Source organism: Abramis brama (assembly GCF_963993115.1).
Source record: "Abramis brama genome assembly, chromosome: 25".
Taxonomy (NCBI): domain Eukaryota; kingdom Metazoa; phylum Chordata; class Actinopteri; order Cypriniformes; family Leuciscidae; genus Abramis; species Abramis brama.
This window is the reverse complement of record NC_139987.1, coordinates 22,607,333-22,665,020: the sequence shown is the minus strand read 5'-3', so window position 1 is coordinate 22,665,020 and position 57,688 is coordinate 22,607,333. Positions and strand designations below refer to the sequence as shown.

Here is a 57,688-nt window from a genome sequence, read left to right as displayed (position 1 = left end):
CTTCTTGCTTTACTGCTACCTGAAAACAATTTCACCTGATGATTTGAATAGCTCTTTTTGTAAAGAATTAATAATTCTAGGATGATTGGGGTAATTGTGTAGGGTAGGCCTAGTGCATTTGCATAGAAACTAATAAACAAAATACAAATATAAATACAAATATAGCTGCAAGCAGCAATACGGGGCCAAGCCCTGCAAGGCAGAGCAAGCAACAGCCGCTGTAGCGCAATGCGGAGCCAGAAGAGCAAAACATCAGAAATTTAATGTACATCAAGCACAGTAAGCACATCAATTACAGCAGCACAGCTAGCATTTAAGCACCAACAGCAGTGCAGAGCCGGAAGGAATTTAAATTATTATTTTATACACAATTTCAAAGTCGCCCCACACTGGTCTCGAACCCACGACCACAATGGTTCGGGATTCATGACGCATGGTTGAACCACTTGCGCCACCCAGAGGACATGTTTTACAAAGCTGCAGAGGAGAGGCTTCAGTGTGTGAATGAGCACACAAAATCATGTTAACGAGATTAGCATGCTAAGCTAACTTAATGCTAATATAGCTTATGATGTGGTACATCCAATGCTGGCAAAATAGATATCCTCAGATTCGACATGACGCAAGGAATCGATAGACACCAATTTTATGATTTTGTGACAAACTGTTCACAAGTTACAGCCTCTGAACCAATTATGGGTTGACCTCATTAAGTTTGCGACATCATAACTTTTTTTTTCCAGTATAGCAAAAAAATCGGGGACAGTACTTTTATGCGGCTCAGTCCGAAGATCATTTGAGTACATGTTTGGACAAAATTAGACCAATTTTGAAGGAGGAGTAGCGAAAAAACTGTTTTACATTCACTCCAATATGGCGGCCAGTCACATTGTTGATAAATAACATATGAGATATCGTTGAAATCGGCATAAGCCAAGGAATATATTGACATAAAGAAATCAAATTTCAAGCAATGTTAGCAAAAGTTATAAGCGTTTTTTCAAAAAACAATGATATCTCTGGAACACTAGGTGGCGCTGTGATCAAATTTCTCAGGTACCTTCGGGCCATGCTAATGATGATCCATACCAAATTTGGTGAAGAAATTTCAAATAGTTTAAAAGATATTGCAAATTATGACATCATTCAAAATGGCGGACACGTGGTACATCCCATCATGGCAAAATCGATATCCACGGATTTGTCATGACCCAAGGAATCGATAGACACCAAGTTTATAATTTTCTGACAAACTGTTCATAAGTTATTGGCCAAAATATGCATTTTCCATATCTCATGACCCGTAGGTGGCGCTGTTCCCAACTTTGGCATGGAACCTCAGATCATGCTTCCGATGAAGTGTACCAATTTTCGTTTCGATTGATCAAAGTTTGGCCGAGCTATAGCTTCTGAACCAATTTTGGGTCGACCTCGTTAAGTTTGCGACGTCATAACTTTTGATCAGAGAAGAATAAAAAAAATCGGGGACAGTACTTTTATGCGGCTCAGTCCGAAGATCATTTGAGTACATGTTTGGACAAAATTAGACCAATTTTGAAGGAGGAGTAGCAAAAAAACTGCATACTGTACTTTTCAAAATGGCCACTACTGTAATGGGCGGAGTCTTAATGTAAGATATTGGTTCTAATCAGCATGATGAGATGAATCAGGTGTACTAAGTTTCATTTTTCTAGATCAAAGGGTTCAAAAGTTATAACCATTTCAATGTTGAATTTTTGAACTGCTGGTGGCGCTATAGAGTTGGACCTAGAGACTCAAAAATTGCTACAATTACTTTTCATTACCATCACTACAAGTGTGCCAAATTTCATCATTTTCCTATGTATGGTTCATAGGGCTGCCATAGACTTCAAGAGGAGGAAGAAGAATAATAATAATAAATATAGCTGCAAGCAGCAATACGGGGCCAAGCCCTGCAAGGCAGAGCAAGCAACAGCCGCTGTAGCGCAATGCGGAGCCAGAAGAGCAAAACATCAGAAATTTAATGTACATCAAGCACAGTAAGCACATCAATTACAGCAGCACAGCTAGCATTTAAGCACCAACAGCAGTGCAGAGCCGGAAGGAATTTAAATTATTATTTTATACACAATTTCAAAGTCGCCCCACACTGGTCTCGAACCCACGACCACAATGGTTCGGGATTCATGACGCATGGTTGAACCACTTGCGCCACCCAGAGGACATGTTTTACAAAGCTGCAGAGGAGAGGCTTCAGTGTGTGAATGAGCACACAAAATCATGTTAACGAGATTAGCATGCTAAGCTAACTTAATGCTAATATAGCTTATGATGTGGTACATCCAATGCTGGCAAAATAGATATCCTCAGATTCGACATGACGCAAGGAATCGATAGACACCAATTTTATGATTTTGTGACAAACTGTTCACAAGTTACAGCCTCTGAACCAATTATGGGTCGACCTCGTTAAGTTTGCGACATCATAACTTTTTTTTTCCAGTAGAGCAAAAAAATCGGGGACAGTACTTTTATGTGGCTCAGTCCGAAGATCATTTGAGTACATATTTGGACAAAATTAGACCAATTTTGAAGGAGGAGTAGCGAAAAAACTGTTTTACATTCGCTCCAATATGGCGGCCAGTCACATTGTTGAAAAATAACATATGAGATATCGTTGAAATCGGCATAAGCCAAGGAATATATTGACATAAAGAAATCAAATTTCAAGCAATGTTGGCAAAAGTTATAAGTGTTTTTTCAAAAAACAATGATATCTCTGGAACACTAGGTGGCGCTGTGATCAAACTTCTCATGTACCTTCGGGCCATGCTAATGATGATCCATACCAAATTTGGTGAAGAAATTTCAAATAGTTTAAAAGATATTGCAAATTATGACATCATTCAAAATGGCGGACACGTGGTACATCCCATCATGGCAAAATCGATATCCACGGATTTGTCATGACCCAAGGAATCGATAGACACCAAGTTTATAATTTTCTGACAAACTGTTCATAAGTTATTGGCCAAAATATGCATTTTCCATATCTCATGACCCGTAGGTGGCGCTGTTCCCAACTTTGGCATGGAACCTCAGATCATGCTTCCGATGAAGTGTACCAATTTTCGTTTCGATTGATCAAAGTTTGGCCGAGCTATAGCTTCTGAACCAATTTTGGGTCGACCTCGTTAAGTTTGCGACGTCATAACTTTTGATCAGAGAAGAATAAAAAAAATCGGGGACAGTACTTTTATGCGGCTCAGTCCGAAGATCATTTGAGTACATGTTTGGACAAAATTAGACCAATTTTGAAGGAGGAGTAGCAAAAAAACTGCATACTGTACTTTTCAAAATGGCCACTACTGTAATGGGCGGAGTCTTAATGTAAGATATTGGTTCTAATCAGCATGATGAGATGAATCAGGTGTACTAAGTTTCATTTTTCTAGATCAAAGGGTTCAAAAGTTATAACCATTTCAATGTTGAATTTTTGAACTGCTGGTGGCGCTATAGAGTTGGACCTAGAGACTCAAAAATTGCTACAATTACTTTTCATTACCATCACTACAAGTGTGCCAAATTTCATCATTTTCCTATGTATGGTTCATAGGGCTGCCATAGACTTCAAGAGGAGGAAGAAGAATAATAATAATAATAATAATAAGAAAACTAACAGATACAATAGGTGCCATAGCCCCTTCGGGGCTTGGCCCCTAATAATAATAAGAAAACTAACAGATACAATAGGTGCCATAGCCCCTTCGGGGCTTGGCCCCTAATAAAACACAAATACACGAGAAATAAAGTAGTGCTTTATGTTTTTCAGGTAAATTAACTGTATTAAGTATTAATACAGTTTATCTTTTGACAAAACGTGATTTTTCTCTTTCTCTTTTGTTGTTTGATTAACTTTGGTGACACAAACAGCTGCAGGTATATTGGGTGCTGTCCCTTTAAGACGAATGCACGTATCTAATACCGGTAATGACACGCATCCGTTTTATTTTGACTGCGTTTACGGGGAAACTCGTTGAGACGGACACTGGCTTATTTTTTCGTGCACATGTCTGTTCAAACACAAATAGATAAGAAAGAAAAGGGAATTCGGTGTTCACGAACTTCACCTGCTGTCTGCGACTGCGTGGCTCTGTGCGCCGACAGACCATCTACATTTGGATGTTAAACATAATATATATAGCCTGATACAGCAAAGACAACGTCGGCAGTATTGACGGCAAAATAGGCTACAGAATATTTCGTTCTGTAGGCCTATTGACAGAGGCAATATTTTAAAATCGATAATTAGGCCTATTTTTTAAATTACAATTATATATGCATTTGTCAAAAACCGAGAGACTTTCAAGCATCAAAATGTAATTTATTAATATGTATTTGCGCCTTCTATTTTGTCTGAAAACTTCCAACACTCGTGCGTGTCGCGTGAAAAATAGGCGCCGGTTGCGGTTCTATTTCTAGCACGCGGTTTCGGCGCGGCTCGAGAAGTGTGTGTGTCACGCAGGCATTGTGCTCTAACACAAGCTCTAACCAGTTAACATGAGAGCCGACATAAAAACGGACACTCCACGCCACGCAGAGAGAAATGTGATGCAGTGGCAGATCCAGAGTGAGACAGAAACACTAGTGGTTCACGCTTGCGCACATACTGCTGGTTTGGCGCGCAGTGTTCTGATTCGCTTATTTCCTATTTACTTGTTGGTGGACGCAATCCAGAATTACTGTTGGTTAAATTATAATCAGACCCTCTCAACCCCCCCAACCCCCCCTCCCTAAAAAAAAAACTATTCGGATCTGCACGATTCACACAAGTTACCCAAACTGACGTGAAAAAAGCGGGAGGCGCCGAAAAGCGCGCTGTTTGCACCCCTGTATATAGCAAGGGAGTAGGTTTGATTTTGAAATTGGTGGGGATGGGGACATCCCCAGAAGCTGAGCTGCATCTGTCATTAAAGGGATAGTTTATCCAAAAATGAAAATTCTGTCATCATTTACTCAAACACAAAAGAAGATATTTTGAAGTATGTCGGTTCAGCAGAAGAAAGAAATGCATACAGGTTTAAAACAACTTGAGGCTGAGTAAATGATGACAGAATTTAAATTTTTAAGTGAACTATCCCTTTAACGGAAATGAACTGTTGGCATATTTGTTTCACATCAATAATGTCCAGTTTGTCCTGTTGGACATGGCACACAGCAATACTGTTAAGTGTCACTTGTGACCATTGCTCTGGGCCGTGTTTTCAGTCTCCTGAGACTGGGATGACAAGGGTTTCAACTTCATCAAACAGTCCTCTCATTTCAACAAGTAATAACAAGGATAACAAGGATATAAATCTGTATATTATATCCCCCTACACTAACCCTGCCTATCAAAGAAAACTTTAGGCATTTTTACATTTTCAGCTGTTTTCCACAAAAAAAAAAAAAAAAAAAAAATCCCCACAAGGACAAGTATTTCAGATATTGCCATCTTTGTGTGGACATTTTGTCACTATAACTGTTGATTTCTCCCTAGCTTACCGCATCTAGTTTTCCTTTGGAGGAGCATTGCCGCTTCACGCAAGAGCCTCTCACAAGTAGCCTATCTCATATACCATGAATTGGTACATTTTTCTCACGCTCTTGTAAGAGATTTTAATCTAAGATGTTTTCTGATTAAATAAAATAAGCCTAATACATAAAAACCACAAGGCACAACCGGAAAACAGTGGTTATATATAAATATATTTTAAGTTTTGATCGAAATTATTGCTAGGGACATATCAGTGTCACTGGATATTGGTAGGGACACGTCCCTAGCATCCCTACTAAATTCTACGCCCCTGCTATATAGGCCTTTTGAGTTCTGCTTGCCTTTTTTAACAATTTTTTTTTTTTAAATTTGTTTCTGTTTTTGTTTTCAATTCTTGAATCTAGTCTGTTAACACTATACAAGTAAACCAACCCCGTATTAAATTATAACTTTAGTCATTAATTAACTGAAGTTAAGAATTATATTGTGACATTGAATAGGTATGCCGTTTTTACCCAACTAGCCTACGTTCATTTTCATTTGTGCCTCTTTGGTTACCACAGTGCTTAATCCATTAGAAACAGCATATTTAAAAGAGAATGAAAAGTATACAAATCAGTCCCGAACTTTGTGGGCTTCTGGAATGTGACAACCTCTCACCAATAATTAGTTTGAATAAATTTGTTCTCAAGTGATCAAACTCCTCCACCAACTGTAGCCTAAATATTATGGTTGTGACTGAGTGATCATTAAAGATAAGTAGAGGTGATGAGTTGATTGAAATTAGCTCACAGACTTTTGGCAAATTTGAGTGCATTATGAGAAATCGTTGAAATGAACTTTTAGGTGAGACGGTTATGTGTCTTTCTCAGGAAACAAACCTGAGAAGTTGCTCTTCAACTTGCTCTTCATTTCATTTAAATGACTTCTCATAATGAATGCACTTATGCATTTGCCAAGAAGAGTCTGTGAACTCACTTCAATCAACTCTTCACCATCTTATCTTTAATGATCACAACCATAATATTTACAGTTGATGGGGAGTTGTATCACATGAGAACAAATTTAATAAAACAAATTATTGGTGAGAGGTTGTCACATTCAGAAGCCTACAAGCACCTTTGAAATATTTTTATTGATTTATTTTTTTACCTGAAAAAAATGACAGAAGTATAGAAACTGCACTGAGACGGCACAATAAACCGTTATTTTTTTTAAAAAGAGAATTACTTTTTTCTAGTTTGAAACATATTTCCCTTCAAATCGTGGTAAAAAAGATTTCAGTGTTAATGAAAACACTTCTTATTGTTATTTCAACACAGCTGCCGAATTCCTGTCAATTCCTTGGAAGGTCGGTTAGGTCAGAATCATCACAAACAAATCAAATAAAGTGTCTGTACTTCCTTTTCTCAAGAAAAGATTGTTAACGGCTTTTGAATTGTGTGACCTATTGTTTTATCTCATACAGAGGTGATGTGTGATGTCTACGTAAGCAGGTGGTGGAGGTCTGGAAATACATACGCTGACCGGTAGGACATCATATCACTGCATCCGGACCTAATTTAGTGATTGGACGAACATTTTATGGTCCTACGTCTTCCACAGACGATATATACATATAAATTTTTTTAGACCGTGACTTAGTGATTTCTATCAGGATGTAAAGAGACTTTCAACCAGCATAACACATTTTAATAAAGATCTTCAGTAGAACCAGAAAGGGTTTTATATCCTGATAAAAAAACTTTTTAACATGTTTTGAAAGTTATTCTTCTAGCTCTTTATAACTTATAATGTAACATCAAGAATATTTCTAAGCTCCAAAAAACATATAGCAACACAAGAAACCAATAGTCAAATGATTCTAGATTGGAACGATTTTTCACTGTAGATTAAGGGTTCTTGAGTTGGTTCTTTTGAGATACAAAAGTTCTTAAAGGGATAGTTCACTTTGAAATTAAATTTTGGTATGTTTTAGCTTACCTCAAGGGCATCCAAGATGTAGGTGTCTTTTTTTCCGCAGTAGTTTCAATTTTGATATTTTTAGGTCAAACCGTTCTTCTTGTCTGTCAGTCGTATAATGCAGGTCTATGGTCACCACCTCAAAGAGCAAGCACAGAGTCCAAATTAAAACAATTCCCCATCGTCCAAATTAAACAATTCCCCATCGTAAGTACACATTGATGGCCTAAGACACGAAACAGGCGGTTTGTGTGAGAAAATGAACAGTATTTATATCGTTTTTACCTCTTATACACAGCCACGTCCAAGTGATCTGAGGGCGCGCGCGCATCCTGGTGTGTGATGTGTATGCAGACTGGTGCATAGATATATACACTAGATGTCGCCTTAAAGACATTCGTTCCAATGAACTGCCGTAGACAAGGCGACATCTAGTGTATATCTATGCACCAGTCTGCGTACACGTCAGATCAGATCACTTGGACGTGGCTGTGTATAAGAGGTAAAAACGATATAAATACTGTTCGTTTTCTCACACAAACCGCTCGTTTCGTGTCTTAGGCCATCAATGTGTACTTACGATGGGGAATTGTTTAATTTGAACGATGGGGAATTGTTTTAATTTGGACTCTGTGCATGCTCTTTGAGACAGTGACCATAGACCTGCATTATACGATTGACAGACAAGAACGGTTTGACCTAAAAATATCAAAATTGAAACTACTGCGGAAAAAAAGACACCTACATCTTGGATGCCCTTGAGGTAAGCTAAAACATACCAAAATTTAATTTCAAAGTGAACTATCCCTTTAATGTTACTTGGTAGGTTTATTAGTGCACTTTTCTAAACATAAAAGTTATTTTTTGGCAATGATGGTTTCATGAAGAAAGTCAAAAAAGTTTCTTTAGATTTTGTTCTTCACACTAAGAAAAATGGTTGAACCACTGTTGTCACATGGACTATTTTAACAATGTCTTCACTTTCTTTCTGGGCCTTGAAAGTTGTGATTACATTGCAGTCTATGTGGGGTCAGAAAGTTCTCGGATTTCATTCAAAATATCTTCATTTGTGTTCCGAAGATGAACGAAGGCCTTACGGGTTTGGAACGACATGAGGGTGAGTAATTGCTGACAGAATTTTCATTTTTGGGTGAACCATCCCTTTAATACTAGACTTATTTTTTGTTTATTTGTTGGACAAATCATACTGCGCAATTGCTAGTCATAAGTGTGTTGTTATATGAAGACGGAAAGTATTTGCTGTGTCCTTGGACTGAAGGCAGTTGTTTTGTCATACATCTGACATCTGAGAGATCAGGTTTTGGTTATGTGACGAATATGTGGGTTTGGAAAAATATTAATTGTTCAGTTGGCGGTGGGCAAAAATAATGTACAAAAACCAGGTAATTTTATATATATTACCTTGCTATTTTGCCTAGCATTTTATATATTACCTAGCTAGTAGTTCTCAACAGTGATCTATTTCAGCTCTTGGAAAGCCCCAGTTTGTGTTTTGTAAATCTTACAAAGATAACAGTAATGGTTAGAATGTTAAACATGGGGGTTGATCTGATCTGGTGATGAGTGATCTTCTGTATTGCCAGTTTAAAGATGAAGATACGAGATAGATGTGATGAATACAAACAGACACTAATTGAAACTAGCATCTGCTGCCAAACCAAAGTTGGCTAGTGAGTTTCTTTAAAGAGTCAAAATGTTTTGCAAGTTCCTGCAAATTCATAACTGAGCTAAACCTCATTTGAACACCAAACAAATGCCATATTGAGCTCTCCGAACACTGTTACCAATCCAACACAGACAAACGCATAACTTTCAGATTTAGTGTAGGCTATATTGAAAGGAAAAGTACACCCAAAAAGTCTGTCATCATTTACTCACCCTCATTTCCTTCTAAATCCAAATGACTAACAATGATTGAGATAATTGAAGGAAGAAAGAAAGTCATAGATGTTTGTAATGAGGGTGACTAAATGATGACAGATTTTTGTGTGTGTGTGAACTATCCCTTTAAGCCATATCACACGAGCAAGAGTGCTTTTGTAGCTCAAAAGATATTGCTCAGGAAAATTGAGTTTCATTTTGACTTTCATTACATAAGCTTGTCAATCAGAGAGTGAACAGCTTAGTTTACCAAAGATCAGCAGCGCCTGATCCTAACGCCCTTTCGTTCTGTTAATGATAAACTCGCATCTTCAACACAAGCCCTGATAAATGAGTTTTCAAAGCAAAGCAGAGTGAAAGAGAACTGCAGGTGCAGGACTTCAACATTCTACAGCTTATCTATTCACAGAAGATACAGCTAATCCTGGAATTGTAGCGTTCACCTGACAGCAAACAACCTCCTTAGCACAGACAAAGAAGCCCAAATCCAGGGTGCTTATGAAAGTTAACTTAAGGATGATAAAGAAACTTCACTTTTGGTTTAAATTCTGAGTCTTACATGAGCACAATGATACAGTCTCTCTTGAGGACAGAAGAGGGCAGTAGTGTCTAGTAGTTCCTCATAGAGAAAAATACTTAAAGGGATTCACTCAAAAATGACAATTCCATCATCATTTATTCACCCTCAAGTTGTTCCAAACCTGTATGAATTTCTTCTGTGGAACTGTTGAAGATATGCTGATAGATAAACAGTTTCAGTTCCCATAAAAAAGAATGTTATCACCATTCTAGGAAAATATCCTCAACGGAAGAAACGGTTTTGAACGACGTGAGGGTCGGTAATTTATGACCGAGATTTTATTTTTAGGTGGACTATCCCTTTAACTGGAAATACCTGAGCTCGGTAAGGTTTCTGTCCTAATTTGTATTAAAAGACACTTTAGTTCTAAGATATATTATGTTTTCAAGAGGATTGAAGGGATAGTCTTCTGTGTTACTTTCTCACGTAAAGTACATTACTATTTAGTACTACTACATTACACACCTGTCGTTCCGCTTCAGAAGACATTTATTCTTCCACTAGGGTCGTATGAATTACCGTCACTTCGCTGTGTGTGGATTTTCAAGAGTCAGCCGAGCAGCACCCATTCATTTGCATTATGTGGAGTCACAGAAATGGTTTATGTTCCTAAAAATCTTCATTTGTGTTCATCTGAAGAAAAAACTTATACATAAGGGATGGCATGAAGGTGCGTAAATGATGAGAGAATCTTTGGGTGAATTATCCCTTTAAAGTGGTTGAACAACCATTGCCTATTTCTTTATATATTTGTATATTTCTTTAGAAATTATGAGTGGCAGTTACAATGTTTTTTTCATTTCTAGCTATGGTGTCCTGGGTGTTTTTAGGTGGTTGTTTACTGGCCCAAGTCTTTGGAGATGTTTTGCCTGTTTTATGGTCTGTCTGACACTCGAAATCCAGCTCTTATGTTCATTAGTTTGACATAAGTCATGCTGTGTAGTTACATATGTACAGAACCTGATGAAACTGGGGTGCATTGGCAGTTCAGTGGTGTCGGGTATCACGTTCACATCATTTGCTCTAATGGTTAAACCATGAGGGGATTTGCTCCCTAATTGCTTGAGTGCAAACCGATGCCTGCACAACACACTGATATGGGTCATTGATGAAAATAGGATATCTCTCTCCTTCTCCTTCAGACTCACACACAAGTACACACACACACACACACAGGTCATCTCATATGTACCACATGTACTCTTTAAAAAGCAACATGGCCTAGTTCATCCTTGCTGCAAATAAACTGACCTCACCTTCAGCACAGCATACACCCTCAGGTAAAACACAACATGAGAATGAATCCATCTGCTCTAAACTCGCATTCATTCATGATGTGCATTTTAATGCTCTACTGAGAAAAGTGCTTTAACCCTGTAAAGCCGGACATATAAAACAATAGTCTGAAAAGTTTATTTTTGATTTTTTAAATGGAACAGTTTATTGAAACTTTAATCAAAACATTTTTTTAAAAATCTAAAAAAATGTTGTTGTTTTTTTGCATATGTTGAGTATCATATATGGCTCATATATGATATAGGAGAATATGGAACACTGTAAACCCTAACGCTCAAAATAATTAATTGGTTTATAGGACAAACTTAAATTAAACTAATTAGTTTAGTCAAATTAACTTTTATGAGTATTTAGCTCTTTCTTTTTCTTTCAAGTTCACAGAACTGATATATTTTAAGTAAACTGAACTGTTTCATTGTTTTGAGTTGTATGAAATAATTTCTTTTAATTTAGACGAACTTAAGTTTAACTGAAACGGCTGGGATGTCTATTTCCCAGCATGCTTTGCCGATGGCACTCGCCAACCCATATAATGTTTTTTTTTGTGTTTTTTTTGTGCAAGATTAATGTTAAGTGGGAGATTTAGTAGTGATTAATGTTTTGTTATGATAACTTAGAAGAATTTATGTTAATGTTGGTTTTAGGATAGTTGGGTGTGCATGAAGATGTGCATGCAGTTTGATTTGAGAGCAAATCAAACCTTTATATTGCTGCATTCATACAGCAAGTGCTACTGTATAACATACTATTGTTAACATGTTAACAAATTAGTATGTTAGCAAACTAGCTTGTTAAAGCTAGCTAAGTTTATACTAATAAAAGCGTTCACATTGAGATTACATGAAAGTTTGAAGTTAAATATATGAATTAGTGTATTCAAACATTTCAAGTTAAGAACAATTAAAATGTATAAGTACAAAATAAAAATCTGCCAGTTCTGCTTACTTAAACTTTTAAGTAATTTCTTAACTTAAAAAATTTGAGGCATTTTAAATTTTTTGAGTTTTGCCAACTTATTCGGATTTACAGTGTACTCAAGGAGGAAAAAAACACCTCAGTTTTATTATAACTGACCAAAAATATGCATTTGGGTGCAGATGCCAAAAAGTAGGATGGAATTCTGATAGCTTGTAATGTAATATAACTGTATAGCAGACTTCTTGCATAAAAATATTAAATATACAATTTACTCTCATCACTCTATATCTCCCAATAAAAAAAAAGTATAAACTTTCAATCAGGTTTTTCACTTTTGATCATGTTTATATTTCTGTCTATGCATTTTTTTTATACATTATAAATTATAAATTTGAATATCAAATATGATATAGGGTTAAGGAATGCTTCACCCAAAATGATAATTTTGTCATTATGTGCTCTCCCTCGTGTTCACTGTAACAATAATGTTGTGGTGAAGTAAATGTAATAGATTTTGTATGTTCTACATTCAATCAGTTAGTTCAAGCATGAAATTAGAAAATATTAAGTATAAAGCATGTAGGAATGAAAGCTCTAAATTATATAACTTAGGATTATTAGTTCTATTTATATTGATAGGTCTCAAGTATTGATGCCAAAGTATAAAACCTTATGCAACTGATTTAAGTTATTTTTTAACAGTATAAAATTAAATTGAATCTGCTTAACTTTACACTGCAGGTGTTTCCAGCATGCACCTTTTTGCTCTACAAATCAAAGTCATATGTTTTAAATGATGACAGTTTCTTTTTTAGGTGGAGAACTATTCCTTTAATTCTTAATTGCAGAAAGCTACCTATTTTTGAGGCCAAAAAACGGAGTGCTTTATAAGAGTCGTGATGTCTCCTTTGAGCTACAGGCTGAAGCTCATTAGAATTTTCTGCCTGTTACAGTTATCACATTAAACCCAAATTGATAAATTGAAAACGAGAACCCAGGGAGGTTTCAGAAAGGCTGTATGAGTGGTTTCCATTTTGTGCTTCCATAAATAGACTTAATAATTATTCTGTCCCCTTTGCGTCATGCAAAAACCCTACCCTGCTTTCCCAGCAACAACCCTTCAGAACACGTTATGCATTTTTTGCATTTATTATGCATTTTTGATTACCTCTAAAAGGAAACACAGTACCAGATTTGTTTTGGCTACTGCATTAATTTACGTCTTCCTTATTATGGGACATGTGCATTCAAACTTTTCAGCCTCGCTTTGTTTTTAAGGAGAGGAATTACATAAGACAATCTTTAAATGCACTAGGGGGCAGACAGTTGAATTAATAAAACACATAAGCTAAATGCACATCTCCTCCACTCAAGCGTAAATGCTTTCCAAAAGTATCTTCATTCCACTGACTCAGCCCTGAATACATGCAGGGGGTGGGGAAATAAATAAATAAATAAAATGAGTGAAAAAGTATTATAAAATAGATGTCTAAAAGGCAAGTACGCAACAAGAAGTATATTTTGAACTCGCAAGCAAAGTATTTGAGTCCAAATCTGAGCAATTAACCCCTCGTCAATAATACAATTTGTATTTAAATGGAATCATAATTTAAAATGAATCATAATTTTATGATTGGTCAAAGGTCATTGGTTTACCAATGGTCAAAGCAGGGTTATTATATTTAACTAAAACTAAAACCATAAAAAATTTTATTAACTGAAATAAAATATGTAAAACTTATATCAGGTAATTTTCAAGGCAACATTTATCATTTTAATTTAGTTTAACTTGATGTACTAAAACAACTAAAGCTAAATCAGAAATAAAAATTAATAAACAAAATTAGTTATTAATTTATATTAGTATAAAGCTAACTAAAATTAACGGGAAATATAAATGGAAAATATAAAAATAAAATCTGATTTAAAATATTAACATAATCTATAATAGTATCTCAATGATACTAAAATAACACTGGGTCAAAAAAATCACATTTTATTTTTCCAAATCTTACTTGATTCTTTTTATTTATTTATTTATTTATTTATTGTTTTTGTTTTTTTTTGCCATTTCGGATTGTTTCCTGACTATATTAGAAACTCCACTGGCATTGTGGGAAGATTGGTTTACACACACTTATGTTTTATAATGTTTATTTTATGCAACTGGGTCAACTTCATAAATGTTTCAGAACTTTCATATTCTCTAATTTGTTTTTAAAGCTCATTGCCCAAGCCGCACGTTGTGCTTTTGTGAAGCTATTTGGCTAATGATGCCTCCAGATTTGGCTGAACTCTGCGGCGCTGATGTGTTTATGCAGAAGCACAAGTGTACAGCGTTCAGCCCATCAAAAACTCATGGGTCTCAAGCTGCTGACTGTTCAATTATTAACCCTTCTGATGAATGTTTCAGAACCAGCAGACAGTGCCAGTAGACTGGGGTTAATTGAGAGGGTGAGCCCTGGACAGATAGTTGACCGGCAACATCAGTCCTGTAAAGAACACACACATGTTGCATTGTTTAGTTGTAGTGTCTCAGTTTAACACCCTGTTTCGTTAAGATTTTTTTAACAGTTGGAAAGATAAACATACTGAGCATATTTCAAACCGGAAAGTCTGAAAAATGATACAAGCTGGGGGAATTGAACCATTAGATACTGTAAGATGAGCACTTGAAATTTTAAACTAAATGTTATCAAGTGGAACACCAAGTGCTTTAGTCTCAACTAGCATTTTGACAATAGGCTCATTTACCAGGGGGAAAAAACGGTTTAGTATTATATACTCCTGCATACATCATGTCCTCCTTCCTGTTTGATTCACATGTCTCACATTCTTTCAGTCTTGTGATAGACTTTTGTTGGCTTTTAACCATTATTCAGCCAAAATAAAGACGCAAGTGTCTTTAGTTTTAGTGGCTTTAAAGAGATATTCCAAAAAATGGGAAAAAAAGGACATAAAATGAACATAAATTTGATTTGTGGTGTGACATTTGGCATATTGCACTAGGTTATGCATGCGGTATTTTCAAAAATATTTTCAAAAACATTACCATTCAAAAATGTGGGGTCAGTAAGACTTTTTTTTTCTTTTATTCAGCAAGGATGCATTAAATTGATCCAAAGTGACAATAAAGGCATGTTTAATGTTATTTTAAATAAATGTTGTTCTTTTGAACTTTCTATTAATCAAAGAATTCTAAAATGTAGCTATTTTGCTTGATTTTGACATGAATATTAAGTTTTAAATTTGATAATAAGTTTAAGTTTGATAATAAGAAATGTTTCTTAAGCAGCAAATCAGCATATTAGGATGATTTCTGAAGGATCATGTGACTGATGACTGAATAAGGAATAAATTACATTTTAAAATGTAGCTTATTAAAATAAAAAACAGTTATTTTAAAATGTAATAATAATTCACTATATTACTGCTTTTCCTGTATTTTTGATCAAATAAATGCAGCCTTAAGAGACTTCTTTCAAAAACGTAAAAAAAAAATGTACAGACCCGGAAAATTTCGAACAGTGACTGTTGCAAAGAGTTGCGAAGTGAAATTTGAGGTATTGTCAATCTACAGCACAAACGTTGCACTGTTTGAACCCAAAGTTCAATATAAGGTTAACGATTTTTTCAAATCCTTTTGCAAACACCACTGATTATCATATTTGCTAATATAGCACATGAAACTAAGTCTGTTTTAATTTTTTTAGTTTACTGGAGTGTGAGATGAAAACACATCTTGTTTTCCTCTTTTGCTCCCTTGAATGCAAATGGGCCAGATTGAACCCTGGGGCTTTAGTGTCCCCTGCTGCAGAGAGAGAGAGAGGTGGGAGGGGAGCATCTCTTTAAAGAAACTAAAAATTCGTCATTTTCGCTGAATAAAAAGTTGAACACCACTCAAGCGAAAAAAGTCAGTATGTATTTCTAGAGTTACAGTGAGACCAGGGGAGTCCTGTCAATCAAAAAGGAAGGAGGAAGTGATGCGGGGCAAGAGATGGTGAGATGAAGCGAAAGATGCCATCTTTCCCTGGAGCGAGTGAGAGGGAGACACAGATGTCAGTGAACACAAAGTCCCAGGAGACTGTGTGGGGCAGAAGCGGCACTTTCCAACATCTCACACACTGTTTACACACACGCAGTGGAAAGACGTTTTTTACTCCTTTAATTGGGTCCATATATAGTGACATAATGTACATAAGTGCTTAAACACCCTGTGCAGCTGCTCCGAGACTGAAGGAACGCAAGCAACCCTATGAAGCAACCAGATGGGACCTTACAACGATCCTGTTTGAACAGGAAACATCTCATCTGCTTCTAGCCAATCTGCATCCATTATAGCTCGCATGTCTTACATCTGCACTGAAAAAAGTCATTAAATGTGATAGAAGTTTGAAAGATGTCACTGGTCTTCTTTAAAGATGAGTACGGCCACCTCAGTTTGACTGTGATGTCCATCAAAAGTAACTCGCTGTCCTTCAGAAACAGGCATTATAAGCAGTTCTGTTACATCAGTTGCAAAGCTTTCAAAGGAGCGACATGTTTTGACACATGAATATGGCTCAAAGTCAGCATCCAGAATGCGACTGACGCACAGCTTAAATTGCACTTTGCAATTGAAGCTGTGAATAGATTTTTTCCTGCCCCAGTTGCCTTATTGTTGCTAAATTGTTTTATCAGAACCTTGCTTGTTTTAATTTCAGATATTTTATGAACTATATGTTTTTTTCTTATAGGCAATAACGGTGAAAATGTTAGGCTACTATTTTGTAGTCAAGCCTTCAAGTTATGAAATATTTACTGATGTAAAATCCCCAGTCTCCCCTAATGAAAAGAAAACGGCTTGAATACAGATGGTATACTCTCATCATTTTTTATTAGCCAAAAGTCATGGTTTTCATTTCACCTGCGCAGAAGTCACGTCACACAGTTATTAATATTTTGACGGTCTTTTATTCCTCAATGGCTTCGCGAGGCAGTTTGACGTAACTTTCATCCTGAGAGAGAGAGATAGAGAGAGAGAGAGAGAGAGAGAGAGAGATGCACTTGCTGAATTTTTGTGGTAGCGCGCGCTCAATGGGGTCACGAGGGGACCGAACAAAACTCTGCGCGAGCGACCTGTGTGATGCTCTCGTGCTCTATAAAGTCATTGACTGTGCTTTCACCGGTGAGACTCCCACCCGACCGACGACATATTCAGGCTTTTGCTACTACATCTGACTGAACTGTAGAACTTCACGAGTTTGTGGGTGTCAAAATGAGCTCCTCGCTTCCAAAAAGCGAATCCACCACGTCCCTCATCAAAACGAACCGGAGAGTCCGCACGGACCCCGCGAGTCACCGCAACGGTCACCGGCACACGGGAGGCGGCGGCGGGGAATCGTGTTGGACCGAAGAGTGCGACGCCACCGCCCGCAGACCCCTGTGCCAACCGAAACTCGGACGGAAAGGGGAGAAGATCCAGAATCACCGCGGCCAGGATGGATATCATCAGGAGGATGGACTGGAACACTGCAAACCGTCACGGCACCACCAGCACACCATTGATCCTCCGATCCAACTCCACGGGAATTCCCGCACCAGCCGGACGCCTTCGCCGACTCTTTCCCAATCCAAGCGCTCGGAGGAAGCCGCGCTGTTCTTTGAAACGAAGGGCAAGCATCGGACGGGCTCGAATCAAAGCCTCACCTCTAGTCCACCTCCAGCGCTTCAGCACAGCAGCACGCGCGTCCCCGGGAGAGCTGGCGCGTACAGCGGCGCGCTTGATGCAGACCTCCATCCCATAGTCAAATCAGTCTTTGGACAGGTAGGGTGACTACGTGACTGTACGATCCCACTAAATATAAATAAGTTATGTAGGCAGCTGATTCCTGTATCTAAGGTGACTTACAGTAGCTACATTTAAAACTATGATCTACTCCGTAACATGGCAACTTGACTAATTAAATTCAACTGTTTACAACTGAGCAAGTTTCAATCAAAAAGTGAATGATTCAAAATGAGTAACAAGGTTTTAAATGGTTCTATATTATGTGTTTCATCTCATGTGGTCAATAACCTTCATATATTTATGAATAGTGCTTTGCACATCAAGCTTTTTAGGTTTAAATGTAGCCTATATATGGAAAAGTTGATGCATCTTTAATCACCTTTTGCCTTTTTACCAGTGCATGATACATTGCCTTGAATAGGCTATATATATATCATTAAAAATTATTCTATTAATATGAGGTCATTAAAGCTGTATGTAGGCTGTATGTAAAAAAAAACTATTAATAATATTTTTAGTATGTCACTGCAGAATGGTAACAATCAATTTATCAACTGTGAATCAACATCACAATAAATTACTAAACATTACAACAAAATCAACAACAACAGTGTAAATCAAACTGTCAAACCATAATTATTGTGTATGCCTTGGTGCATGCTGGGAAGGCAGTGAATACTGAACCATAAAATCATTGAATGCTGGATTCTCTCAATAATCTCTTCATTAGGAATTGTTCAAACAGAATGATTATAGCATTCGGTGTAGATTTTATTCCAAACATGTTTATATTAACTTAACCCAAATTTAGTAAAAAGAAAATACTATTATTAAAATTGAAATTCTAATAAAACTCAACAGGTGGTCAGTGGATTAAACGGAAATACACACAGTTTAAAAGTAACCACTTTTCTGCATTCCAGCTTTCAGACATTTAGTGCAAAGACAAAACAAAAATGTTTTAAGTCACTTTAGATGAAAGTGTCAGCTAAATAACTATCATTAATGAATGTTCTTCCTTATAACCTATAATGCTGCCCAGCTGAATTATGGATTATGACTTCATTGTGCATCACAGTGCCTCATAGAAGATGTTCTGAATGTGTAACTGGAGTGCATGCGTCTTTGGGGATATGATCTCTCTATGATCAGATAATGATAAAACTGAATTATGCATGAGGATTTGCAGATTAAAGTGAAACAGAAGTCTCAGAGATGTCAGTTTGAATTCAGTTCAAATGGTGGTCAATCTTAAACGACTGATGGATAAATAATATGCATATTATATAGTAAACGGGTGGAGCTGTTGTAGAAATTGTAACCGCATGGTTGAAAGTGCATACATGGTGTAACCTGAGGATCATTTTTTAATCTATTGATATTATTTGAGATCTTTTGAGGCTCTACAGAAACTTCCAGTAATACACTTTTTGGCTTTTAAGAGTAAATTGCTTTTGACTTTTTCAATATACACTCTCATTCAATACACTGTAAGAAAAAAAAAGAAAGAAATTGTGCTGGTAATTTTCTGCCAGGACATGATACGTTAAGTTTATGGACATTTTATTAACCCTAAAACACAACATATTTAAATGCGTGATTCAAAATATGAGTAAAAACCCAGTGAAAAATCAATACAATAATTTCCTTCATATTAACACATTGGCTCTATATTTAAGGACTTTTTTTTAGAGTGTGTGTTACAGCGGGACCTGTGTCAATGACTCATCCTCACTGTAAGTTCATGCCGCTTTCTCCTGCTGCTTTCTCTCTCTCTGAAGGACAATAACTAACCATCCTTCTAATGTGCCGCATAAATAACACCCTAATTCAGGTTAAAGCTTCAATAGGTCACAGACACAGAATGGCACACATTTGTCTAGCTATCGAAATGAGGACATACCAGAGACTTAAATTCTTTGTTTATGAAACTAAACTATAACTAAAAAGCCCTAATCCTACACACGAAAAGATTTCTTTTGGCATTTGTAGAAATCAAAACAGCCAAATGAACACCTCTTGCATATGGGGTGTCACAAGACAAGTGTGAAGGTATGGAGCCCCTAAAGGGACATGGTGACAAAAAAAAATGGGATGAGAGGAAAAACTGTATTTCTGTCATGACAACTCTCAGAGTGTTTGGCATGGTAATGGATATGACAATGTTGATATGTTTGGTCTTGGCGGAATAAATTATGCTGTTGTTTATTGCTGCTGCAGAGAAAATATGGTTATTGCTGTTGCTGCTGCAGAGCAAGTACAGGACTTGCTACTGCCAATACATACACGACACACTGCTGTACAATATAGCATACATGAATTACCCGAAATCTAGCAGATCTATACAGGTGGAGCTGGGGAAGGTGGAGGGTTTCTGAAAGCGCACTGCAACTGCTACAGCAAATGCTGATCAAGTATTTGAAGGTTGAACAGCGAGCTCATTGGCTACTGATACAGCAGGAACCAATCAGCTTTCCCTTTAGAGAATGATGTGATTGCAAGCAGATTGAGTTAAGGACCTATCAGCATGTGCCATCTAGAGTTTCATGAACTTTGTATTTCAGTGCTTTTGCAAATTTCTCAGGGGAACGGAAATGTTTTGCGAGAGAATGCAAAGTCTCTCCGGGAACCTAATAATTTTGCGAGAGAACACAATAGCATTGAAAGATACTTATCCCCCCATTTCATATTTTTGTCCCCTTAGGGGCTCCATATAAAGGACAAAATAATAGAAAGAAAAGCAAAAGTTGTAGCTTGCAATTTTTTTTGCAAGACCTTGTTCTGGCTGAAACACAATTTTTACTTCAAGTATAACTCATATATATAATTTTTAGCTTTAAGGACATTCCCAAATATTGGTTTTATCAGACTGAGATGACATTTTGAGACATTTCTGCCTCCAATTTACAATAAATATTAAACACTCACACACTAATAGACCTTATATATTTGTGAGGATGCAATGGTTTTCATATTAAGATAATGATATTTGCTACAGCCTTAACTTAAACATACAGTAACCCTCAAACAAACCGGTTTGCATTATTAGATTCAAAGCAAAACATGATTTCAAACAGCTGGAGCACTTCAAATGCCGATTTTTGACATGTTAGTGAGCATACTTTCAATAATTATAGCCCAAGCTAAAAACAGCAGAAACCCTTTATCAATCTGTGTATGTGCTGGAATGAAACAAAACACTGAAATACATTTTAAATGAAAGTGGATTTGTTTAATTTTTTTATGTGAGGAGAAGGAGGCTGCTTATAAAGAGCCTATTCAGTAGAGTGTCATTATAATCAGAGCAATTTTGAATTTGAATATGTGTTTGATCAATCATTATGCCTGTAATACAGGTACAACAGAACCACATCACATTTTTTTGTGAAGCACATCTCTGATAACGTCACAAGAAGCCTATTCAGACACCAAGCATCTGTCTTTTCAGTCAGAAACTCAAGATTCTGTATTGCCAGTAACCAGGCTGAGTGGGTCCTAGTTTTGACATTTTGCTTGGTTTCAAGAGCCTCCCAGGCATCATTAGTCTTTGGCTTTTTGTCACAACCCTTCAGTGTAAGACCTGCTCAAAAGTTTAAAAGCATGCGCATTTCTTGAGAGAACATTCAGCCAAGACTGACGTGACACACGATTGCGATGCCGTATGCTTGAGCTCAACTCGTATCCAGAAAAGCCTTGCATCTGTGAACGGAAACGCTGCTGTATTTATAGCGCCGTCGTGTCTATTTTTTTCCTCATAGTGGATTGATATTCCTCAAATGCCGTGTTTCATATTTCCTTATGTAACATCAAGGCCTGCATACAATCCCTACAGAAATCATTCTCCGCCAGTAGGCGCTAAATATAGCAGCTCAAGACCTGATTAGAGAGGAGAGGGGAAAGCTGTCTTTTGTGCTGGAGTGAAAAAAATTCAAATCCATTAGCTACCTGACACGTGGGGTTTGAAACCGTGAAAACGAAGAGAGGATTCGAGCGTATCATCACCCTGCCGAGACTGATCAAATGTAAATGACAGAATATGTAGTCACATCTGTTTGCGCATCAGTTTTAAAATGATCATCAGTGTTTAACTGATTGATAAGTGTGATTTTAAATCTAAAATCAACCATATTTTAAATATGCAAGCAGTGTGTTATATGTACTCTCTTAAAGGTTTAATGTTCAGTTTAGATCCATATCTATAGAAAGAATGTATTGGTGCGAGGGCGGGACAACCTGTCACTCACATGACATCACAGCAATAGCAAACCACAACCATCCAATCAGAGTTCCCAATGGACAAAATCAAGCCCCGTCCTACATTTTTCTTGTTCGAGAAGCCTTTTCACTTATATACATCACAATATGGAAGAAAATACTATTGCAACTTCCGTTTCCGTTTCATGCCAACTTTACAAAAGCACCCGATTAAAGGTTCTACACTTTTGTAAGAAGGTGAGAACAGATAGCACATACCCATAATGCTTTGAAACATGAGCAGTCACTCAGAATTATTTACACAGTAAAGGTGCAGATCATATTAGCGAAATTTCAGCGATATTTTGCGTGCAAAAAAAGCTGATAGCATAGAGATATATGAAGCACAGCTCATAAAGAATCACTTGCAAACCAAGCAGCTTTCTGTTGTTCAATCCAGCGAATTCACATGGCCAACTTAAACATGAGGGACATTTGCTCAGGGAACTTTTTTTGCCGTCTAGTGAAATTCCAGATTGCGCAGATTCCTATTGGAATGACTGGATTTCATGAAATTTCAACGAGAAATGGTCAGTTTGACTGGACCTTTTCACTACGATGCTACAATATATTAAAGAATAAGTATGCTAACTATAGAAAAGTTACTGCAACTCAAAAGATGGAAGATGATTAATATAAAATAAATTATTTAAATTATTTAAAAGCATTATTTAAACATGACTAAACATAACTTGAATATAATTGAAAGCTTTACCTTTAATATTGTTGAATTCTTATAATGATTACATAATGATTGTCCGATTTCCTTGATATAAAAATGAATCGTAGGTTTATATTCTTGAAAATGGTATGGGAAAACAGGTTTATGGCTGTCATATGATATTTCTGCTATGTTCATGTGCAGAAAGCTTTGATGTTGTCTAATTTCACCACAAATGACCATAATATGGACTTACATATTCCAAACATTCACAGATTTTCATAATATAATCTAATGAATTGCACTACTCTTGTGGATAAAACATAAATAGGTTTATTGTTGCTGATTGATATGGCATACATCCGGAAATGCACACAAAAAGCTTTTGTTACTTTACCAAAGCATATTTTACTATGGGCTCTATAATGTACAATATTCACTTTTCTTTTCTTTTTTTTCTTTTTTTAGAAAAGATTGCAAATTAGTTTTTCAGTGTTACAAATGTGTGCCCTCACTGATTTCCATGTAATATTTTAATGGGTAATACTTCACAATAAGGTCTCATTTGTTAACATTAGTTAATGCATAAGTTAACATGAACTGAGCAAAATATTTTTACAGCATTTATTAATCTGAGCTTCCTTGTCAGATTATTTTCAGCCGCTGTGTGTCGCAGAAGTCTTGTGCCTCTTCTGCTCATAATCTTCTCTCTCTCTCTCTCTCTCTCTCTCTCTCTCTCTCTCTCTCTCTCTCTCTCTCTCTCTCTCTCTCTCTCTCTCTCTCTCTCTCTCTCTCTCTCTCTCGGCAGAAGAGATTAATATCCTAATGCTGGTATAACTTGACCTGACTTGCGTTCACTAATAACGAATTATGCCACTAACCCGCTTTTGGAGATGTGCTGCGTACATCAAAAGCAAACAAATTTTGCATCATTTCACAGTGAGATTTCAGATCAATGCCCTCGCTCTGCCAGCAGGGGCTGCCCGTCTCAATGAAGTCTGCCTAAATGACATTCTGTCACTCTTTGTCAAGTCGCTTGCAATCTTCCTCCCTGCTGGATCCAAACTGGGATGGAGGGATACAGTAGATGAGGATATGAAGGTGCAAGTGTGAGAGACCTTTATGTATTATGTAAGAAGCACACAACACTCAGTGTTCGGAGGCAGGTGATGCAGAACCACTTTAGCTCTGCCTCTCACTCTCTTGGCTCCATTTGCACTCTTTTTTTTGGGCTTTTTCCGGAGCATTCAGTCGCTCCCGCCCTCCCTCTCCATCCCACTTGGGTCACACCGACCTTGCAAGGGTCTGAGGGGGGGAGAGAGATACAGAACAAGAGGGAGGGCGGAAGGCAAACGGAGGGATAGTTGAAAGAACCAGGCTTAGAAAGAAATGTGAAAGCGATTCAAGCTGTGTCGTAAATTCCACGTCATTTCTGTCTCCCATACAATCTCATAGTCTGTGCTATTTATAGAAGCCAGTGTGTGTGTTTTTTATTAGCCCATGGATTGCAGGGGAGGAAATGCAAAATTTCTAAGCCATTCTCAGTCTGTGTAGTCGAGAGTGAGAGAGAATAGACCTTGAAATACCTTCCTTGGCACACCCCAAAGGAACACGTTATTGCTCATAGCTTGATCTTTCATTGCTCAGGAGATTTCGTTGAGTTTGCACCTCAGGAAAAATAAAAAAGGTGATCGTCACGATGTTCAGGTCACATTTCACCAGAAAATCAGAAGGAGAAAAATAAAGTCATAAAATTATTTAAAATATATTTTTAATAACATTATGATAGAAAAACATAAGAAGAAAAAAATATACAAATAATTAAAAATATTAAATGAATTAAAAAAATTAAATAAAATGACATGCCACAAAATCTTAATGGTCCTATAGCCAATTTGGGAGTAGATTTCACAGTTACGTCACTGCATCTGCACACACATTGTTGCGGCAAAAACAGCAAATAACAAGTGGAAGAAAACATGCAAGATCCAAGGGAAACATGTCTTGTTGTGCCTTTGGATGTCAGAATCCCAATGCAAAAAAAGATGCTCTTCATTTTTCTAGAATACCATCGTCAAAGACTGATGAAACCTGCAATGATACAGTAAGCATAAATTTGATGTAAACAATATATTCACATATGCAGTTATTAAAGGGCATAATGATAAATAATAATTAATAATTTGAACCTATTGCTCTCACAATTGCATGTACGCAAGTTTATAAGTAATTTGTATTTACTAACGCGCAATTGCAAGTACATGTTTATAGTTGTGTTTAAAAACTCAGTATTGTGAGAAAAAAAAAAGTCTCTCAAGTCTGACAATTTCAGAATTGTGAGATATAAATTATCTTGTTTATTCTTTTATTCTGTGGCTTCCATAGACTGCTACTGTAGAATTGTCACTTTCTGTCGCCATATTTTGCCACTCACAAAACACATCATTGCTGTTTGCAAACACCCAAACGGTCTATAGGTAGAGTTTGATTCATTTATTTTTAACTCGATTTTGATGTTCTTGACACATTTTGTGATATTCACCTTAAAATAGACAAATTGTGCAACTGTCAAAATACACCATGGATATATAGAGCATACACAAATATTTGGATTTGGATTATATTTTGGATTTGGATAGCAGCTCATATCATTTGAATTTGGAAAATATTCTCAGATCTCATCCAAAACTCCAAAATCTGCATGAGGGCCAGAAATGACAGTTAAACACACCATTTAAAAGTAGTTTGTATGACTTGTGTGCTATGACACTCAAATCATGGCAGGTTTGACATCACATGTCACTGATTCTCAAGTGTATTGTCATTTTACACCAAACCTATTGCGTGAAAGACTTGGAACATAAAAAAGTAATTTTATGGAGGTTTTGTCATACTTTTTGTCCTCATTCACTGTCATTGATTGGAAAAGAGCAGAGACATTTTGCTAAATTTCTCCTTTTGTGTTCTATGAGTTTGGAAAGACGTTACATTGAGCAAATGATGACAGAACCAAAAGTCTCAATTTGCTCTCCATTTAGTCTCATTGCTCACTATGTGAAATTTTTGCAATATTAAAAAGATCCCATTTGGGATTTTTCTTTCCTGTGGTAAGGGAATGTGCGTTCAGGTGCTTTTATAAAACATTTATTTAGAACATCTATTTGTTTTTAGCACAAGTCTTCATAGCACCAAAACATTGCGTCACCCGACACGTTGCAGGTTACCCGAGGCGAGCATTGACACTGGTACGGCAGGTGAGTGTGAAGGGTCGAGCGGAGAGAAAGACAGAGTGAAACCAGAGCTAACGAAGCGTTCGGATGGGTGAAAAGAACAACGCTTCTGAAGAGCTGCTACATTTTTGATGCTCTTAAAAGAAGGTGAATGAATATTTCATAAATATCTAATTCTGTGCGTAAATCCAGCTCCCTTTTGAGAAACCGACATAAAATGTGTATTAAAGCGAATAATTCAAGACTTTCCAGCAGATTTCTTCAGACAATATAAAAATCTAGTTATGAGTATATTCATGATTTTCATCTTTTTTTCAAGTTTATATTTTCTTGCAAATATTCCCCCAAGGTCAGAGATGTTTCTTTGATCTATGTGTGTAAAGATGAACACGAATCTCTGTGCTCATCTTCCTGTCTCTCTGGCAGCCCGTCGCCGTGTCCAACAGGATTATCCATGACCTCACGTCTTCGTTAAAATGAAGAAGTGCTTATGAACGTCACTGTCAGAATGATCCGTTTTGTGCATGTGTGGCTCAAACGCTCGAGTTCCTGGAGCTCAAATGCAAGAGCGTGATGCCAGCAACACTAAGGTCGTGGAAAAATGAATTTTTTGTATGTCATTCGACAGCATAGTACATTTAACATTTATTCATTGAGCAGACACTTTTATCCAAAGCAACAAATGAGGAACAACACAAATGCAAGTTATTAATCATAATAAGTTGACAGCATTGCAATATATTCTAAACCATGCAGAAAATGTTCCTAACACTGCAAAACAATGATTAATTAACTTGGTATTTTGTCTTGTTTTCCAATACAAATATCTAAACATTATCAAATCAAGATACATACTTGTGAAGATATTATAAGACATAAGATTAGTCTTGTTTTCTGAAAAAAATCTGAAACATTTAGTGTTTTTGCTTAAAACAAGAAAAAATATCTGCCAGTGGATGGTATAGATTTTTTTTTTTTTTTTTTGCTTTATTAAATTTGTACTGGAAAACAGGATGTTTTAAAACATAATTTTTTTGCAGTGTATATCACTGAAATGTGTGCATCTGAGACACTACACCAGTTTCTGAAACAAAAATGAAGTTCATTATATATATATATACAGACATACATACATACATACATACATACATATATATACACATATATATATATATATATATATATATATATATATATATATATATATATATATATATATATGTGTGTATGTATATGTATCTATATATATATAGTGTGTGTAACTATAAATAAACACTGCACTGGAACATCATTCCCACCTTAGTCCTCCTTGAGGTGTTTTTATTCAGTTTAAACCACCATTAAAATTTAATTATGACAGCCAAGACATTGTGAGTCAAGACATATTTTAAATGAACCAAATCATATTAAACACCACAACAGTGTTGTTTTATCACAAAATTTAGGGGTCTATAGAAGACTGAACATTTTCTGAAAAGCCCAAGTTGATTTTATCAGTGAGATTGCCACACTGTAATTGTGATTATTGTTTAATGAATGCAAAGCAGCTCTCCATAAAAAAAAAAGTATGATTGATGTCACTGAAATATTGTACACATAGCGTACAGTAATACCGGCTAAACAGGTTGTGACGAACCCAGAGCACTAAATCATATCTGTTTATTTAACCTCGACATACTCCTGTAAGCATTACAGTAGTGGAAAGACGACTTAAATGACCATGTGCGGATGATTTATGCATACATTCATGCACAGTTATGCGATTACGACAGTTCAAGAGCCGATCTGAGCATGTATGGATATGTGCGGGTATGTGTGCATGTGTGCGAGTGTGTTTCTGCTCTGCTGGTGCGTTCTCTCTTGCAGAGTTGACGTTATGAGAGTGGACGGCGCCTGGCTCTGATTTCTGATGTGTTCTGAAGTTCACAATGAGCCTCCGGTGAAGAGGCTGGCTTCAGCTAGATGAATCATCCTCACCGACAGAGAGAGAAAGAGAGCGAGAGATAAGCCATACATGAGTAAACCAAATAGATCAGCTGAGAATTAATCAGGAAGGTTAAATGGGCTTACAACAAAGATATTGATAGATCCAGGGGAAAATGTCTTTTTCATAGCTCAGGAGTTCTTATTGAACGGATGTTTCTCTGTAAATGTATTTTTACACATTTACTAACTTAACATTCCTAAACATTTCACTTGCGTCTTTATTCACTAACCACGCACCATACAGTTTAACCATATACAAAATGCATAAAAAATATCACTGCATAGTATAATAATTATAATTTCGAGATCAAACATTAGGCTCATTATAGATTGCGCCTTATTACAAAAATCAGTGTCGCATGACACAATTAATGTTGCGCTATTACAGCCTGCAGAAAGGGGGCAGTAGTGATCACAACAGCAGTGATTAATCAAATAATCATCACATGATGAAGAAGACCGTTTTTTATTGCTGAAAACATCATGGCTGCATCCAAAATCGCATACTCTCTTGAGTAGGTACTTATTTTGAATAAGTAATTACTTCACGACTGCTAAAAAGTATGTTCTATTTAGTATGAATGTGTGTAGTATGAATTTAATTCGGACGTACTACATCTGCCATGTTGTCATTATCATGTGACCTACCAGCATCAGATGCTTCTCCGCCATTCATAAATCCTCTCCCGTGGCCTCATGGGATTGTACTGTTTTACGAGTACTGTGAATTCGGACTTACTGTTTTCCGCCTACCATATAGTAGGGAAGTATGCAATTTCGAATGCAGCCAATTACAACAAGGCACTACACAAAAATAAAAATGAAAATGAACAAAATAATTAAGGAAAACATAATTTTTCATATTATCGGGGTCTTTAAAAAAATGTAAATTCCAAAATTAACTCAAATTCCTTTTGAAAAACTGAAATAAACGGCTTTGTTTTAACGCTCTTACATTTATAAATTTCCCTTAAATAAAAATATGATTCTATAAAAACTGAATCTTCAACTATTATGAGTGTCATTTATAATAAACTCAGATGCCATATTAATTTAATTGCCCAATCACATGCCCAACCAACAGACACTGCTGAGAAGAGAATTATAATAAGGCATTTATACAGATTTTAACCAAATAAGATGTTTGTGTTGCAATGGTGGGCTTGTTTATGCTGTCACTTAATTTGCATAAAACAATGCAAATGCTAAAACAATGCATGCAAGATGTCCAAATAAACATTGCTGTTTTTTTTTATTGGCTATGCACATTTTGTGTGATACAGATAACTGATAAATACTATCCAATAATCAATATATTGGTCAATATTAGATATCAGTTTACTTTCTAGTGGTTGAATATCACAAATATATAATTTTGTATATATATAAATAATCCACCTAAAATATTTAATAATATTAGATGGATAAATGGAGATTAATAATAATCTCACTGCTGTCTAGGAGCATCATTTAAGGTTAAATAAATTTTTTTGGTAATTTTTCCTGTTTCCTATTAACACAGAGAGATTGTGAGGCGAGAGTGGCCTAAACAGGAAACCATTGGGTTAAGTAGGAGAGTGCCAGCTCAGCAGGTGAATTCTGGGAAGGGCTTCCTGTTGTCCCCTAATAACCTGCAGTGGCCTTCGGCCGGTGCTCTGCATTTTGGCAGCCTTAGCGCATCCGTGTCTGGTGCCAACCTCAACTTTTCACATGCGGCTTTTGTGTTTTGACGTCCGGTCTTTGATCTGAACACTGCCACTTTTAGCTGGGCGGCACGACTACAAGTGTGTGTATTTTTAGCTCTGTAGCCCAACATCCGTATGTGTGTAATCGACTGTGTTTGCTCGCGAGTGTGTGTGTTTTTGTATTAGTGTCTTCAGCATCTTGCTTGGGGGAAGGTGATACGCTCGTCCATGCGAGCCTCTTTGTCTCTTTTCGCCTTGTTTGGATGGACGGTTTTAAAACTGAGCAGCTGAGAGTGAGGGAGAGGGAGAGAGAGAAAGAGGGAGGGAAATGAGGGGAAGAGAGAGTGGGGAAAAAGAAGGGAGGGTGAAAGGGAGAGAGAGAGAGAGAGAGAGAGAGAGAGAGAGAGAGTGCAAGCAAGTGAACAAGCAATCTTGTCTTTTCTCTTCTGAGCATCCCTTCACACTGAGACACATGTCTCCTTTTCCTGATCCCTCCATCCACTTCTACTCTCCTTCATTCCTGTCACCTTGACGTCCAGCATCGCCACCCCTGGATCATCTAAATCCTTCCCCTAAAATCCATCTTTCCTAGAAGATAAGCCTACAGACCTCATCTCACCATCTGTAATCCATGCATGGAGACATGTGGATGCATGCATACGCGCGCATGTTGCCGCTTTGACTCTCAAGCGCGCAAAATTAGCAGAAGGGACTTTACTATGGGAAACTGTGTTAAATCGCCGCTTAAGAATTTCTCAAAGAAGGTAAGATGCTCTTTCTGATAGCTGAGAGTGTGTGTGTGTGTGTGGGCTATGGACTCGACCCAGACCTGGACTGTGTTGCATGGACTGTCAAAGATGAGTTTAATAGTCATACTCTGAATTCCACTGAGTGTAGCTGTATACAGTAATATTATAGTAACTCTCAGTGAAACAGAATCTGGACTGACTGAACTTGAAAATTGAAAATGAATTTATTGAGTTTTTGCATGCTAAAGAGAACTAGAAAACCTAAGAAACCAATCTGGAATAGCAAAAACATTACTATGAAAAAAACCTGTCCTGCATCAGAATGTTGGATGTTTGGTTGCCGCTTTTGACCTTGGAAGTTGCTGGACATGTTCATGAATTAATATGTTTAATGATATGCTAGATCACGCTGCCTTAAAGGGATAGTTCACCCAAAATGAAAATTCTGTCATTAATTACTCACCCTCATGTTTCAAACCCATCATTGGTTCTTGATGAAACTCAAACGTGCTGCGTAACACGAGAATGAACCTCATTGGTTCTCGCTGAAACTCAAACGTGCTGCGTAACACAAGAATGAACCTCATTGGTTCTTGCTGAAGCTCAAACGTGCTGCGTAACACGAGAATGAACCTCATTGGTTCTTGCTGAAGCTCAAACGTGCTGCGTAACACGAGAATGAACCTCATTGGTTCTTGCTGAAGCTCAAACGTGCTGCGTAACACGAGAATGAACCTCATTGGTTCTTGATGAAGCTCAAACGTGCTGCGTAACACGAGAATGAACCTCATTGGTTCTTGCTGAAGCTCAAACGTGCTGCGTAACACAAGAATGAACCTCATTGGTTCTTGCGGAAGCTCAAACGTGCTGCGTAACAAGAATGAACCTCATTGGTTCTTGCGGAAGCTCAAACGTGCTGCGTAAAATTGCGAGTTGTAAGTTGATGAAAGTTTATATGTGAATAAAAGCTTAAATTCAATCCGTTCATCATATAAAACGATAGAGTCTCTTCAGAAATATTTGGACTAAACCGCTCGATTCATATGGATTCGTTTCTGAACTTTTTGAAGCGTCAAAGTGTCAGTTGTGAAACTGTCAATGGAGGGACAGGAAGCTCTCAGATTTCATCAAAAAGATTTTCATTTGTGTTCTGAAGATGAAAGAAAGACTTAAGGGTTTGGAATAACATGAGGGTGAATAATTAATGACAGAATTTAAATTTTTGGGGGAACTATCCCTTTAATGTACCAGCAATATAACGGCGTTTAATGATATTATACCCTAAAGTTCTTGACAATGATGTCTGAAGTTGCTGTTCTGAAAGGTTTCAGAAGTTCTTCTCAATCATCTCTAGATAACTTGGAATGTGCGCAATCAAGGATTAGCATGAGATATCAGGTGCTGGCACCTGCTAAGAGCCCAATGGCACAGGTTTCTTCGGAAGAATATACAAGCTGGCACCTTACAGCCTTGGCAACAGATGGAGTGTGAAGGTCATGTGCAAATAGAGGGGAGATGCAACTCACATGTTTGCACAGACATATATGTGCATGCATCATGCAACCACATTAGAGTGGGAACATTTAAAAAAGCTTGACCAGTAGTGTCAGAAGCTTCATGGCAAGATCTTTAGTATATGAAGCCAAATGAGACTTTTTGTGCGTATATACCTCAATCTTGCCCAGCAGTAGGATGCAGATTACTTTAGCCGCATGTGGTAGGACAGGATGGCAGGAAGAGATCTAATGAATAGAAATTAGATCTAAAGGAGAAAAAAACTTTAAGTTAATAAAATCAGTTTGATATCAACGTAAAAACCCACTTTACTGTAATCTGTATTTGCAAGTAAAACAGGACATTCAATGAGAAAAAGTGAGACTTTTGTCAATCAGGAATTGATTGGATCGTAAAAAGTGAGCGAGTCATGTGGCTGGAGGGGAGGAGTTGAAAAAATCAGCAGGGATTCATGACATCATCTGAAAGGAAAGTCGTTTCAGAGGCATAGCAATTTGTTATATTTTGATGAAAGATTTTGGGCCCTATCTTGCACCCAGCGCAATTGACTTTGTACACCGACGCATGTATCATTCCTATTTTGCACCCGCGCACAGCGGACTTTTCCCTCCACAGACGCACGTCGGTAAATTAGGGAATGAACTTGCGCTCCCAGGGGCGGTACATTGAAAAGAGGAGGCGTGTTCCGGCGCAAACGTTCCCTGGTGCTATTTTGCAGTTTCAGAAAACAATTCCGCCACAGACCAGGAAAAACCTAGTCTAAAGTCAGTGGCGCATTATTCAGCAGATGCTATTTTAAGGGCGCATGCTTGGCCATAATGTAGCGTGTGCACAACGCGCATACACTTTGATTCTCTCATCTACACAGACGCAGCAGTTCCCATTTTTGCAAACCATAAATAATTACAAGGAAAAATATTAACACACAAGGGAAATCATTGTGGTGTCCATGAAGATGTGAAAAAATAGGCATAAATCTAGCTTACACATTTACCCAAATTATTATATGCCTGTTTAACCGAAGCTAATTTGGGTGGGTTTCTCCCATCCCCAATGTCACTTCTCTGTCTTTTACGGCCCTGACGAGAACGTCGGTCTCCTCGGCTGTGAACCGCTTCTGGCGTGCGCCTGGCAAATCCGCCGTTATAATAGCAACCCGCCATGGAACAAGCGCGCCTGCTCTTAAAGGGAATGTGAGATGGCGCTCTGATTGGTTTATTTCACGTTACGCCCAAACCACACCTATGAGTAATGTAGCTACTTCAGACCAACCCATTTTAGATTTTGCGCCGAGATCCGCCCACAAAGTTACTTGCATTTCGTGTTTGATACTTGTGTTTCAGATCGTTCAAATAGGGCCCTATAATTGCTGCGCCCCAATTCACCTATACTATGCCCTAAAGTATGTACTCTTACCAGAAGAGTAGGCACGTTTTGGGATATGCTACTGTGCCACGTCATAATTTGCATCCTGTCACCGTAAACCAGTGTTATTTTAGTATTATTTATATACTATAGTTTTTATAAAAAATTTTAATTAGCTTTTATTTGTATATTTTCAGTTTTTATTTTAATGGTACATTTGAGTAATTTTATTGTTTTTTAAATTTAAATATTACTATTTAGGTTAATTTATTTTTTAATTTCAGTTTTAGTTTTTTATTTACATTTTAGTGCTTTATAAACTTATTTCAGTTAGTTGTCAAGTAGTTTAAGTTTTTCATCTAATATTTTTATTTTATTTTAGCTTTAGCTTATAGTTTATTTTATTTCAAATAACAAAAATGTTTTTAATAGTTTTAAGTTAATTAATTAAGTCAGTTAATTTAATTTACACTACTGAACACTTCTTCTTACCGTACTGGACAGAAAAGTAGTAGCACGTTGATCTGTCTGAGAACTTCTGAAACCTTTCAGAACAGCAACTTCAGACATCATTGTCAAGAACTTTAGGGTATAATATCATTAAGTAGTAGCACGTTGTCACGGGTCTGAATACTCGGAATACTCTCCTCATGTTTTTTGCATAATGATGCATTTAATAGTTAATGACCAAACGTATCTTTATAAAAGATATAAAGATGTTCACAATGTTGTTGCGGATGAATTAAATATTTTTCGTCAGGTAGTATTTATTATTGATCACTCAAACCTCTTAACCTAAACCTCTACTCAGCCTCGCACGTCCACCATGTTTGTAATTTTTGAACACTTTTTATTTGTGTTTGTATTTCTGAACCAAATCTTCTTCAAAAAAAGCACAATGAGTTGTGGGCAATATTAGAGCTGTTGATCAGCTAATGATTAGCTCTTAGATGACGTCGGTCTTCTCTTTAATTAACCCGTGGGTCTGTCAGTAATTGGGGAGATGCTCTTTGTGTGTTTGTGAGTTATATTCCGCGTACTCTTCACCTCTCCTGCCTGTCGGCTAATTGGTCATTATAATGTGCTGGCTGACTGGTTTCATTCTTATCCTGATTAGCCCTCCACTAAACATGAGCAATTATACGTTCTCAAAGCATACTTGGTTATTTGAGAATCTACTCTCATATAATGATGTCGGTTAGTCCACATCTTCATCCATCAATGATCGAAACACTCGTGATCAGTGAGTTTCATTTGTGAGGACAAGGCGAGAACCACTTGGATTTGTTTTTAAAATACCTTAAGCTTAGTGTGATCATTTGTTTTTATGGCAGCAATCAAATGGCATGGCATTGCAGCTGTGTGCCGCGAGTATGAAAGTGCATGAATTATTCAGTTTGAATGATATCTGATCTTAAAGGTTCTGTCAGTTGCTGAAAGGGAAGAGAGAATAGAGGGCAAAGTCTGGCACAATGTGATTTACCCAAATAGGACATGTTCCTGGATAAACAGCCTTTCTTGGTCTCGCATGGAACAATGTTCCCGTCAAACAACCATATCCCTAATGGTACATTTCATGCAAACTCGGATGTGGGATGTTGCTACCCGATATCTCTGGCCTCTGAATATATGGATTCAGTTGTCTGTTCTGTTGTCTGATGCTTGCGATTAGAATAAAAAAGATGGTTTACCGTATTTGTTTTTTAATGAAATCATTATGTTTGATGAATCTGAACATAGTGTTTACATGAATGCTAAATAAAATGATTGTGTTGATGTGCGTGTTTATATGTCACAAGCTTCAAATTGGAATTGATCTTCTGAAATGCGCACACTGCACAAATATAGAGTTTCCCGCTGTTGGCACATACTAAGCATCATCCTTCCATCGCTTCTTTTCTTTATTTTAAAAAGCAGACTTAATATTTATCTATTTCGGGTCCTAACTAGACGACAAGCACATAAAGCTTTGTGCCGTGCTGCTTATATCTATCAAGCCGTGAAAACGTCTACTTGTGATCCAATCGACGCATCTTAAAGGTAGGGTGGGCAATTTTCAGAGAGGCTAGCAATAGCAAGCTAGCTTTAAAGCATAAGATCCCACCCTCTCTTCAGAGCATTTTCAAAGTTACGCCTCCTTCAAAACACATGAACGCATACAGCAGGGAGCAAATAAAAGCGTCATTAGAGACGGCGTTAAACTACCTCACGTCTCAAAGCACATAACATTACAATAATAATGAACATAACTTAAACTGCTGCAGATTCATTTAGCCATTGATAGTGTTGTCATTGAAATGTATAAATTCAAGTCACAAACCGCTCCGAGTATAACATCACAGATTTCCATCTCTTCCATATTACAGTAGTTATGGCGTGAACGCAGCATAAGCTCATTGTTTTGGCTGAGGAGGAACTGTAAAAGGCGGCTGCTGTTTCGGTTGTGGCGCTCGGTGACTGACGTCTGTCTAACACTGCATAGCATGAAACACACTGATGACGTGTGATGTCTGTGCAAGCAGGTGCGCGGAGGGAAGAAAATACATGCGTTGATAGGCAGGTAGGACATAAAATCATTGCATTCAGACCTAATGCAATGATTGGACGAACATTTTATGGCCCTACACCTTCCGCAGATGATATATATACACATAAATACATTTAGACTACTTAACTTAGTGATTGCTTTCAGGATGCGAAGAGATTTTCAACCAGCATAACAAAAAAAAATTCTGGATCAAATCACCTACCCTGCCTTTAATACCAGGGGTAAACAGGGCCAGAGACGATGCATTTTGGTCGAGCGGATCACAGGTAGACAAGGGAGACACATTCCCGTTTACACCTGGTGTTTTAACTCGTCTCTTTTGTCCACTGTCGACTGCTTCTGTCCTGATTACTTCGAGGGGAGGGTCTATGGGCGGGTCCCTCTGTTTTCGTCAAAACACCAGCGGGAGGGTTAAATTTTGATGTGCACTAACATTGCGTCAGAGTTCTGCTGCTTGTGTTGTTAAAAAAAACATAATGTTAAGAGTCGACAAGTTTTCTTTGGACTGCATGTTCGGCCCACACCGAGATGAGGCACCAGGTGCACGTGCCTGATGAAGACCTGATCGATCTAAACGTTGCACTGTTCATAAATAAATATATAGTATGATGCTGTAACTTCAGAGTGAGGACATTATTTTTTCTTTTTTTCATAAAATACATTTCCCATCATCCTCTGTTGCAGCACAGGAGTACTAAAATCCATAAGACACCGATTAGAGAGAAAGTGAATTATGAAACTGTCAGGAGAATCAATTTTATTCCAACTCTAATCTTGTAAACAAGGACCATAATCTCATAAATAGGAACTTCCCAGGAGACCCTGAAAGCAATATGCTGATCCAGTTGGGTAAATCACATTAAGCGCACAGTCTGAAGATAGAGCTCTGCTCACGGAAAGATACTAAAAAAGTTTCAATTAATTTTCAGTCAGTCGCTTGATTTGACGGCTGACTGAATTGACTGACTGACCAGTCCATCCATTGTGTCAGACAGACAACCTTGTAGTTTATAATTGTGTCTTTACACCACGTTCCCTCTTCACTTACTTGTCCGGGGCCGTTGGGACATGATGTCTGCCCTCAGGATCGGAAGCGCAGCTACAAAGCAGTGAAGTCATGTGAGGAAGGGGTGACATCTGGAGAGGCCCTCGCGGCCTTGGCTCAGAACTCAACATACATGCACAATGTGCTCGGGCCTGCCTGCATCTTCCTCCGCAAGGGCTTCGCTGAGAGCCGGAAGGCTGTACGTAAGTCTGGACATGCACATCTACACACATATGATAATGCACAGCAAGTTCTCACTTATCTTCTTACATTTCAGAATTCAGAAAACACACTATTTGCATTGAATATTATATAAGGGAGTAAGTACAGTCATCATCACTAAATAAAGTTGTATTATCCTGAAAGAGTTTATTTTGCAATATCGACTGGCTGACTTTACGCTATGAAATAAAAAATAATAATACGTTAATAGTTTAAGTATTGACAAAGTTTGTATATACAGTTTAGTAGGAACTACCAGAATCAAGCATTCCAGAGATCATGCAATACATTTAAAACATATTTCAGAAATTTAATCTGTACTCGGAAATAGTATCCATAAAAATGGTCAAAAAATACAGAGATCATCTGTAAATGGGTATTTGACATCCCTTTTTCTGTGATGCGACATGCTATATTATCTAGTTTAAACAGCATTTTGCCAGTTAATGTGTAATTTATGTATGTAAACAGCTTTTAAGAGCTCACTGAGAGATTATTTGTAGTTAAAGTGGACTAATGAAGGCAAAAGGTTGGGGGGAAAGCACATTATAAATGCAGCAGTGCTTCCGCTCTGATGAATAAGTGATACAGCAAAATAAATCCTATTTTACCCGAGTTGTGAATGTGAGTTCGAAGTATGTATTGAATATGATACAATATCACATAGTTGAATGTTATGACTGTGTACCACCGAATAATGGCAAGAATTGTCTCTATTGACTCTATGAACATTGCAGTCTGATTCACAAATGAATGACTCTTATGACTCAGTCTGAACCATACAGCGCGACCAATGTAGTGTAATTGCCGAATGAATGACTCTGATTAGATGGTTCTTTTAATGAATCAAACATATATAGAGTGACCGATCTGATTCTACTAGTGACTCTTATGAGCCGGTTCTTTTCAGTGAATCAAAAACATATCTAGCACAACCAAATTAGTCTGATTCCTGAAAGAGTGAATAGGAGCTGGTTCTGAATTGACTAAAACAGTGTCTGATTTCTGAACAAATGATTCTTATGAGCCAGTTCTTTTAATGAATAGTTCAAAAAATGAGTTACTGGTTTGAATCAAACGGACAATTCCATCACTGAACTGAACCCATTTGAGTGGTTAATGTCTCTATATATGTCTCACACACACACACACACACACACACACACACACACACACACACACACACACACACACACACACACACACACACACACACACACACACACACACACACACACACACACACACACACACACACAGACAGTTATGAACAATATTAATATATATAGTTTTTGAATATATACTTGTGCAAAATATGGTAAGCACTGATAGAATTTTGAGGTACACAAGGCTGTTTCTTTTTTCAAATGAAGACATTTTGCAGACCGTCATAAAGAAGCGGTGCTGCGTACGTGTTTATGTATGAATCGCAGGGATCTGCGTTTATTGGTCACGTGATTGAGTTCCTCTGCAGGAGGGTGTCAGAGAGTGTTTGGAGGTGAGCTTGTGTTCGAGGAGATGTGTGGAACAGGGAATGCGGGGATCAAATAAAAACTAACTGCTTAAGCTGATTATGAGAGATCAATCCTGAGTTTATATGTGCTGTTCCAGATTACTTAATCCAAATGGGAAGATCGAATTAAAAAATCAGACATAAATTCCCTTAGAGACTAAGGGAAACCATGAAAAGGTTGGGTGTATTAGTTTACATGTGCCATTGTGATCCTAATGCTGTAATGAGTTGCTGCTTCTCTCTAGCAGGGAATGGTGCATTGAATTAAATGACTGGATTCTTCACAGTGGGAGAAGGATGCAGCTGATGTCATCAATGGAACAAAACTGCGCACATTTGTGTGGATTGTTGTTGATTACTTTGTTTATTTTGTTGCAGAACAGAGAGCTGAGACCAGAGGAAATGGATGGTAAGTTCTAGCTCATTGCTAATAATCAGAAATGTTTCTTGAACATCAGCATATTAGAATGATTTCTGAAGGATCATGTGACACTGCAGACTGGAGTAATGATGCTGAAAATCCAGCTTTGACATCACAGGAATAAATTGTGTGTGTGTACTTTCTTTTTACACTAGTAAAAAAGACAGTTGTCTTTCTTGCATATATAAAACCTGAGATTACCTAAAACACTGTTATTTTGCTGCCTTGAAAACTCTGGACATGCAAATCTAGTTTTTGAGTATTCAACATTCCAACCTTTAATTCCATAAGCGTCTTTCATAAAGCATTTTAATAAGACAAAGATTATCTCACCCTCTGTTCCCTGCAAATGCATTATAAATAGAAGCCATTAATAGTAAACATGCAGTTATTAGGTTGATTGTTTGATATTAAACTAAACTGAACTAGAGTGAATTTCTGGCATTCTAATGTGTGAAAATTCTCGCTATGAAATTTCCCAGCATACAATGTGTCAATCGTTCCATTTTAATTTGAAGAGCTTTTATTTCTTTTTGAGTAGAGACTAAGGGTTTGCAAAGAAGTAGTTTTGGTCATTCATAGATACATTGTTGTGCTTTGTAAGTGCTTTGCAGTTGTCTTCAAAATTGATTTGCATGAGGGAAGTGCGTACTATAAAATATTCTCTTTTCATCATCTCCGACTCCCTCTCAACTGTCCTCTTTTTTTTCCCTGACCTGCTTTCCATCTTCACAGAGCTACGAGAAGCCTTCAAAGAGTTTGATAAAGACAAAGACGGCTTCATTGGCTGCAAAGACCTGGGGAACTGCATGAGAACCATGGGATACATGCCCACTGAGATGGAGCTCATCGAACTGAGCCAGCAGATCAACATGAACCGTAGGTTTTCTTGAACATACATGGCTCTGTTTGATGCTGCCTACATAGGAAGCTCACTAAGTGTCCTCTGTCTTATAGTGGGGGGGCATGTGGATTTTGAAGACTTTGTGGAGTTGATGGGCCCCAAACTTCTGGCTGAGACGGCGGATATGATCGGAGTAAAGGAATTGAGAGACGCTTTCAAAGAGGTGAGTGAGGCAGGGCTGCACGATTTGGAGAAATAATCAGATTTGTGATTTTTCTTATAAAAATCGTGATGGTGATTTAAAAAAGATGGTGTTTGTAAGGCTGCACAATTTGGCCAGAATTTTGAAATTATATATCAGTATGGCTATAAAATAATAATAATAATAAAAGTAATAAAACATACTAAATAAAAATTAAATAAGAAATATTACTAATATAATATTTCACTGCACATAAAATGGAGTATTTAAGAAAAATATGATAATAATTATTTTATTTTACATTACAACTGTAAAAATCAAATTGCTTTTTTTCTGATAAAATTCCAGGTTTGCTGTGCTTGTTTGTAGGGCTGCACAACTGACCAACATTTAGTTATATCAGTATGTCTATAAAATAATAATAATAAATATTATTATTGTTGTTGTGGTTGTTGTTATTATTTTATAGCAATTATAAAACAATAATAATAAATTATGATTATTATTATATTATTATTATATAAAATATAATTTACTATTACTATATTTGTTACTATATAATATTTTTTACTATATCATTTGCAATTACTATTGTAATATTTCACTATACAATAAAAAAATATTTTATAAGTATATAAGAAAAATAATATGATAATATAATTATTTATTTTACATTACAACTGTAAAAATCAAATTGTGATTTTTCTGATAAAAATTGCTATTGTGATTTAAAATGTAACTTTAAAAACATCCCAGGTTGGCTGTGCAACACAATTTGGCCAGCATTTTGTGTATAGGCCTATATCTGTATGGCATTAATAACGCCCACGTGTAAGAACACAGTGCCGTGCCTCAAACTGAAACATGTAGCGCATACTATATATATTTCATTAAATCGCAGCCTTTGTGATGATTTTGGTTTTATTTCAACGAATAGTGCAGCCATAAGGTGAAGAACATGAAAATAGCTCACAAATGAAATGGCAGATGAAATGAAAATGAACAAATAACATTAGCAAATAACATGTACCGTTTCTGTGTAGACTTCCTGCTTTCTTTGTAAAACACTATAAAATTGCCATTCAAAGCAGGATGATTTGGATCCAGACATGTTAGAGAACACTCTTGTTTTGTTCTCCTTCTCTCAGTTTGACACTAACGGAGACGGTCAGATCAGTACAGCAGAACTCAGAGAGGCCATGAAGAAACTGCTGGGCCAGCAGGTGCTGTTATTTACTATGCTGAACCATCTGAAAGCTTTTAGCTCTCCTCCAATTCTCTTTTCATCGCTTTATTGATCCTCTTTCCTTCAGGTGGGTCACCGAGATCTGGAGGACATTCTGCGGGACATCGATTTAAACGGAGACGGGCACGTCGACTTTGAAGGTGAGCCACCTTGTGTTGATTTTGCACTGCTAATCAGTAATGCTAATTTCACTGCTGCAGTGTCTATACTGCTGCGCAACAGCTGGATTGAATCAGTTTATGCGGCCTGGGAGAAAAATTATCCGTCCACCGTAACCCAAAAAATATTAGATTCACGTTCCCTCAGAGTTTCAGCAGTGAAATGTAATTATAATAAATCATAATTCCAGGGTAAATCCCAAATTGAATTATATGTTTGTTCTCTTTTTGTTTTCAAAGTTATTAAAGTAGCAATCAACCTAAAGTAGCAAGCATTCTTGTGCTTTAAAGGGATACTCCACTTTTTTTTGGAAATAGGCTCATTTTACAACTCCCCCAGAGTTAAACAGTTGAGTCTTACCGTTTTCGAATCCATTCAGCCGAACTCCGGGTCTGGCAGTACCACTTTTAGCATAGCTTAGCATAGATCATTGAATCGGACAAGACCATTAGCATCTCTCTCAAAAAAATTCTATATTTTTCCTATTTAAAACTTGACACTTCTGTAGTTACATCATGTACTAAGACCGACGGAAAATGAAAAGTTGCGATTTTCTAGGCTGATGTGGCTAGGAACTATACTCTAATTCCTGCCTAATAATCAAGAAATTTTGCTGCCGTACCATGAGTCCAGCAGGCGTAATGATATGACAATAGTCCCCAGCTCGGTAACTTCCAACGTGACCGGGACTAAGTTTGTCTAACCTATTAGACCTATTTTCAGGCACTGTGTCATATCATTACGCCTGCTGCACCCATGGTACGGCAGCAAAGTTTCTTGATTATTAGGCAGGAATGAGAGTATAGTTCCTAGCCATATCAGCCTAGAAAATCGCAACTTCTCATTTTCCGTCGGTCTTAGTACACGATGTAACTACAGAAGAGTCAAGTTTTAAATAGGAAAAATATCGAAACTCTTTGGTCATTTTTTTGAGAGAGATGCTAATGGTCCTGTCCGATTCAATGATCTATGCTAAGCTATGCTAAAAGTGGTACCGCCAGACCCGGAGTTCGGCTGAATGGATTCGAAAACGATAAAACTCAACTGTTTAACTCTGGGGGAGTTGTAAAATGAGCCTATTTCCAAAAAAAGTGGAGTATCCCTTTAAGAATAAAAAAATACATAGATACTCTTACGTTCACAGCCCTACTAACCAGACCATGGTTCATTCAGAGGGAAGATTGAAGAAACCTTGACTAACATAAGTGGACTTCAGGGAAAAATGCAACGCAAAAGATAGGACTGAGACAAATGATCCCTATTTTTGGATCTATTATTATTTCTTTTGGCGCCTGTTGCTGTGAGCCGCTGTGTCGCACAGTTTAGCTGCTAGTGAATCTCATCATGCTGAAGGCGGTAAAGTGACAGTAGTAGAGCTGTCAACCAGATTATCTCTTAACCACGGGATTATTTCACCTCTCAGATTAACCACGCGCAAAAAGAGCATGAAAACGGGAAGGACAAAAATAGCTAGCGCTGTTACTCCTGTTGGTGACTGGAGGTGTGACAGTTCAACGTCCTCTTGCTGTATTTTGAGCTCGGGCTAAATTTGACTCATCCGAGGTCAGTAGTACATTTCAAATTTGTAAAGCAAGAATTTATAGAGCAGTGGTTCCCAAATGATGGGTTACGACTCAAAACTGGGTCACAGACAGCAAGGGGAAACAATGCCAAATGTAAAAATAACACAAGGCAACATGATAATAATGATAATAATCCACAGTTTGGACAAAATAAATAGACATGTCAAGTTCAAAGGGGGAGAAATATTATTGTTAACAACAAAACCGTTGTGAGGGTTACATTACAAATTAAACTTGAACTATAACATGAAGAAGAATGAACTATAAAACTGTATTTTCATTTTAATATATTTATGGATATTTGTGTGTGTGGCCTGGTAAACCCTACGTTATGAGGATAAAATGTCCCACAAAGATGGCAATATTCGAAATCCTTGGCATTGTGGGGACATTTTTAGTGCCCATAAAACATGAAAACACAAAATGATTGTGTGTGTGTGTGTGTGTGTGTGTGTGTGTTAAATTAAACCACTTTCTGGTCTTTCTTCTTCCAGAATTCGTGCGAATGATGTCTCGCTAGAGGAAAGGTGGACAAACCACATCAAGAAATGGATCTCCTGTGCTCTGACATAGGAAGATGAGGATGGAGGAGATGAAGAGGAGAGGAGGAAAAGGGAGCAGCCTCACAAGAGGAACTTCCGGAATATGACCTCTGACCTCAAAGCACAAATGAAAGAACTGCACTGTAACCCTCCATGAAGCCCAGAAGCCAGCAGGACGCTCTTGTAAAAGAGATTCTTAATCTCAATGTGCTTCTTTTCCTGGTAAAATAAAGGTTAGAATAACAGTGGCAATGAAAGGATGCCTCACTAATACTGTGATATCTGATATATATTTGTGAAACGGGTTTTTAACCCCATAAAAAGCCTGCAATGTGTCTGATGCAAAAAACGCCCCGAGAGCAACCTTTCAAAAAAAAAGCGAGTGATCAAATTGCTGAGAGTTAATAAGCATCAAAATATCCAGTATACTTTCATTTACTGGCATCTCACACCTACTTTGTGACAGTAGGGTGCAATAACATTGCTGTTTCATATTTAAGCTATTTATTAATATTTGTAAAGTATATAGAGATGAGTGTGTATAGTTTCCCTTTAAACGACTCTGGCTGTTTTACAGTAGCCTATGATATATTAGATTATCACAAAGATTTTATTTTATATATCAATGTACTGGGAAATGCTGGAAATCTTTGCTATCAATCATTTGCTATTTATTGTACAATACATCGGACCTATGCACTACTGTATGTGTGGACATATTTTTGAAAAAGTTGAGAAAGATTTGCCATAAAGAAAACATTAAACTGCCCTTTTTTGCACATTGTCCTTGCATGAATGCTAGTGCTGATGCAATTATGAGTCAACACAGCAGAGTAGCCTACTGTAAGCATACTTTGTGTAGTTTTGTCCTGTATTTAAATGTTGTGAGTTTAGTTAACAGTCAGATGAGCGTCTTTGATCTTAATTCACTCTTTGAGAATGTGTGTGTGTGTGTGTGTGTGTGTGTTTGAGAGAGAGAGAGAGAGAGAGAGTGGACTGGATTTCTTGTATCTTTGTGTGATTTCAAGTTTGTCTTAATTGAGTTATTCTATGCATGCCAAAAGAACTTTTTTGTTGTGTAGATTTCATTAAAGAGTTGTGCAATCAAAGAGTTCGTTTTACCTTGTATTCTTCAAACACCAAGACCAAACAATGAAAATAATAAAGCAATTGAATTACTGACCCACATTTAACGTCGCAAACAGACACATTTTATATCAAAGGATAAGTCATATGTACTCAGTGCAATACATTTTTGTTGTTAGAATATATTTTATTTCAAATGCAGTCAATTATTGTTACCTGCATGACGCATAGAGTTCCAGCTCCAGCATCTGGCCAGATATGGTTCTGCAGTATGATGGTATCAAACATTTAATTTATGAATGTCAATTTCACAATCACAATGCTCTCTGTAATAGGAATGGCACAAACCATTTTTAGAAGGTCAGACTGGAACACAAGAAGCACTCAAATTTTACCGTATAAACATTTGAAATGAATCGGAACTGGTTAACTTAAAAAAATAAAATAAACTCTTGAACAAAATGTTCACACTTTTGCTAGATTAATTCATTTATCTACCAACAGTGGGGAATTCAGGAACATTTCCACCGCATTATTTCCATAACATCACATGCACTCTGATAACATTCTGTGGTGAAACTTACATTTTAAACATTTCTATAACAAAATGGCCAACTTATTTGTTTAAGGCTATTCAAATATGCCTTTTTTTATGCATTCTAAATACATCCGATTAAATAAGATTTTCACACTTATTGCACCATTAAAGCTAGTGACGCACAGATATATTTACCTTTTTGATTTTTCTTTCTTGTCTTTATCACATATGTCTCGTTTCATCTCAGGAATGCTCTTTACAGACACTGTTGTCTCCTAGGCAGTGACCAAGTACGCTAGTGTTTACATTGGGGCAAAATTGTTAATTTTGGTGGAAATGACATCACTAATAGAACCGTTTTATTTCATTTAAAAAAAAGCTAAATACATACATACAAATCTAAATAAATAAATAAATATGATCGTTTTTCAATAGTTTTTGATGGATTAATGGATTGGATTTTCAGAGTTTGAACGGTCTTGAACGGTCTGGGCAAGAGTCAATCAATCAAATCTACATAAAATGCATTTTAAAAGTTGGTAAGTTTACAAGACAATTATGTGTGTGATTTTTGTATAGCCTAACAACATGGAAAGTGGACTATTAGTTTAAAAATATATAGCCTAAATATTTGTAACAAAATCTTATTAATAATGCAGACGGCTCTGGTCTAGAATAGGCTATCCCCCCAGCTATTTATTCCTGAAACACGAGCGCACCATAGACTGTAAATGAACAACTGCTCGGAGATCAGTGGTAGGAGGGGCAAACATCCTCAGTCCACCGGAAGCGGAAGTTGTGGATGCTGCTGATCGAGCAACGCGCCGCTACTGATGCTCTTAAACTTGTTGCATAACAACAACAACAGCAGCGTCTCACGTTGCTAAAATGTCAAATTAGTATTTTATTGGGAGGACAAATCAGCATTTAAACGCCATCTTCAGGGAACAGGTCAGTATAAACAGCGGGTTTCATACATTTAAAGACGTTTGGGAGTTTAATTACGTGATTAAAGCTGTTGATAAGCGCTTTAGCATCCAGTCATTTAACGTTACATCTGCATACAAACAATGTTTCATACAACTGCAGTTTTAACCCATTTATGGTTCATTTAAGATCTAATTAACATTTATTTCAGACGTTAAGATGACGATTATGCTTGAGGTGTTATAATATAGATATTTAGCTTTAGAGTGCTGTTTAATTGTCCGTTACAATCCGTTAAATACTCATTATAGTCGTTTAATAGTGTTCATCAATACATTTCATTACTCTGAATCTAATTCTGCTTTAGATGATGATTAATCATAAAGGGGGAAAACCCATGTATCATTTTTTTTATTGAATAATGCCAAAATATTTGATGTGGACAGTTGTGAATGGAAGCATATGGGTAGCAATATTAAATTTGAAATGTAATATGCAAAATGACAATGCAATATGTAAAATGGCAATGCATTTCTGTATTTAAATTTACATTTGCCACTTCATACACTAGTTTTATGTAAACTGAATGCATATTTTAATGCTTTATAAGTTGCTAAATTAAAATGAAAATGTATTACAGAAATTAATAGATGTTTAACATGTTAAACAAGCAAAAACTGCAGCACAATTATCATTTAAATGTTATTTTTCTTAATTGCATTTACACTCACAGTTGAGACACTTGCGATTGCATTTTCATTAAATGTCCCGCAATGAATGTAGCAAAATTCAGTGTGCAAATTCTGAGCCGATCAATCACTGCGTGAAGTTTTGCGACGTTTTGTGTTGGGTGGGTTGGGGTAGGATGGGTTGGGGTAGGGTGGGTTGGGGTAGGGTGGTGCCAACTTCACGCAGTGATTGACAGGGTAGGCGGGGGCGGGGCCAACATCACACAGTGTTTGACGGGGTGGGGGCGGGGCCAACATCACACAGTGTTTGACGGGGTGGGGGCGGGGCCAACATCACGCAGTGTTTGATGGGGTGAGGGCGGGGCCAACATCACACAGTGATTGACGGGGTGGGGGCGGGGCCAACATCACGCAGTGATTAGGTGTGTTCGACATCGGCTGCGGCTGGATGTAACCGATCAGAGAGTAGCCGCGTGCAGGCGGGGAGGAGCTGCAAACGGAGACTTGAAGTCGGACACTTTCTGGTTCCCGTAGTGACCGCTCACGTGGTGTTTGCATACTTTACCACAGCTGAAGTGAAATAAATGCAATATTTGCCAAATAATACACAGATGTTTCAGAGACATTTTCATTCAATACTTTGTACTGCTTCATACAGCGTCTGTTTGAACAAGAATAAAGTTCAACATAAGCTACTATCAATGAAGTGGAGTCTACGTTATTTAATCAGTTTTAATTTGATAAACATGACACAATATAACATCGCAACTACATGAAAAGAGTGTTTACTGTTATAAAAAACTGATCTGTTAGCTTTAGAGGAACTAAAGGTGTTTGTATAAACATGAAACACACGTGATCGTTGTCATGCAGTGAATCGTTGTGTCACAGCTGTGTCGTCATCAGAGCTTGTGCAGCCGCTCTTGAGAAGCTGCGCTGGCTGAGTTCTCCGGCTACTCTCGAATCGCTCTCACGGTACTTTGATGGCATACGTCACAGTCACGTGGCGTCAGCGCTGTATCAAGTCGGACAAAATTTCTAACCGGCATGCACTGCTTCAAGTCAGCCGCCGATCGGTCTGCGCAGAGCTGCATGAAGTCGAACAAGCCTATTGACGGGGTGGGGGCGGGGCCAACATCACGCAGTGATTGATGGGTGGGGGCGGGGCCAACATCACACAGTGATTGACGGGTGGGGGCGGGGCCAACACCACGCAGTGATTGGTGGGGCGGGGCCAACACCACGCAGTGATTGACGGGGTGGGGGCGGGGCCAACACCACGCAGTGATTGACGGGGTGGGGGCGGGGCCAACACCACGCAGTGATTGACGGGATGGGGGCCAACACCACGCAGTGATTGACGGGGTGGGAGGGCGTGGGGGTGTGATCGGCTCAGAATGTATTTTCAATTTGCACACTGAATTTTGCTACATTCATTGCGGGACATTTAATGAAAATGCAATCACAAGTGTCTTAACTGTGAGTGTAAATACAATTAAGAATTTTTTTAATGATTTAAATGATCATTTTGCTACAGTTTTTGCTTGAACATGTTAAACATATCTAATAATTTCTGTTATAAATTTTAATTTAGCAACTTTTAAAGCGTTAAAATATGTATTAAATTTACATATTAAAACTAGTGTATGAAATGGCAAATGTAAATGATATAATTGAATTATCATTTTCATTTTGCACCAAACGTTGCACAAATGTAATTTCAAATTGAATATTGCTACCCATATGCATTCATAATGTGGAACTCTTCAAAAACATTTTCCCCTCCTTTTTTCCTAGATATGTCAGAAATGGCAGTGGACGGTGATGTGAGACGATTTCAAATAGGTCATTGATGAAGAAATATTCATTCCAAGAGACTGTGAAAGGAGCAAAGATTGAACATTTATGCACATTTATTTATATTTCCAACACTCCTGTGATTCAGGGTTTTCTTAACCTTGATGTGTCCCGCAGACATGTCTGTAGCATCGTAAGGTGTTAATTTGATGGATATGGATATAAAATGATAATTTTCCCCTAAATGCCCATGAAGGCTGTGTTTCAGCGTAGGCTTCAGAAATTGAGGCACTATAGAGGAATCCATCAGTCTTGAGTTTAGGTAATCTCGTCACTTTTAAATCGTTCCTTCCCTGCGTCTTGGTCAAGATGGAGTCCTACCTCTTCCCCTTCGACAGCCTGATCTGTATGCTTCTGGGCATTTCCTTCACGGTGTGGTTCACCCTTCTGCTGGTGTTCATCATCGTACCCGCAATCCTCGGCGTGTCTTTCGGGATCCGCAGACTGTATATGAAGTCACTGATCAAGCTTTTTGAGGTGAGTGAGACCATTTACAGTGGTTATCTCATGACTGAACAAGAATATAAGAGGAGCTGTGGAAAGTTAAACCAGGTGAGATGGTCTGTTTGTGGTGTAAACGTCTCATAAGTTGGAAGGTCATTCAGGGTGTATTTTGCTCTGTGTTTTACTACTTAGTTCAGTAGTCAGCGCTCTCTCCCTTCACTAAAGATGCCAGAGGCTAAAAATAGAATTCACGTTTGACTGAATTAGTAAGTCTGGAGGGTCTGGCTGTCATTTGACTTTGCCTCAGACTTTAACCTGTGCTGTCACATATTCTTCCATGCATTGTTGATGCAGGAATCTGGCAGTTTGCGTTTGAAAATGTGTGAACTTTACTCCGGAAAGTATCCGACTACTCGCTTTAGAAAGTGTTTTTTTTTTTTTTTACCAAATGAGAAAAAAAAGTTTTGCTTCAGATCATCAGCATGTAGCTCTTTGCTTTAATTTATGTGAAAATATAAGCCTAAAAAAAGACATTGTTAATTGTGAATCCCACATTGATGGGTCATTACCATTCAAAAGTTTGGGGTCAGGATGATTTTTTTTTCTTTTGAAATAAATAAATACTTTTATGAAGCAAGAATGCATTAATTGGCCATTTAGGTGACTAAATAAATTTATATTTATTCATCAGTTGAGCATAATAAGAAATGTTAAATAATTAGGATTATTAGAATGATTTCTGAAGGATCGTGTGACACTGACTGAATACTGGACTAATGGCTTCTGAAATTTCAGCTTCTTCATCATAGGAATAAAATATTAAAATAGAAAGGTTATTGTAATAATATTTCACAATATTACACTGTTTTTTGATCAAATAAATGCAGCCTTGGTGAGTATGAGATTTTCACAAATATTAAAACAACTTTTGAAAATAGTAACTTGTGTTGAACAAACATTTGATTCACAGGTAGGTTCTCATGCTTTTGCATCAATATGCATTCATTTATGAATTCATTTAAATAATTCCGGTAACACTTTATTTTAAGGTGACGTAGTTACATGATACTGTACTTGCTTACTCTAGTAAATTATGCATAATTACATGTAACCCTAAACCTAACCGTAAGTACATGGAGTTAATTAATATTACTCAGTACTTATTTGAGTTATTACAATGTTACTATGTCACCTTAAAATAAAGTGTAACTGTAATTCTTAATTGTAATACTGCACATTTTGGCAATTTAGTAGGTCACCTGTGTGTTATGTGCACACAGACTGAATTGACATACTGTTCATTGTATGCATACCGTATCCTGTAGAAACAGTTAGTATACTGTTATAGAAATAACCTAAGTCCTATTGCATGTTTCCATTCAGAAATGGAGAAACGATGGCCTGTCCTTGATGCTTGGGTTTCTCTTTTTGGAACTGACAGCAAGTATCAAAGATATCGCACACTTTGGATAACATGAAGCAAATCATTAGGTCTAATGCACGATTTAATGCAAAAAGATTTTGCTCCCCTACACTGTAATTTGAAAAATTGAGATGCTTCAAGAATCACTTTCTTGATTCTAGCAATTAAAATCAAATCATGAGATGCCTAAATGACTGATGTAGTCACTCGTTCAGACCGTCTCCAGACTCCCTAAGAACCTCCAGATGGCTGTTTTTCAGTGACTAACTTCCACTTACTCTTTTGTCCGGTGACCCTGAACAGGGGAGCAAAATTTAGTCTGACAAGCAGCTTGACTGTTCACTCTTTCCCCATCCCGACCGTGGCATCCACAACTCCCTGAGTCACAGCATCAGCAGCAACCACGAGAGAGTCACTGTTTACTTTCACACAGCGAAAGGACATCTTTCCACACTCGGTGCTCAGCTGCTGTCCTTGCTTGACTAATCCACTTTTAATGATCCCTTAGGGGAAATTCAGATGCAGCAACATCAAATGTTGAGCGCACACATGTACATGCATGTGCAGGTATACATAAACAAGGCAAAATATGGCAGATTTTTACAGGGATTACACAAGTGTCTTAAATTGGTTACAGGAAGTAAAGACTAAAGGCCGATTCACACAGAACGTGTTTTTGCTGTTAAAAATGTGAGACCCAGGTCAGTGGAATGAATAAAACAATGGAAAAACACGTTCTGTGTGAACGGCTCCAAAGAACTTCATTTTACACATTCAGTATATAGATTTTATTAGTATTGGCAGAGTAATCTGTATCTTACAGATTATTTTTGTATCAGCAAAATCCAATATCGATCAACTTCAAATTCGTACATATTTCGATACAAGTACATAAACCAATTTCAATACAAGTTTAACTAAGTAAAATAATCTAAAATGCATGATTTATTTTTGAGATTGTATGAGTTTCTGCATGGACATACAATATTAATTTTTATTTGTGCAGGTCTTATAAAATGTTAAATTTGATTTTAAAAACTATGCACTAAACAGATACTCTGTATTTAGTTCAGTGTGATGTGGAAGGTTTAAGACAAAGCAGTTCTTTTAGCCTGTTCATTTCAATCTGAACTGATTATTTTAAGTCAAGTGCTCTGGTTTCAAATAGGTTTTATAGATTCCAATGTGAGGTTGGTAGATGCTTTGTGACTGAATCATCATAAAGAACTGGTTCCACAAAACGATTCATTCATTGCTGACCCATTCTTTTTAAAAGTTGAACTGTCAGTGGATGGTGTGGATGGGCTCATATGAGGTTTTCAGGGGCTTTGGCTGAACTCCAGGTCTCCACAAGGACACATGGATCAGCCGTTGTGTTCTCCTCCCCGGTGGCTGTATCTCTGTGGAATTGGCGCCCCAAAGGCTGTTTATCGCTTGAATGTTGTTTGTTTCCCCATCCTCATGACAGCTGGGTGAGTTCTTTTGGGGTCGCAGACCAGCCCGCCATTGGGGATACAAAACAAATGTAACAAAAGGAAGATTAAGTGATCCAATTAAGACTCATGTCATGTAATTCCATAATGAAACGCGTCCATAATGAGATGAAATGGTCAAATAAAATAAAATTTTCACCTTTAATTTGGACATACCACAGTTTGAAAAATATCACTATTTTGAGGCTTTGTTACTGCGATACTACAATGGACACAGCAGGATACTGTTCTGAACCATTACAGTGTGCAGTTTATTTCATTTGTTCTTTCAGTGGGCGACCTTAAGAATGGAGCGAGGAGCCAGAGAGAAGAATCAGCATCTCTACAAACCCTACAGCAATGGTGAAACACTAAAAAGATCATTCACATGAGTTCCCACCAACGTCATATTTCCGACATTGTCGTAACCCTGCTCTCTCCCCCACCCCACAGGGATCATTGCTAAAGAACCAGCGTCCCTCGAACAGGAGATCCAGGAAATGAGGCGTGGCGGTGCAGAGCCTGAGTTTGACATGTCTGACATCTTCAATTTCTGCCGGCGAGGCGTGGAGAGCATCGTCGATGACGAGGTGACCAAGCGCTTCACAGCGGAGGAGCTGGAGTCCTGGAACCTGCTGACCCGCAGCAACTACAACTTCCACCACATCAGCACCAGGCTCACGGCGCTCTGGGGGGTGGGCGTGCTCATCCGATATGGGTTTCTTCTGCCACTCAGGTGAGAGGGAGATCGATGGATGCTGCATGAATGCTTTGTGGACGGATATGGTTGATAATCGCCAGAGTAGTGGTTTTCAAATGGGACTATTCAATCAATTAGACGTGATGAACTGCCTCTGAAAAGATTTTGTGTTTCGGTTCCAGCTTGCAGAAATATTAACAAACTGATGGAGCCTAAGTGAGAAATAGTCGAAGTTCTGTGTGGCACGATTCCAAACCTTAAAAACAGATTGGACTTTAAGGATTCACCGGTTTTAAACTGTCAGCACTTTTAAGGCATCAGCAGTTTTAAGGCCTTACGGTGCCCAATGCTAAGTGCTCAAGGATAAACGGACACCTTGTATTTTTATTCAAAAGAACTATGCTGAAAAAATGTGCAAATCACCTGAGGCTGTTTGTAATCTCCACTAGCCCAGGATGATTACTCTAATGCAGATATAATGTTTGTGCTGTGATTATGTTAAGCTGTGTCCTTTTTAGATCTTGCTTTTAACATTTGCCGTGTTGCTCTTACAGAGTCACGCTTGCTTTTACTGGTGTCGGTCTTCTTGTGGTTCAGTCATCAATCGTTGGCCTGTTTCCTAATGGAAGGTATGTCTCGGTACACTTCTGAAGGTCTGAGGCTGTTGAGTTGGGTTTAAAGGGATGGTTCGGAGTAAAATCAACCTAGGGTCCTTTGCACCATGACCTCGAGCCAAACAACCTTTGCCTTTTTCGAAGCCTTTTTTCCCTTGGTTGAACATTATTAAAGTTAGAGCTTATTTAGAGATATCAGCCGAATGGCTTAGTGCAGGCGCTAATGGATCCAAGGTTGTATATCATAAATTACCCCACTAATAATGCCCAGAATGGTACCAAACTTCTACAGTAGAACAAATAGGTTCTCTACTCATAAAACGAGGCATTGGAAAGTTTCTAAGTACATCAGGAGTTTATTTAAATAACACTTGCCTGACGGCTAATGCTACCGCTAACTCGGATGTCAGGGTCACTTCCGTGATTTGGGAAAAGCACGTAAAAGTCCTTGTGTCCTTAAGTGACATTCATTGTGGTGCAAATAATTTATTTTTCAAATAAATGCTTTTCTATTTAAAGAATCCTGAAAAACTTTATGTTAGCAGCACAAGTGTTTTCAACTGTCATAATAAAAAGAAATGTTTCTTGAGCAGCAAATCAGCATATTATAATGATTTCTGAAGGATCATGTGACACTGAAGACTGGAGTAATGATGCTGAAAATTCAGCTTTGATCACAGGAATAAATTACATCTTAAAATATATTCAAATAGCAAACAGTTATTTTGGATTGTAAAAATATTTCAAAGTATTACTGGTTTTACTGTATTTTTTCCATCATTGGAATAAATTAGCAGTTTTCTATTGTAATATATTATGAAATGTATATAATTTGCTGTATTTTGAATCAAATCTTCTTTCAAAAACATATAAAAATCATTTGAATGGTAGTGTAAAATCAATCAAAATTCAATCAAGAGCTGTATAATAATAATTTAACATATTAGAAAGTGTTTGACTTTAGTAATAAGATATAAACACACATGCATATATTGGCTAGTTGAAGACCCATTAAATCTCTTGTTCCAATGTAAAAGTGGTTTGTTTACAATGTTTTCTGTGCTCTAATGTGCAGAATGAAGAATTATCTCAGCGACAAGGTTCATTTAATGTGTTACCGGATCTGTGTAAGAGCCCTCACGGCCATCATTACCTATCATGACAGGTATTGACACACAAACACTTCCATATTCCAGTATTAAACATTATTATTAGATTTGTCATGTTGCTTGGTGACTACAGCTACACATCTGTATGCCTGTTGCATTGTTTTATTTTCCATATTTCTTACTATCCACTTATTTTTTTTCCCTTCAAGTGAGAATAAACCCAAAAACGGAGGAATCTGTGTGGCCAATCACACCTCGCCTATCGACGTCATCATTCTGGCCAGTGACGGATGCTATGCTATGGTAGTGTGATGTTTGTGTTTATGACTTTGGTTCAGTATTGATATTTAATGTAATATGAGTCCTCCGGTTCTACTCGCACCGCTCTCAGCTGGCCTCCATTACACTAGCAATTAATAATTGTGTGTGCATCAGGTGGGTCAGGTCCATGGTGGTCTGATGGGGGTCATTCAGAGGGCGATGGTGAAGGCCTGTCCTCACATCTGGTTTGAGAGGTCTGAAGTGAAGGACCGACACCTAGTGGCCAAACGGTAACAGTGCATTTACTCACATGCATCCATTTTCTTACATTTACAATTTGAGCATTTCTGTTTGACACAAATTCAAACAAATATATATATATATTTTTTTTAATATATATAGTTTAAGTGACCACGTTGCAGATAAAAGCAAACTACCAATCCTTATATTCCCAGAGGGTGAGTGTTAAAACTCCTGTTTATAAATAACCATTTCATAGTGAAGTATGTGTGGAATAAATCAACTTTCTTTGTCTTTTCTGAAGGAACCTGTATAAACAACACTTCAGTCATGATGTTCAAGAAGGGAAGCTTTGAGATTGGCTGCACAGTTTATCCTGTGGCCATAAAGGTAAGAACAACCTCTTTTATGTTAAACGTTGTCTTCATCGTTATAAAGTGGCTTTAAATTCCTCTGGCTGTTGTTTTGGCAGTATGATCCTCGCTTTGGTGATGCGTTCTGGAATAGCAGCAAATTTGGGATGGTGAACTATCTGCTGCACATGATGAGCAGTTGGGCCATCGTGTGTAGCGTCTGGTACCTTCCACCGATGAGCCGAATGGTGAGGGGCGAAGCTTCAAAAGAGATGAAAAACTACCGTTCAAAAGTTTGTTTTTAATACTTTTATATAGCAAGGATGAATTCAATTGATCAAAAGTGACAGTAAAGACATTTATATTAAAAAATAATATATTATTATAGACTAAAATAGAAAATAGTTGTTTTTGGATTGTAATAATATTTCACAATATTAATATTTGCACTGTATTTATGATCAAATAAATGCAGCCTTGGGGAGAATAATACTCAAAAACATTAAGAAGTCTTTCAGACCCCAAACTTTTGAATGGTATTGTATTTTTATTTTCTCTTTGCCAGCCCTTCATTATATTTAGGTGAGTTTATTTTTCCAGGAAGGGGAGGACGCTGTGCAGTTTGCCAACAGGGTTAAAGCAGCCATCGCTAGAAAGGGAGGACTGGCAGACTTGTTATGGTTGGTTCCTCTTTAAAAAGTGTCAAACACAAATTGTAATATGAGTTGGGACTTAAAGAACACACATGGACATTTTAAAATTGGATAAAGCGTAAACCTTTTGTGCTCTGCATGCTCACAGGGATGGTGGACTGAAACGAGGGAAAGTCAAAGAAGTTTTCAAAGAGGAGCAGCAGAAACTTTACAGCAAGGTTTTAGTGGGCAGCAGCGAAGACCGCAGTCGCTCTTGAAGAGATGCAGCTCTGCTTGACTTCACACGTGCTGCTCGGCCCTAAACTGGCCCCTTCCTGAGCTGTAGAACTGAACCGGCGAAGTCATTCGTGAGCCGGTGGGAAAGCTGTGTCGCCAGACCCTCGGCTCACTGCTGCGCCTCAGGAGCTTTTGCATTGTTGCACGATTGTCTCTGTTGCTTTCGATTCCTGGGCTGACTATGATTTCTGTTTGGAGTGAGAGTTACACATGGCATACTTGAGTGAATTTTTTTTATATATATTTATTTATTTTTTCCTTCGCAGTCTGTTTCAGTTTTGAATTTTTGTGCTCTGTTAATGTAATGCATGATGTCCCAGGAGAAAACAAGAGTGGAAGAGTTTGAAGTGATTTATTTAAGGTTGGGTAAAAAACTGAAGGGATGATGTGCGTAGAACTGTAATGTCGGTAGAACCATGAAGAACAATGTCTGTTAAGTGTTTAGCTGCTCAGATCATCTCCTCATGGCAGCCTCTCTAGTGTGCTGTTTGTTCTTTTTTAATACAGTAGGTTTTTTTTAACATTGTCTTCGTTTATTTTTTCATTTATACATTCAAACAGTGTTCATTCAAACGCTAATGAAAGGTTAATGTCTAACCACTCTGAAAGGACAATTTTTTTTTTTTTTTTTTTTTTTAAAGCAGTTCTCAAGTTTTTAATTTAAATCAAGACAAAAAGGGCCTGATTTTCACCTTGCACAAAGTCAACATCTCTTAAGAATTTTCAAAACAAAGCACTAATTATCTTTGTGATATATCCATAAAGTGTAGGGCAGTGTTAGTTAGAATGGCGGGTCAAAGGGTCTCTAGACCTTGTACTTTTTTCATTCCACTGACCTTTGTCTCGCGTTTTTATCAGCAAAAAACATTCTGTGTGAACTGGCCATAACGCAGGTCTATACAGAAAAACTTTTAAAGGGGTGGTTGATTAAGATTTCACTTTTCTAACTTTAGTTAGTGTGTAATGTTGCTGTTTGATCTGCAAAGTTACAACACTCAAAGTTCAGAGCAAAGGGAGATATTTGCTTTTAAAGAAATTGCTTTTTAAGGACTACAACAAACTGCTGGTTGACTGACTACATGACATTCCTCCCGGGTTAGTGACATCACCAACCCCAGAATTTACATAAACCCCGCCCCCGGAACACGATTTAATGATTATCATGAATATGAATAGAACAGAATATGCTAATCAATGACTAGAAGATTACTGCACATAAGCTACATAAATTCATCAACTAACCATTCAGAAATGTTGTCTACATGTCACTTCTTCTTGAGTCGCTCCATCTTTCTGACTGGACTTCATCTGACTTCATCTTTTTAACATA

At 37.4% G+C, this 57,688-nt stretch overlaps 2 protein-coding genes across 3 annotated transcripts; both read left to right on the top strand.

The window, feature by feature from the left end:
• Positions 1–17,041: 17,041 nt before the first annotated feature.
• On the top strand, positions 17,042–44,825 carry cabp1b (calcium binding protein 1b). 2 transcript variants are annotated; one of them, XM_084105372.1, is made up of 8 exons: positions 29,947–30,526; positions 37,025–37,183; positions 39,098–39,128; positions 39,876–40,019; positions 40,098–40,207; positions 41,335–41,409; positions 41,500–41,572; positions 43,669–44,825. In XM_084105372.1, exons 1-8 carry the CDS (start codon positions 30,398–30,400, stop codon positions 43,692–43,694), a joined length of 747 nt encoding a protein of 248 aa, XP_083961498.1. In that variant the 5' UTR covers positions 29,947–30,397; the 3' UTR covers positions 43,695–44,825. The 2 variants fall into 2 exon arrangements, with proteins under 2 accessions (XP_083961497.1, XP_083961498.1); XM_084105371.1 differs by lacking the exons at positions 29,947–30,526; positions 37,025–37,183 and adding an exon at positions 17,042–17,982.
• Positions 44,826–46,117: 1,292 nt separating this feature from the next.
• Positions 46,118–56,879, top strand: gpat4 (glycerol-3-phosphate acyltransferase 4). The gene is made up of 13 exons (XM_084105359.1): positions 46,118–46,291; positions 48,754–49,290; positions 52,446–52,515; positions 52,606–52,888; positions 53,407–53,481; positions 54,542–54,631; positions 54,785–54,878; positions 55,011–55,126; positions 55,239–55,294; positions 55,381–55,466; positions 55,549–55,677; positions 56,030–56,109; positions 56,231–56,879. Exons 2-13 carry the CDS (start codon positions 49,123–49,125, stop codon positions 56,337–56,339), a joined length of 1,356 nt encoding a protein of 451 aa, XP_083961485.1. The 5' UTR covers positions 46,118–46,291; positions 48,754–49,122; the 3' UTR covers positions 56,340–56,879.
• The last annotated feature ends 809 nt before the right edge of the window (positions 56,880–57,688 follow it).

Bases quoted from the DNA above. Each gene is read 5' to 3' on its own strand.
- cabp1b (XM_084105371.1), top strand. From the start codon at position 17,434: ATGAGCTCCTCGCTTCCAAAAAGCGAATCCACCACGTCCCTCATCAAA. The intron at 17,983-39,097 runs GTAGGGTGACTA...ATTTTGTTGCAG, and splicing joins TCAAATCAGTCTTTGGACAG to AACAGAGAGCTGAGACCAGA. The intron at 41,410-41,499 runs GTGCTGTTATTT...TCTTTCCTTCAG, and splicing joins AGAAACTGCTGGGCCAGCAG to GTGGGTCACCGAGATCTGGA.
- gpat4 (XM_084105359.1), top strand. From the start codon at position 49,123: ATGGAGTCCTACCTCTTCCCCTTCGACAGCCTGATCTGTATGCTTCTG. The intron at 54,879-55,010 runs GTAGTGTGATGT...TGTGTGCATCAG, and splicing joins GTGACGGATGCTATGCTATG to GTGGGTCAGGTCCATGGTGG. The intron at 55,295-55,380 runs GTGAGTGTTAAA...TCTTTTCTGAAG, and splicing joins AATCCTTATATTCCCAGAGG to GAACCTGTATAAACAACACT.